Source organism: Argopecten irradians, chromosome 2 (genome assembly GCF_041381155.1).
Source record: "Argopecten irradians isolate NY chromosome 2, Ai_NY, whole genome shotgun sequence".
Classification (NCBI taxonomy): Eukaryota; Metazoa; Mollusca; class Bivalvia; order Pectinida; family Pectinidae; genus Argopecten; species Argopecten irradians.
In genome coordinates, this window is record NC_091135.1 from 61,673,122 (window position 1) to 61,742,395 (window position 69,274).

The 69,274-nt window shown below is 36.5% G+C and overlaps 3 protein-coding genes and 1 long non-coding RNA gene across 9 annotated transcripts; 3 read left to right on the plus strand and 1 right to left on the minus strand.

Moving 5' to 3' along the window:
* Positions 1 to 6,890: 6,890 nt before the first annotated feature.
* Positions 6,891 to 21,223, plus strand: LOC138316168 (hemagglutinin/amebocyte aggregation factor-like). 3 transcript variants are annotated; one of them, XM_069257727.1, is made up of 6 exons: positions 6,891 to 6,930; positions 14,521 to 14,701; positions 15,706 to 15,919; positions 16,509 to 16,640; positions 19,124 to 19,250; positions 21,115 to 21,223. In XM_069257727.1, the coding sequence occupies exons 2-6, from the start codon at positions 14,696 to 14,698 to the stop codon at positions 21,173 to 21,175; spliced, it is 540 nt and encodes a 179-aa protein (XP_069113828.1). In that variant the 5' UTR covers positions 6,891 to 6,930; positions 14,521 to 14,695; the 3' UTR covers positions 21,176 to 21,223. The 3 variants fall into 3 exon arrangements, with proteins under 3 accessions (XP_069113828.1, XP_069113826.1, XP_069113827.1); XM_069257725.1 differs by lacking the exon at positions 6,891 to 6,930 and adding an exon at positions 6,992 to 7,074; XM_069257726.1 differs by lacking the exon at positions 6,891 to 6,930 and adding an exon at positions 12,748 to 13,546.
* A 3,474-nt stretch (positions 21,224 to 24,697) lies between these two features.
* LOC138316170 (uncharacterized) lies at positions 24,698 to 27,301 on the minus strand. The gene is made up of 2 exons (XR_011207601.1): positions 26,620 to 27,301; positions 24,698 to 25,598 (listed from the first exon to the last, which is right to left on the minus strand). It is a non-coding gene; the product is annotated as an uncharacterized lncRNA (long non-coding RNA).
* Positions 27,302 to 42,350: 15,049 nt separating this feature from the next.
* LOC138316171 (coactosin-like protein) lies at positions 42,351 to 47,771 on the plus strand. The gene is made up of 4 exons (XM_069257728.1): positions 42,351 to 42,516; positions 43,394 to 43,476; positions 46,501 to 46,658; positions 46,939 to 47,771. The coding sequence occupies exons 1-4, from the start codon at positions 42,452 to 42,454 to the stop codon at positions 47,044 to 47,046; spliced, it is 414 nt and encodes a 137-aa protein (XP_069113829.1). The 5' UTR covers positions 42,351 to 42,451; the 3' UTR covers positions 47,047 to 47,771.
* A 7,071-nt stretch (positions 47,772 to 54,842) lies between these two features.
* Positions 54,843 to 61,489, plus strand: LOC138316173 (TAR DNA-binding protein 43-like). Of its 4 annotated transcripts, none has more exons than XM_069257732.1 (5): positions 54,843 to 55,266; positions 55,614 to 55,700; positions 56,162 to 56,331; positions 57,534 to 57,683; positions 59,605 to 61,489. In XM_069257732.1, exons 1-5 carry the CDS (start codon positions 54,876 to 54,878, stop codon positions 60,361 to 60,363), a joined length of 1,557 nt encoding a protein of 518 aa, XP_069113833.1. In that variant the 5' UTR covers positions 54,843 to 54,875; the 3' UTR covers positions 60,364 to 61,489. The 4 variants fall into 4 exon arrangements, with proteins under 4 accessions (XP_069113833.1, XP_069113834.1, XP_069113835.1 ...); XM_069257733.1 differs by having other exon boundaries at positions 57,534 to 57,671; XM_069257734.1 differs by lacking the exon at positions 55,614 to 55,700.
* The last annotated feature ends 7,785 nt before the right edge of the window (positions 61,490 to 69,274 follow it).

Here is a 69,274-nt window from a genome sequence, read left to right on the forward strand (position 1 = left end):
CTCGGTCACGTCCAAGGTGTCCCATTTTGTCGTGGACCATGGTAAGTGCGGTGGGGACAAGCGACTTGGGCAAGACTAACTGTTTCCTCGCGCTACCGTCTACAATTATTCGCCGGTAGAGTATTCCGCCATCCAGAAATAGTTTATCGAAGTTGGTGCGAAGGTTCGTATGGACGCGTGATAATGGCAGGTCCTCTTTCCGTGGCTTGGTACCTGCCTTGACGAACGGAATCCATATAGACAGGTCTGGGTCTTTTTCTTGTTCTACAGCCACATTCAGAGTGTCCTTGCTATTCGTGTCCCAATTTATGTCCTTTAAAACATCCGCTGACATAGTCACGTTCTCAATAAGTGGTTTTGGTTGTAAGGCATAACCAAGCGCTCTAATTACCTCGCGAGGGATAGTCTGTCCATCCTCAATCTCGCTGGTTAGACTGGGAAGTCTTGACATCGAATCCGCATCTGTATTGTTTATCCCGGGTCGATATACAATATCAAAATCGTATGCCGCTAATGCCGCGACCCATCGTTGTGAGGTGGCATCCAGTTTCGCAGAGGTCAGCACGTATGTTAAAGGGTTGTTGTCGGTTACAGCGGTGAACTGGTTACCGTAGAGATAGTCGCTGAATTTCTCAGTAACTGCCCACTTTAAAGCGAGAAACTCTAACTTATGCGCTGGATACCGCTGCTCTGATCTCGACAACCCACGGCTGGCATACGCTATTACCCTCTTTAAGTCGTCCTGCTCTTGGTATAAAACGGCGCCAAGTCCAAAACCGGAAGCATCTGTATGCAGGAAAAATGGTTTCCCAAAGTCTGGGTAGCCTAGGATGGGCGGCTGCGTTAAACTGCATTTCAACTTGTTGAAAGCGTCCTCTTGCTCATCCTCCCAGATCCATTTGCACGGTTCCGGCTTTTCCGTCGCCTTCCTCTTGTTGACCTTTTTAGGTTTCTTAGGTGCAGGCATCAGGATGGTCAAAGGTTTCGCAATCCTGGAGAAATTCCTTATAAACCTACGATAGTATCCTACGAAACCCAAGAACTTCCTCACGTCTTCTGGTGTTTCAGGACGGGGCCATTGGATAACGCGCTCTATTTTAGCTGGATCTGGTTCAATGCCTTCTTCGGAGACTACGTGTCCTACGTAAGTGACCTTGGGTTTAAACAGGGAACACTTGTCGGGAGAAAGCTTGAGACCATGACTTCGCAAGCGGTCTAAAACCTGTTCCAAGTGTTCATCGAATTCCGGTGCAAAGACAATAATGTCATCAATGTAGACGAAGCAAATCTTTGTATGAAGCCCGTGCAAACACTCTTCCATCAGCCGCTGGTATGTAGCAGGCGCGTTTGCAAGTCCAAATGGCATTCTGGTGTATTCGTAAAATCCAAGTGGCCCAACAGTAAAAGCTGTCCTTTCCTTGTATCTCTTGGATCTCCACTTGATGGTATCCAGACTTAAGGTCAAGGACGGAGAAAAACTTGTTCCCTGCTAGTGAATCGAGTGTCTCGTCTATCCTTGGCAGGGCGTATGCGTCTTTGACAGTTCTTTGGTTAAGTTGACGATAATCAACGCAAAGTCTAAGCTGGCCATTCTTCTTGCGTACCAATACAACGTTCTGGGTCCTAGGTGAATGCGACCGCTGTATAACTCCGGCAGCTAACAGCTGGTGTAGATGGTTCCTGACTTCATCAAGCATCGATGGTGGGATTCTGCGATGTCTCTGTCGGAACGGCGTATCGTCATGTAAGTCGATCCTATGTCGGATAACATCTGTGTGACCCAGATCAATATCACTGGTAGCAAATTTCGTGCGGTACTTCTCTAGTAATGCCTTGGCCCGTGACTCTTCATCTTCTGAGAGTCTGTCAACGTGTACCTCTATCTTGGCTAAAGCATCTTCGTTGTCGTCCTCACCATCATCTATATCCTCTATTCCCACCATCTGAAGCTCGCATAGTAGAGATCTTGGTTGGACAGTTACTGTGCGAGTCGATACATTGCTTACACGTATTTTGATCCTTTCCGTACTGCCGTAGCTATAGGAAACAACAGATGGGATAATATCGATGTCATTTGGTATAGATGATCCAGGAGTGGAGTTGATGAGGGCGCAGACTGGGGGACAATTCAACTTCTTCTCGGGCCGTCCATGTATAATTACCTCAGAATTCGGGCGAATGGTTATAGGAGTAGTTTCCGCAGACTTTACAACGGCAAGTCTGTAGTGGTGTCGTGCCAATTCCCGCTCCCGGAGGTGGATGCATCTAAATGAAAGGTAAGTTGGCGTCGTTAATCTTCCATCCTGCAAAAAGCGTTGGCCATAGTGTTCCTTTGTCTGTGTCATCAGAACATGGAGAAGGTTAGTACCTATCAGGATAGGGACTGTAGAGTTGTAAGGGCTTGCCGGCACGACGAGAAAAAGTCCTTTCTCTATAGTGTTTCCAGCTGGATCCATCCCAGTTCCAGTGAACTCAACAGGAACTTCTACTAGTCCTAGGTACGGTAGTAGTTGGCCGTCCGCACATTCGATGTTCAACACCGTCTTAAGTTCCTGTATAGGTATATGTGCAAGGTGGTTGTCATAGAATTGCTTGGATATTGTGGAGATAGTTGAACCGGTATCCAATAACGCTTTGGTCTGTGTGTCATAAATCCTGACCGTTACCTCGTTGGCTGTTCCTACCAGTTCTGTAGGTTTTTCAGGGCTAATCTGCTGACAGGCTAACGTCCGCCCTTTGACGCTTGCCTCTACTTGTTTAAAGGATGCGATTTCTCAATCTTGGCTCTGCATCCGAGTTTAATATGTCCCTTCTGGCCACATCTGTAGCAGGTTGGCTCTTCATATGAGTTACTCCTCGACTGATTCATGCCATCTCCCGAGTACTGTTTAGGTTGCTGGCGGTTGCGTCTGTTATCTCTATCTTGTCTTCTGATATTACCCTGTCGAGACGAGAACTCCTGACGTTCCATCTTCATGTCTTTAACATCAGCGGCAAGTTGATTTATCATTCCTTTTAACTCGCTCAGCTCCGATTTGTTGGTGTCGCTGACTGGTGCCGCGGATTTGGAAATAGCTGTTTCTTTCTTTCCATGTTGTCGGGTTTTCCAGTCTTCCTCCAATCGCCTTATTGCCACCCTGAGTTGATCGAAGTCTCTAATGCTCTCATGCAGATACCCAGATGCATCCTTCAAGGATGGTTTCAGCCCGCACCAAAACATCGTACACAGCATGGAGTTAGTGTTGTGTTGGGGGACTTGTTCGCTTTCCACTGCCTTTGCTAGGAGATCTTCCAATCGGCAGCTCCAGGTTGCGACATCTTCGTCAGTCTGCTGCTTGGCGCTATAAAATTGGGCAAGTTGCATCTCAGCCTGCTGAACGTTACCAAATACGCTATCCATTTTCTCTAAAATATCATCTACTGACGCTGAGGGATCAAGGTGTGAGCGTACACGTAGGGCTGTTCCTCTCAACGAACTCCGGATGGCCTGGGCTATCGTAGCAGGTGGATGTCCTTCCTTGATGATACATTGGACTTCGCTGCGCCAAACATCATAAGCGACTTCCTTCTTTGTGTCTCCCGAAAAGGGCGATATCTTGGGGAAATGCTGTATGGCTCCTGTGTTATAGGTAACAAAACTGGGTTTGGCATCTTGCTCAGCTGATACACCTCTCATCCAAGCTTGGAAATCATCTAAAGTGTCGACCTTGGGCTTTACCTTCATCGTCCTCAGATGACCCACAAGCATCTGCACTTCCTCTTCTGTCATATCAGCCATGGTTAGGGATGAGAGTGTCAGTAGCGATATATTGAGCCAAAGTACCTAAACCGCTTTCACAATGCAAGACAATATAATGTTAACCAAGAGCCAATTTACAAAATTTGTGGACGTGGGGGCAGGGGTCTAAATAAACACCACAAACTATTTAGGGATTATCTGTAGGTATACGGTACTCAAAACAGTATTTGCAATATATACCAAAATATTGTTTTCCTTGCGTACGTAGTGTATACCGTTTACAGTTACACAATATTAATAGGAAAATATTGTCAAGTGATTCTATAAATGAAAAATGTCTGTTATTATAGTCATCTCACATTACAAAGTTTAAGAAATTTGCAAGCAAAATAATTTCTTTTTCAAAGATGGAAAAGAAATAAGTAGGCATAAAGTGATATAACATACAACATAGAACATCGAAAATGCTGAAGTTATTCACAAAACAAAAATGTGAGCGACAAAAATGTTGTGTGAAAAAAATAGCTTCCGTATTGATAGAGGAATTTACACAATTGGAAAAAAATAATAGTATCTGACAAATACAGTACGTAGGTGGCAGAGTATTGTCTATCTTTGGTATACTAGTGTTGAAATATTACCAAGTAATTATTTTGATAGGATAATTTGAAGAAACAACTTCACAGTAATCAATATTCAATAAATGTAGAGTTAACTATGACTTGGTGCAAACCAACAAAAAATATATATATATATATAATAAAGAAAAATTACCTTGCAAAGGAATAATTATAATCCATTTAACACACAAAATAATCCAGTCCAGATAAAAAAAAATAATTCACTATAAGGAAATTACACTTCCGCTCAAAGTCCGGAAACGGAAGAAGCTATTCTGGAAATATCCCTAATTTCCACACAAGTTTATTACACTAATGTCCGTCACTTCCGCTCAAGGTCAATCACAGGAGGTCGCCATCTTCAATGTGTCAGTCACTTCCGCTGTAAGTCCATCACAGGAAGTCGCCATCTTGGATTTCAGCTCCATTTCCGCCGTTGGTCATGAACTTGGAGGTCGCCATCTTGAATCTTGGTCAATCCAGTGTTTGAACGTATCAGCAATATATTGCACAGGTAGCCGTACTGTCAACTACGCCCGTAGGCGATTTGAATCGTCCCGCGCACGTGCTCTATACGAAACTTTCAGCCGAAGTTGAAAAGTAATCACACACATATGTATACAGGTAGTCGTTGTATAACTCTCGATGTAGACAATGTTCCTCACTGGGGGCTCCAAATGTAGTAGATGGTTTTAACGTTGATTAATTAACGCAAGCCATTCATCGGTAGTTCGACTTTTCCTTTTATTGGTTACAAACAACGTAGAGACTCTACAAAACGAACAAATACACACAATAAATACTTTGACAAAACGTTGCAGATAATATCACAATTAAAATCAAACTTTACAGCGTACCGCTTACATTTATATTTTAACATAACGATATGGCGTTATACATGAATTCAAAGGTTAGTATATTCTAACCAAGACTTATACATAATATACAAAAAGGAGATGCGTCCAAAAAATAGCCGGACGCTTACTTTTTAACATTAAAACATAATAGCCAATATTACTAATGTAGCTAATAAAATACAGATATATACCTATGTGTGGCACAAAGTCGCCTGTGGCATTCACGGTGCGATTTCAGTTAGGTTCCTTACGGATACGTACAGTGTATCTGTAAATTATAAATATAATACTATTGATAAATATATACCCTTGATGTAGCGTACGATATTATCAAAAGATAATTTACTTTAATCAAATAACGAAATATATTACATCAGAACGATCGTCTATTTTAATACAAAATACACAATTATTAACTTCTATATTATAGAAATACAGATTGCATTATATAGCTAGATATACGTACAATAAACTCAGTTAGATATCAAAAGAAAATATTCGACTTACATTACATGATTGTCGTTGATGTGTAGAGGCGCTCTAAAATAGGTGTGACCGTCTAGTGGTCAATCGTAGGAATGCGCTACTGTATAGATCTATACAATGACCGGAAAGGGCGATTTGGCGCCAAAACCGAATAACCAATAAAAACATTACATTTGGACATTACGTCATATAATAAAACCGACCAATAGATACTATCTACATTGATATACATATGACGGAAGATACCGAAACTTTACGAATACGAAACGATACGATACGATAGCGATTTAACTATACTAATAAGTACTGGACAATTACAAGACTACGTTTAATACAAAATACATAAAAGTCAATCCTGCCACAGTACAAAAGCCTAATTAGACCTAACTTAGAATATGCAACCCAGGTATGGTCTCCACAGCTAAAAAGAGATCAGATCGCTCTTGAAAACGCCCAACTTCGTAGTAGAAGCCCCTACTCTGAACTCGAAGGTTTCCTGCCAGTAGAAGCCGGTTTATCTCCCCTTACTTGTCTGGATTAGTCAACTATTGTGTTAACATTTACCGTCAGCTCCATTATGATGTCGATATTCATTATTTTATAAAAATATTCGAACGCTTATTGTAATTAAGCACAAAATAACTATGCTTAGAACTATCCTTTATTTCGTTTTGTATTAGAATTAGAGAAAAATATTGCACATTGACGTGATATTACTCTCTTTTACAGTTTACTTAATGAATACACATATTGTATGTAATATGTTGTATGTAATATATTGTATGTAATATATTATATATAATATATTGTATGTTCCTACTATAAAAAGGACTTTTACAAATGATGAATTCATGACACCATGTAATGATAAAAGACCATGGTGGAGTATTACTTGTTAAAAGTGAACAGTAAAGAAGTATTTACCCTAATCTAGTCCTCGTAACATTATCTATTTTCATTTACAAATAATGTTTCTATTAGCTATGATTTATACTCAGTTAGTTGTATTGAATATATATCACAATTTGTTTGTTGTTACTCCATACAGTATATAGGAAATTTGTATATTATTTTTTTAGTTCATATGAAATGGGCAATGTAGACTGAATCATCATTTCTATATATCTTACCCTCATAACGATGAGCAAAAAGAATGTATTATCCTTGGTGATGGGCATAGGTCACGGCGGGCTTTAATGCTAGACGTCAAAACCAGAAACTGACGACTGTAAGTATCCATTCACGTATTTGACTATTTGTATCTTTATCAGCAATAGTGCATTTGCAAACTGGACAAAAACTCATAGATAATGCACATATGTTGTCATTATGTAATATTCACATGCAGCCAAGAAAACACTACAGGAGAAAGGTAGGCCAGCAACCATTCAGAAACAGCTTTTATATTTCAAGATGGAAATGTAAAACGAGATTGAGAATTTTGTAGATTCGCAAAACTTATTGACTTACCGTGAATACTACACTTGTTCCGTCTTCTGGACTCCCATATATTACCTTTTTACGTTTGAAATCGTCGGTTTTCATATTTTCACATTTTTGAAATATGGAATTTCTTCTTCATCACAATAATGTAACATTGATCTGGTCTTGTAACTTGCTAAATGAAAATTCCCTAGAAACTTACCAATCTTTCTTTTTGTGAGGGTAATAAAATGATACTTTGCAAGAGTCGATCGACCAAGTAAAAGGCGTGTTGACTTTGAACGTGATAAGATAGAGTCAATTTGTTATAAAATTCTAAATTAAAAACAACATGGTGTATTTAAGGCATATATAAAGAACCCTTTTTTAAGAAACTGTATAAAAAAACCTATCTTATCTATGCAGGTGATATGAACTCTGACATTTTGAGAAAAGATAAGAGCAAGGCACTGATAACCATCTGCTGTGGAAATTCTAAGAACCGACATGTTTTGTGACAAACTAAAACCCTTCCTTGATAGATATTATCTTCACTAATTCTAAAACCATATTACTATAAGCCACTGTGGTCATAGTGACTGCCATAGCATGACAGCTACATCCTAGAAGAGTCGTGATATTGTGTTAAGATTTGTTAATAAGAAGAAAGTAACCATTAGAAGCTACAATAATTTTTGACTTAATGAGGATATATATTAGGAGATCCTTTCCACATGGCTCACATTATACAGGACATCCAATTGACCCTTGACTTTAAGCAGATTCAGGAGTCAAATCACGATTTCACAGAAATTTGAAGAGTCAAAACGTATGACAAATAGAAATGTGCTTCAAACTCAAGAGTCAAGTCCGATTTCTGAGAGTCAAAAACATACTGTCAGGGGTCTACTGGATGCCCTGATTATATGATGATGTAGACGATGTACTGGGTGCACGGAATGCTCTTGAGATGTCACTGACGAGCACACACCATCTAAACAAAAGGTGCCAAAGCAAAATCCGCCACCCTACAAATATGAATTCTGGTTACAAGGAACTGCTTTATAAGAAGGCAAGACAGCTTGAAATACATATATGTTTTTACTTGTAGTAAACTGTGTATAGTACGTACTATCATATATCTATGTATAACTGAACTTAGTAATATCAGTGTGGAGCCTAGTCAGTCCTGTTCATAACTATGTTGACGTGGTTAGAGTTGATATAACCAACACAGAAACCCTAGTTATGGCACTTTTGATCAGGCTGCCAGGTATCATATTTCAGCAATATTTCAACCTGGTTTGTGTCTGAATTAAATTGATTAACAATTTAGCTGATTTCTTGAGTTTGCCAGTGACACTTGATAAATGATAGAAACCTGCTTAATTGGTATCAAGCTTAACCCCTTAACTCCCAAGAATTTTTAGCAGAGTTCTCGAAAATCTGACATTTTCTTTCATAGTGATTTTTCACCCTTTTGCAGCAATATTTTTGGTAATCAACCCATATATATTTAGAAACTTAAGATCACAACCTTTTCAAATTTTGTAAGGAAAATGGTGTTTTCACATTAATTACGTTACCATAGCAACCGAAATTTTGGACTTTTACAAAAAAGTTAAAGTTTCTTACATTTATAACTCTTAAGACAATGAAAGTTATTTAGATGTCAATTTATCAACCTAACAATCAAGTATATTATTGCAGAAGGGTTAAAAATTTTATCGAATGCCATAATTTCAATTTAATTTTGAATATTACCATGGTTACCAACAAAATTAAAAACCGATGATTTTTGAAAATGCTTAATTAGTGTTTCACCTGTCTTGCTTCATCTAGAGAAAGTTTGTTCTATATTTAACAGGCTTGGTGATCTTTTACTTTTCGTATTAATTTCAAAAGAGAACGTGTTCAGAATTGGTATCAAATCATTAATCTTTTGCGTAAAAAATGTTACCATGGCAACCAAAATATAAACTACGGAAAAATGCGATTTTACACTGATAGAACCATTTTCACGGGCTTCCAGTTGACTAAAATATCGAAAAAAATGTAATGTGTTGCAAAATCGTTTGTTTGACATGTTACTGTTTATAATATTAAATATTTATATTCATACTCAGATCATTTCAATTTTTTGGAACGCCAAAAACCAACATCATAACCTGTATGTCATTGTAGCAAGCTGGCTTACAAATATTTATCAAGATGTTTAGATGAAGTATCTAAATATATATCTGTACACAATAACAAGAGGCCCAAAGGGCCTTAACGGTCATCTGACTACCTTGGCAATAGTAAAATTAATTTTATATGGTGCCACTTGGTAGGAAATTAATTAGATATATTGTCGTGGTAGCCATCTTCGATTTGGGATCAACCAGAGATGTAACAACACTTTGTCGGGACCATGTCAGGATCATTTCATGCAAGTTTCAGCCTAATCGCACCTGTAGAACTTGAGAAGAAGTTCAAAATGTGTTTTCAAGATGGCGGCTGTGGCGGCCATCTTGGATTTCGGATCGACCCGAAAAATAACAACACTTTGTCGGGACCATGTCAGGATCATTTTATGCAAGTTTCAGCCAAATCGCACCGGTAGAACTTGAGAAGAAGTTCAAAATGTGTTTTCAAGATGGGGGCTTTGGTGGCCATCTTGGATTTCGGATCGACCCGAAAAATAACAACACTTTGTCGGGACCATGTCAGGATCATTTCATGCAAGTTTCAGTGAAATCGTACTGGTAGAACTTGAGAAGATGTTCAAAATGTGAAAAGTTAACGCACGGCGGACGGCGCACGGCGCACGACGACGGACGAAACATGATAATACACACTGTCAATGTGTCTATGACCAGATGACCTAAAAAATGCAATGCGGTACTCTCATAGTATACTGCTTTTTGGTTTGGTTTGTTTATTTTTACGTCCTATTAACAGCCAGGGTCATGTAAGGACGTATGTAAGTATCAATATCCATCAAGATAATAAATGAATACAGAGTAAAAGACTAGCAGACAGCTTTTGTGTTTTCTTGACAAAATTTGTGTATTCTACATGTACATGTACTCATAATAATTTGCATGTTATTTTTTTAAAGACAAAAACGCATATACATATTCTATATTTGATAGAAATACAAACAATCTATATTAATCATTTATTATCTGTGTGTTCTATGTCCAGTTCTATATTGCTTGGTTACCTTATATATATATTATGGTAGAAGCCCTCACTTTTTCCCAGATATACATCTATATACATTTGCAAAAAAAAATGCATCGTACATATATGTGTATATGCGATGTATTCCTTGTCCATATTGTAGATACCATGTAATGTAGTCTGTAAAACTGTCTATATTGTTAGGTTTTTTTTTAATAAATGTTTTTGTGTCTATATATTTGGCAAAATAAAAAAGAAGCCTAATGCTATAGACAGGTTTAGCGGACTACATGTAATGCACATACTTGTGTGTTATTGACTCTTGACCATATTGCAGATACACTGCATACAGTGTGTACATACATGTATATGTGATATGTCTTGACCATATTGTAGATACATGTACACCGCCGTGTCTATACATGTGTATGTTTTATGTATATACCCTATTCTATTGTAGATACACTGCAATGACTACACATGTATTTGTCTAATGTCTTGACCAACTGTAGATACACTGTGTGTCTATACATGTGTATGTTTTATGTATATACCATATTCTATTGTAGATGCACTGCAATGACTACACATGTATATGTCTAATGTCTTGACCATATTGTAGATACACTGCAGTGTCTACAGATATATGTGTGTTATGTCTTGACCATATTTTAGATACACTGCAGTGTCAACAGATATATGTGTGTTATGTACTGACCATATTGTAGGTACTCTGCAGTGTCTACAGATATATGTGTGTTATGTACTGACCATATTGTAGATACACTGTGTGTCTATACATGTATATGTTTTATGCATTGACCATGTTGTAGATAAACTGCTGTGTCTACACATGAATGATACGCTGCAGTGTCTACATATATGATTCATATCTTTGACATATATGAATGTTATGTCTTGACCATATTACAGTTTCTACATAAGCCTACATAAGCATGTGCATTGCATGTACTAATTATGAATCATATATGTAGACACTGCAGCGTATCATTCATGTGTAGACACAGCAGTTTATCTACAACATGGTCAATGCATAAAACATATACATGTATAGACACACAGTGTATCTACAATATGGTCAGTACATGCACATATATGTGTAGACACTGCAGAGTACCTACAATATGGTCAGTACATAACACACATATATCTGTTGACACTTTATTGTATCTACAATATGGTCAGTACATAACACACATATATCACTGCAGTGTCTACCTGTATATATGTTATGTATTGTCATACACGTATGTGGTCTTTGTTTAGTCATACTTGTGTGATAACAATTCCAAAGAATTGACTTCACTTTTACTACATGTGCAATTTTGATATAGCTATGAATAAATCCATAAACATGTATCTGAACATTGTTTTCTGACATATGCTCTTTTTACAAATGATTTGCTAAAGATAAAAAAATGTATTATTTCAACAAGAAACAATTCATTATTTTAATAAAGAAAGCAGAAAGACCTGATGAAAATGCTGAATCTCATTACAGGGTTATGTTAAATACATCTGACCCCTTTCCAAATTGTAATTTTAAAATTAACTTCCCTACATTTGTGTAACATACTTGTACAATTTTAGCCTAATCTTTTTCTGGACAAATATCAATAGTATCTCTATCACAGAGCATAATATTTTACATTTGTGTCAATTGAAGCATGAAGAACTTTACAGGCAAAATATGTTTATACATTTTGTATCTCTGCTCAAGTTGCCCTGTCACTTCCCATCAGAAAACCATAATTTGGATTACATGTAAATGCATAATTTTTATGCAGTATAAAGAAGATGATGTATAAGATTCAGTGGACTTATTTGTATGATCAGTCAGACAACCTGCATTTTTAATGTTTTTAGTGCAAATAGTACATTGCATGTGTCAATCTTTGATTTGAGATTAAGAGCAGAATTTTTATTGATACTGAATCTATCTGTACTATACATGATGCATATGTATAGGTATGTATATGGAAGGTGTCATTATTCTAAATGATTGTATCTCTGCAACTTTCACTACATAAGTTAGCATGATCTATCCAAATTGGAACACTTTTTGAAGAATTGGTAAAAAAAATATAGAACTTTGTGTTTGTGTCAGGATCCCTATAAAATTTCAAAACATAGATTCCTTTGTTTTCATTTCATATGTTTTGTTTACATGTCAATAGACTATTTTTGCTAAACTGTACTGGATTAATTAGTTGACCTCCTCCTGGAGGACATTTCTAGTTTGTATTTGAAGAACAAATTCATTTCAGTAAAATTTGAAGAATCATATTAAAAAAAAATAAATATAAAAAAATGATCTGGATATTAAATATCATTATAGATTATCTAATATATTTTGTCATTGACACTTGAATTGTTTATTTCCATTACTTGTAATCAGTAATTTTCTAAATATCAAACAAAATGCATATATTCAAAATAAAGATAAGATATCATAGTCAGTATTTGAAGTTAATCTAGTATTCCAATCCACAAAATATTTATGGGTATAGATCGATCTATCGTAACAATGTTGGTTTTTTTTATATTTACACGGCATGTTCATGTAGCTTATGTATATATGTGTTTAGTTCTGTTGGTATTGATACAAATTAATATTTACGATGGGGGTTACGGCATATTAGGTACAATGTATGTTTCGTATTTTTGTGTTCAGGAAACTTCGCATCGTGTCCAGCATACTTACACGCATGCACATTGTACATGTGTCACGTACGTACAGTAGATCAACATGTATATCGGCTGATAACACAACCATGTTAATTAGGTCCTCAGTGATTATGACAGTGTCACTCATAAGATGTCCTAGTCAATCAATACTAACAATTTAGCTATAAACATGCGGGCCACCATAGAAAATAATCGGCGTCGGACACGTGTGCTTCAATACATGTAACTTTTAGAAATGAAAGTCCGGGGAAATCCCCGTTACTATAAATAGTTTTATCTGTCGTCGGCAAGATTTATTTGCTGAATTAATTAATTTTTTTGAATACAGTAAAAGAAATCACTGTAAACATGTTTCTTGACATTTTTGCGTAAGGGTTTAGAGTTTTTTAACTGCAAAATTGAGGACCATTATCCGTGTGTTCTGGTAAAGTCGTCGATCGGTTTCGCACAGGTGCTTGTGAAACCGATCAACGTCAAGTCGTGGGACTGAGCAATTTTCCGTGGATGCATCTGTTGATTTATGGAGTCGTTGTATTGTTAATATGGTATGTTATGAATGATAAATTTGTGTATATTGTTCAGTATTTTCCTGAACTTCATCGTATCTATAAGTTATGCCAGATTGGTGAGAAAAAATGGTTAAAACTGACCACATATTGCTATGTATCGCGTAAAACCACACATCACACGTACTTTTTAGATGAAATCTTTGTTTTTGAAAAATATGTTTGTAGATATTGCAAGATAAATATAAAATTGGGATACGAAGTTATCAACAGTATGAATTTCAAGCATTATTTTTCAGTACTTTTTGATTAGCAAGGGATTCAATATCGGGTCCGTGCACTGAATGTTACGGCGACAGAAAGACGACGTCATCAATTTAAAATGTTCCGTTTTTCAGTCTGCATCTTTTTTAAACTCAATAAAACATCATGAAGACATTGTTAAATGAAAATTTTATAAGAACAAAAATGATTACATGTTATCTCTAGTTTTAGCAGATATAATCAGTATCTCGATAGCTCCTAAAATAAGGGAGTTATGACGATTTGTTCAACACCGACACGTTATTGGCGTAGTTTGGCGTATCTGGGAGTTAAGGGGTTAATGGTATGGGTTTTTTTTTTTTTAAATCTTATTATGTGTATATGCTCTACTTGTAGTATTGTGATAAGGTGTTTTATATATGAATTTTATGTACTGTTATCATTTATTACTGCAAATGTCTTCTTTTTACATGCTCTGTAGTGACTGAGTGAAACAAATTAACTCTGATAAATTGGAATGGAAAAAAGGTCAAGTATCCTGTATGTGTAGGTCAATCTCGGTGAAATTCAAGTTTACCAAATAATTTATCACCCACCTGTATGTTTTCATGCTGTTTTGCTAATTCTCTAGAATTGAAAATGAAAGTAATAATTTCGTACTTAAATGGACACAGCCAACGGTGAAATACAGCATATTTACAACTTGTTACTATTATGTCAAAGATATATAAGAATTTGTTTATATCCAGCAAGTGCACCGGATGCTACTGCATTACGAGACTTGCTAGCCCTATCTCCAACACTAATCAGCCAATTGTACGGTGGGGTTGCCTATCTACACTTCCTGGTGTGTTACAAGGTTTGGCTGGACATTCGTCCTCTCACAAGTTCGGGAATACACAACGTCTTGGAGGGTTCTACAACATGAAGGTACACATTTGTTGAAATCTATTGAATTAATGTGTTTTGTTATTTTATCAAAGTGGGGTAATGAATGTGATTATTAAGATTTGTAGAATCTTAACATTTCTAAGTAAAAAGGCTGAAATATTTAAAGTTAGGAAATTGTACCAATTTTCGCAATTACTATGATTTAAGTATGTAATTTTCAAAGCATTTTAGTTTTGATAAAACAAATTTTTTTTTCACGACATACATCTCATCACCACCTACAAACGGAGATAACTACAATTCAAAATCATGATTGATGGTAACTTATCAACTGAAGTTATCAAATGTAGTGATATCTAAAAGCCTATCCTAGTAACAACTAAGCTATTTGATATGCCATTTTGAGTAACCGCCATTTGTATTTTTAATACAAAGATCTAAAAGGCTCAATGGTTTTAAAGATGTTTTTACAAAATCAAATCCTGTCAAACGTATGATGGAAGTGTCTGATATAGATACCAGTAAACATGATAATATGGTTAGGTGATGAAAGACACGTGATTCGAACATGCTGCACTCGTTTCCTTGAATATTTGGTCAAAAATTATGAATAACTCAAAACTAAGGCGGCAATATTAAGACATATAATTAGCCATGATGCATACGAACTTTTGATCTTTTTAGTTGTACATGCATGCGCACTATCAATAGCTTAAACGTCCATGGTAATAGGCTTCAATAAAGCGTTGTGTTGGATGGATTCGATTGTTAATCACTTTTAAACTGATATTTAACTTATTTAAAGGAATACCTTAGCTTTGAACAATTGAGGGTGGTAGGATAGAATTTTAACTACCGGGATTTTCCAGAAAGTATTGAAGGGACCATTCTCAAACATCATACGTATGATCTCCTTGGCATTATTTTTAACATACATTTTTAAAAAACCGACCGGCGAACATCATTGACTTTGACAACTGAAATTTTAGCTTAGTCTACCTTATAATATACAAAAATTTAATATATTTTATGAAAATGTACAGGTTGTGGTGTGCATCCTATTGGCTGGTCTCTCTGTGGCGACTGCCTTTCTTGTCGACACTGTCGATAGTTATGATCACGAAATGGACTTTTCATGCGCCGTAAACACTACGTTACGCCATCTTCACAGTCACCATGACAACCACCATGAGGACAGAATATGGTCGATGGGATGTTATCCTGCTGTCGCACCAGTCTATGGCTGCCAATGGACAAGTACATATTTTTAAAAAAAAATTCCAGCTTCTTTTTAATATTTACCAATATGAAAAAAACAGTTTTCTAAAATGTTGAAATGAACAATATTTTCAATGCACAAGCCTACAGTTAAGATGAAAAGAAACTGATCGTATTTCCATATTTTTAATATGCCTGTCAAGATCAAAAGATAGACCAAATACTTTCGGTACACTTAAAGGGAAATTCATTGAAATGGTTTTAGGGCGAAGATATTCAATTAAACGGTCGGTATTTATCCTGATCAGAGAACGTCTAATATACTTGCATTAACCGAAAATGGTTAAATTATTACTCAATGCGACACGAACTATCATCTTAAATCCTAAAAAACTGCAAGAACTGACAGAAGTGGTTATACGCTACCTACGGTTGCCTATTCCGATTATTTATCTTAATACATATGGTGGAAATCCGTTTTGTTATAAGGAAAATTAGTCTTTTGGATGCGCATATTTTCTTTCCTTATCTATATCAGTTACTTTACATCAGTTACAGTTATCTGCGTGTAGGTGTTCATTATCACTGTGGTTTATGGAGAGTTTATGATGTTTTATCCCACCACCAGGCTGGGTAAATGGCTATGACCAAGCATTTGACTTCGAATGTCCTGATGAAGGGTTCATCAATGGCGTTAGAAGTCGCCATGACAACAACCATGAGGACAGAGTGTGGGCTTTTCAGTGTTGTAAGATGAAAGGTGAGTTATATGACATACATTTACAAACCCTAGGTAAAATATTTTATATAATTTGGCTTATGAAATATCGTATGTGAAGTAAATTACCAAAGTGGAAATTTGATTAAAAAGATTTAAATAATAATTTTATCATTGTTTCGATTTTTAAAATCATTTGTATTTCATAGTAAACGAAATAAAATACCCTTTGAAACAAAATTCCCAAACGGTATTTTCACTGTAAATGCTGTGGTCAATATTGAGTGAAAATATCAAAACTGATATTTTCACTTGGGTGGAAAATATCACATATATTGCAACCATAACATTTTTTTCATCGTAAAATGTAATAAATTTAGGTTTGTAACAACAGACGTATTTTTGTAAACTGCATACCACTTAACCAGTTTGAATTTTCGCGCCCCCGCCATATATGGTATCAACATCCGAGTCATAAGTTAAAGGTCAATTTTCATTGGTCAATACCACAGACATCATGTCACAAGAAAAGACTTTTTTTAACGATCGCCATCTTTGTTTGACTATCAATATTGTATCACATCATTTTATTTCATCGTATTGTGCTTACCCTCCCTCTCCTCCCTATTTGATGTCTCATTTATGTACTATTAAGGATAAAATTCGATATCTAAAGAACAGTTTAGACATGTTATCATCGGTTTGATGTCTAGTATCTAAGTGTATAAATAAATGTTTTTAAAATATGAAATAAAAAATATAAGCTATCCTATAAATTTCAGTAGTTATTTTTATAAAGTTTTTATCCTATACACTTCATCTTATATCTCAAAAATTATAAATATATTTACATTATTATGTTTATGATACGTCTTATAAAATTCTGATTTATTTTATATCATTATTACTCAAGGAATATCGCATTTATTTTTAACGTTTCCAGTTGCGATTTTAACAATATCATTATTTTACAAAAACTGACAGAAAATGTCCCTTTCCAATTATACATGTAGTTTCAATTTAAAGTTATACTTGTCGTAATTTTCTGAGTAAAGATGGGCTTTTGACATTTTATTCACAACCAAAAGTTACCATCATTTTGAGAATTACAAAATGTACAATAATTTTACGACTACAAATAAGAGCTGAAAATAATTTTGCCAGTACTCCCAAAATCATTATATTTACATCTACAATACAGTGAAATGAGTACAAACGGTCAGACCATCGTTGTGGTCTACGATTTCATTTCACATTTTTGCAGAGTTATTACGAAATATTAGTTATGCGCTGATTTTCCACTATTTTCATTGGCGTATACATGGTCATGTGACGTTCATTATATAGCATATTAACTTGGAATTGGTGTTTCCATTTTTTAGAAACATCGAGTTAATATCCTTTTGCGAAATTAACTGCCCAAACGCTGCATTCTTCGGGGTGGCGTTCTTTAACCAATGCTTTTCTTGTAATTAATGTCCACACCAGAGATTTTTTTATATTTGCTAAAGAAACGACATACATGTTCCTAATATAAAAATCAAGGACTCTTGTTTCGGTCCATATGGTGCTATTTCGCCCTTGTAGAATTTTAAATAATGGCCTCGGGCTACGCCCGCGGTCATTATTTATTCTACGCTGGCAATATAACACCATACGGACCTCAAAAAATGCCCATGATATTTATATAGTTTATATATATTTATATATATCTATAATTATAGAGTGATTTCTGCAGTTGTGCTTTCATCTGAACATACATTAAGCATGAAAAATATCAATTTTACAACGCATATATTCTGTGTTGTATCTTATGTTTATAAGGGATCATGCATGTTTGTCTATTTGAGTAATTTTCACACCATAATTCATCAAATCTTATGGGTTACTGAAGAAAAATAACGCATAAAAAATTCCACCCTGTTATGGCACATAAAAGTCTGACCAAATGCCATGTTGGTGTCCACGTTAAAAGACTGGCGTGTTTTATATCAACAGTACTCTTAAAGATGATCCACCGCTGAGAAACAGTATTTTTTCACTATCAAAAGCAGGAGCAGATGATTTAGTATTTTCTTCAATTACAAAAGTTACTTAATTAACACCATTACCACCATTGAAAAGCTTGACCTTCTAATTTTACTTCAAGATGTTAAAAATAATTAATTGCATCCCGAAAAAATTCCGTGGCACTATGTCCTATGTGGAATGATGTATTGATTACGCATGCACCGAAAGCAAAATAAATTATTTCATATTATTTTTTGTGTTAATTAGACATATAAATACACGATTAAACACAATTATTGTTCAAATGATAAGTATTGTTTATGCTCTGTCGGCGGTGGAGCATCTTTAAACATCTTTTGTTTTTATAGAATATAGAGAGTATTAAAAGAAAGAGAAAAAAAGGGGGGGGGGGGGGGGGTTCTGCAGATCGTATTGAAGTCATATATGGGCCATGTTTCAAAATTATCAAAGTTATTGTTTTTTTTTATTTCTATCTAATAATGTATTTTATTTAGGTCTAATAAGAAATGACTGTACTGATACTGGGTTTGTGAACAGATTTGACGGGGATTTAAGCTTTACAACACATCATGATAATCAAAACATCCATGGATGGATCAGTGTCCATGACAACGATCACGAGTAGGTATCAAACCATATGTCAAATAAAATTAACAAAAATAAAGCGATTATTTTCTCAATTTTCAAAACATAACAATACCAATCAATTAAGTGATATCATCAATTGGACTTATCAATATAATAAGTACATTTATTCATAACATCAATTCGAATTTGTGATATCATTTACCAGCTGGATATAAACCGACACAACGATCTTATGCACGCACCCACTGGTTTACCTTTCAACAATCTGTAAGACGTGTTAATGCAAATTGACAAACATGACACTATAACGCAATAAAGCAAAAGATAAACGAAAATAAAAAATATTAATAAATTCAAAACGTTTAACGGCCCAATGTATGTATCTTTTTGAAATATTTCACTTTTTAACAAACCCAAGGTTTTTTCTAATATATATTTTTATTCAATCATATGTAATATTACAACATGCGATATATTGATACATGTCCAAATCAACAATAAGTATACAGTTATTTGCATAATTGATTACTATGGTACTGTACTTATAGATCCATACATGCATGTGGACGTCTTCATGCAAAATGGATATTGTGCTTAATTTCTCATTGAATTACATCCATAAGAAAGTTACATTTGTTTCCAATTTTCTCTCTCTTTTTACAGCGTAAGAGTAAAGCCCAGCTTCTTCTATTTTTTTTTTGTAATAAGATAGATACAGCTTACCCATAACAAAAGTTGAAATTCTCTCCCTTTGTTTTCAACAGTAGATTAAAAATAGTATTTTTTTAAATTTAATATCTCAATAGTAACAAAAGAAAACTTATGTCATATTCCCATCTGTCAACATTACCACAAAAAGAATTGATTGGTCATTGAAAGTTACCACGAGGCCATGTTTTATTTGTATCAAATTTAAAAAAGGAGGACCAAAAAGACTTAACACAGCAACAGTCCCAAAATAAATGCAATATTGTCTCCCTTCCATTTTCACAAAAAGGTACACCTTCCTGTTTCAGATAATTTAATCTTCATCAATCTAACATTAGTATACAGAATATTACGCAATACCTTAAAATGAAAATTCTGAAGCTTAGTATCATCAGAAATAGGTCTAGGAGATGTTAAATAAGTTTGCCATGTTTCAACAAATTTATTCAATTGTAAAACGTCCCCCCACTTTCCTTGACTAGTTGGTTTTGTTTTATATTGGAGTAATGATAATTTGTTAAAATATTGCGTTACTTTGTCATTATTTTACATGAAGTTTATCACTTTATTTGAAGAAATCTCTGTTGGTACATTATTTTGCTCTCTGAGATTTGTTTTCCAGTGCCTTCGTAAGGCATTATAAGGCCATGATATTCTAAAAAGTAATATCAACATCATATTTTTCAAATAAAACTTTCAGCAGACATAAATCTTCGTTTTTCTAATAGATCATTAACAAAGAAAACTAACTTTCTACTTACTTTAATGATGTTAGAAAGATACGTACATTAGACCTTCGAAACTATATACTTACCAGAACCATTTCCCATATTTGTATTCCAAAAAATATCAGCTAGATCCATTGGTTTATTTAAGTAGTTTTCTGAGTTTCAATTGTTTTGATGTAACTTATATTTAATCTTTTGGTAATATGTTGAGATGAAATAGATATTAATTTAATACGTTAAACGCCCACTGCAATTCTAAAGCAACATTTCGGTTAAGATATATATATTTCTTTTTTTTAAAAAAGAGACACGATTATAAATTCATATCCCTTGAAAGTTTAAATTCCTATTTTAATGGACTCGAATGAAGTCAAGTCCAGTGAAAGTCGTTATACATATACTTCCAAAATGTACCAGTATAAATAAACTTCCTGACTAGTGTATTCTTTTCTTAATTGCAGAGACCGCATATTTGACTTCATGGTGTGTGATTATGTGGAAGGTGAGCCCATGCTGTGGTAGATTCAGGCATCATTTGACAGATTTAAGGAATAAAGAATTTCCAATGTTTTTTCTTTTGATTCTCAAAAACAAAAAATGTTTGTAGAGAGTATAAAAAATGCAGAAGCAACTCTTTCCGAATGCTACATATTCTCCAAACATAAAATTCATAAACATTGCTATTTCAATTTCAAACAATTTTATTGTCAAAAGTGAATGGGACTAGACAGCAGGCATTGTCTATAAATGTCTTCTAGTCACGAACATTCATGAACAGTAACACACACACACAAAAAAAACAAAAAACATCTAATTCCAAAAGAAGGGAAATAACTCCAAGATGATTATTACTTTAATGAAAAATATTCTCAATAGACAACAAAAATAACTATTTTCATAACATATAAATCATGTACATAGTACCTTAAATAAAAAATAAGCTACTTTTTATTGGTAAATCTAATTTCCAAATATTCAGACGCCAAAGGCTGTCCATTTCACCTTAAATAGGCCATCCACTGATGAGGCAGGAGACCTCAAATACGTGCTAGGAAATTATGGTTTATTTATTATTTACATTTCAAAAGTATGGTACCTTCTTAATATAAAATTCATATTGAAGTTTTACTAAATGGCAGAATAATTAATTTTTCTTTATTTTCACGGCAAATGCAGCTTCTTGGTTGGTTTTAACGTTTTCTTCGTACTATTATGAAAAAACACATTTAAGCTCCGCCCACTTGATAACGATTGAATGGTGTCTCATGCACGAACTTGGCAACAAACTGCTAAAGAGATTGATATTAAAGTGTTGAACCAGATATATCTGTTTTGTTCTTAAAAGCATTCTTTAAGTTCATTCTTCTGAACGTCAATATAACACGTCATATTACTCGACGTTGACGTCAAAGTCTGTACGACAACAAAACGAAAACAAACAAGCAAATCGTTGGGAGGAAGACACTATATAACTTCACAGTTTTCGTCTCATGACAAATTTGATGTAAATAAATTTATACAATTCAGATAATGAATATTACAGTATTGGAAAACCTCAACTGTATTTTATGCTATACGTACATTTAAAATAATTTACATGGCATTCCATAGATAAATACACACCTGACCATACGTCGATCTAGACCTTCATAAACATTTAAGGATTGAATCTTGCTTTGGTCGATTTCATGGGGTGATGAATTGAGTTGCTCTTTAAACAAATTGAATGAACTGCGAAGCAGTTCATGTTGAATTTGTTTCAAGAGCAACTCAATTCATCACCCCATGAAATCGACCAAAGCAAGATTCAGTCCTTATATTTCAATTCAATCTACTATTAGATTTTTGTTGATCTTTGTTTAAAAAATGTGATTTTCTGGGCTTGTGCAAGTCTACAATGAGAGACGTAAGAAAATTGTGCGTCATTAGAATACAATTAATTAAAAATAAATAGCGCAAATATTACAATTTGTCATACATTTATTTAGAAGCAACTTTATTATCAATGTAATCCAGATGAAACATAAAACATTTACAATAGATTTAGAAGTGATTGCAAAAATGGTCCGCCAAAAATGCGGAAGGATAATGTCTAGACTGTGTGATACGGTTGTTGCCCGCTTCGATTCAAAATGGAGAGTCACCGTAACGTGATGGGAACGGAAAGGTTCTAGTGGTTTATGTAGCCTTTAGCCTTGATACAAGTTAAACAACTGATTAAAGGTAAATCAACACTCATTGACTTTTATATAGTATTTCTTATCGCCGTTTAGGCTTCATCAGTTGTTTTGTAACTGAGACGTTCTAACGTAGATTCGACACACACAGTCACACAGGGACTTGGCACATTTTATTTTTCTTAGTAGGTAGGACCTAGGCAATGTTGCTGACTCGAACGATACACAAGAGTCAGTAAGACGAGTGTTAATAAAAATGCTTTTAAAATTGTAGAAATCTGTCCGTAATATTTGCACTTTTTTTAAAAAACCACCGCTGTTTAAATCTTTACCTGGGCCTAGTAGGAAGCTACATGTACGCCATCTTAGGCAAAAGTAGGTCTAGATGAAATATTTTCTTGCGCGAAAACCGATGTTAAGATACCCAAGTTCATACCCAAGTTCATGAGCAAATGAAACCGGATATTTTAAGTAGTTTCATTGAGTCGAACTTCAGTGAAAATTGAAATACATGTATTTAAACTTAAAACGTGTTAAAGTGAATAGTCGGGCAAAGGAAACCAGTCTAAATGCGTTCTTTGGCCTTCCAAAAGTCATTGTATACCATAATGATGGTCAAGTTCTGCTTACGGTGTCCAGTTTTGACCATTGAAATTTTGGGGAAGCCCCGTGTAAATTTAGCACAGTTCTAAATATAAATTCGCCAAACTCTTTGAAAACGAGGCTGCGTGGAAATGTCAACATGGACATGTGTTTCTCAGTCGTGTCGGTTTCGTTTCGTGTGATAAACCACTAATGCGGTATGCAAATTGTTGTTTTGAGATGATACACTTGATGCAAATGAAGTATTCTTACATTAATGACAATGCTTTGTAATCATTTTTCGATAAAAGCATCTTGTACATGGAAATAGACACAAATATTCGGCCGATGCAGAGATGGGGCCCCGGCAAGGGGCAATTATTGCAGCATCGCATTCGTCGTATTTTACATCAACCGAATCATGAAGGTTAAATACAAATAATCGTAACATAATTTCCCATTTAAACCACACGAAAACGTTCCATAGAACGTCCATGCATGTAGCTGTCAAAGATGTGAAAATAAATTAGCTCATACATAGATATTTTACAAGTACAATATATGTGTTCAATTATTCGTGTAGTTTTTTGCAGAGATTTAATTAAATTATCTATGTCTCTGGTTGTTTTTTTTTTTTTTGTAAACAATATTTGAGTTCTGGAGAGAGATGACATGAATGTCCAGCTGGAAGGAAAGAAACTTTTATGATGTATATGTATCGTACAATGTATATATGTAAACGTACATTCCATGTAGCTGCTATAGAATTACAACTAGGAAATTCTCTCAAACATTGATAATATTTAATTCTTTACATTCATGTAGGCCTATGCTGTGAGAATTAACACATCATATATATTTCCAGAAAACATATAGGCCTACATGTATGTTACTTTCCTTTTCTGTTGTTTCCTGTTCTTTTTTTGTGCTCTGGAGAAAAAAGATGATTGAGTTGAAGAAAAGTAATTAATTAAGAGAAATGTGTACCACAGTACTTTGTCTGTAGCCGAGGGGTTCTATACTGTTTTAATAGTCCAGTAATTAATAATTAAATTGAAAATTTCAAAATTAAGATGAAATTGTAAATTCCATTTTTGAATGAAGTGGTTCCCCTCCTTTGAGAGTACACAGTGTGTATACCCTTTTTGGTTTTTAGGAATAATACCTGAATAGGAACCTGAAATAACATGACAATCAATCAGGTATGTGTGTGTTGGGGGTTGGTGGGGGGGGGCTAAAAGACAGAAGAATCATGAGGTTGGGAAGTTGTAACTTGAGTGGGGGGTTGAAATATAGAATAGCTACAGATAACTGGAAGTGGAAGGGTGCTTTATCATTGATCTGGTCATTGCATATTTGGGGTTTACATAGCTTTTTTTTGGTTATTTAGTCTCATTGATTTTGGAGCAACTTTGAATCCATATGGTACTGTATATCTTTCTTTTTTCCATGTGTAGCTATTTCTTCTGTATTTCACCCTTCGCCCAAGTCACAACTTCCCAATAGGTACCACTTTTTTGTTTAGAACTCAAATCAAAGACAGCTGTACATAGTACTACATACTACATTTTAGTCTATGTGTTTGTAATCACTGTTACTACAGTATTAATACATAAATGGTCTATGTACAAGTTACACATAGACAATAAATGTGAAATTTGGTTCAGACAAAAAGATTTTTAACATTTCAGATAACTTGCTAGTTTTATGGTTTTATTTATATGTTGAGTCTACTCTCTTGTAAAGTAGAATTTAGAAATCCTAAGACAATTGTATCTATATTGCTATATGTAAAAAAAATCCTTATATCTTAAAAGTAATTGAAAAGCTATCTCACAAGCCCTGACAAACAAATGGGCAGGCATATGGATGCAAGAATTATAATCACTGGATCTAGAGGACTAATATAAACAAATATTTCTACAAAGTTACACAATGAAAAAGTATTGCATCATAATTTTATTTAATGATTACAGTTGAAAGGAACATTTAATAAATTAATACTGTTTAAATGTTCTGTTCATGATCTTCTAGGTCCATATTGGAAAAGTTTATTTTCAAGAGCACTCAAATCAACATTCTTCAGTCTTCATATGATGCTAATTGTATGTATATGTATACATACACTTGTATACAGGTCCAAGGGATGAACTTTCTGTACTCATGTCACTATGCATGCATGGTGCCTGAAAAAAAGAACCAACAATTTTTTATATCTGTTGAATGTGACTAAAATTGAAATGATTAATTTCAAATATATATAAATGAATAAATGTAGGTTCATTCTACAGGTTTTTTTTTTATTTTAGAGAAAACATTTTATAAGTTGTGAATGTGTCACTGATGCATTTGATAGAATCAAATATTGTTTCAAAAAAGATACAAAATTCATTATCTATAGTTCCAACAAAAATTCAGAATAATTATAAATGATACATGGCTGCAGTACATTTCAACTCTGTAAAGTTTGTCATATACACATGTACAAACACTATTTATTATTATGACCAGAAATAATACTGTATGTGTCCTCCAAATATATCTAAAGAACAAGCTAAAACCTACATGTACATATGTATATGTGTATATCAGAACATATACAATACAATTTTACCAATTAACCTACAATGTAACACTACCAGAACATGTACAGAACAAAAATTTACAAATTAAAAATCTATAAATATTTACATCAGAACTGTATGAATTGACCGGTAGCATAATATTATAGATTAATTGAAACAAATCTTAGCTTGATAATGCACTAGCGGTTACATTCTAACTGTACATGCATTACAACGGTACATTTTATAAATATACAGGGCATTCATTACCCCTAAAGAGGCCCCACTAAAGAACCGCTATTTACCCCAGGGTTACGTTTTACGCGATTGGGGAACAGGTATGAAACATGTGACCATATGTGACCACTCATTTATGAAAAAATACTGCTAGGGACTATTTACATAATGATCAAAATACGAAGACTCACTCACTATCAGCTGAGCAGGGAGTACCGGGTAGTAGGCCTAGGTACGTACAGTAGCGGTCCGGAGCCGCGTGCTCGTTTGAACCACAGGGCCTTGTTACTATTGATGATATATATAAGATAGGTCACGTCTATTTACATACATTACACAAGGGAAGAAGCTCCGCCATTGGGCTGGCTAGGGGCGCCAATTTCAAACGAATATTAACAACACTTACTTTTGTTATTTCTTCGTCGAAACTGTTGCTATTGTTTCATTATATGTTCTAGTTTTTGTATCCACAGTAGTTTCGTGTTCGTTCTAAGATCTTAACCGCATTTTAGAGCAATTTTGGCGAGAGGTTACAAAAATCCCGCCCTGTCCAGCTTCCATTGGACCGGAAGTTGCGCAATATCGTTCGGACGTTTCTAGACTGTACCATTCTGAAGTAATATGAATGCCGATGCACATGGAAAGACTAGTTCCGCAGCGAATATATATTTGGCGCAATATCTTGAAAAGCAATGTATGATATTGTATCTTGGTAAGTTTTCGATGTTTTAAGCGTTGAATTAATTGATACAAATTGTCAGAATTCTTTATGACATGAAAGGGACCTTATGGTCTCGTGTACGTTTAGTACCAATGATATTGCGCAACTTCCGGTCCAATGGAAGCTGGACAGGGCGGGATTTTTGTAACCTCTCGCCAAAATTGCTCTAAAATGCGGTTAAGATCTTAGAACGAACACGAAACTACTGTGGATACAAAAACTAGAACATATAATGAAACAATAGCAACAGTTTCGACGAAGAAATAACAAAAGTAAGTGTTGTTAATATTCGTTTGAAATTGGCGCCCCTAGCCAGCCCAATGGCGGAGCTTCTTCCCTTGTGTAATGTATGTAAATAGACGTGACCTATCTTATATATATCATCAATGTAACTGATTCTAGTACCCTGTACCCTGTACCCTGTACCCTCTACCCTGTACCCTGTACCCTGTACCCTGTACCCTGTACCCCCTACCCACTACATGAGTTGCTATTACGGACTATCGGCTTGCGCATGCGCGGGTTATGACGCCTTAGATGTTCGAGTGAATTACAATAGATTATGAAGGAATCTTATTACTTGATATAAAAGCAATTTTTCAATTACTTTCATACCAATGGCAGTCGGTAAATTTATTCCGAGTCATACTTGCATACCTTGTACCCTGTACCCTGTACCCTGTACCCTCTACCCTCTACCCTCTACCCTGTACCCCCTACCCACTACATGAGTTGCTATTACGGACTATCGGCTTGCGCATGCGCGGGTTATGACGCCTTAGATGTTCGAGTGAATTACAATAGATTATGAAGAAATCTTATTACTTGATATAAAAGCAATTTTTCAATTACTTTCATACCAATGGCAGTCGGTAAATTTATTCCGAGTCATACTTGCATACCTTGTACCCTGTACCCTGTACCCTGTACCCTGTACCCTGTACCCTCTACCCTGTACCCCCTACCCACTACATGAGTTGCTATTACGGACTATCGGCTTGCGCATGCGCGGGTTATGACGCCTTAGATGTTCGAGTGAATTACAATAGATTATGAAGAAATCTTATTACTTGATATAAAAGCAATTTTTCAATTACTTTCATACCAATGGCAGTCGGTAAATTAATTCCGAGTCATACTTGCATACCTTGTACCCTGTACCCTGTACCCTGTACCCTCTACCCTGTACCCTGTACCCTGTACCCTGTACCCTGTACCCTGTACCCTGTACCCTGTACCCCCTACCCACTACATGAGTTGCTATTACGGACTATCGGCTTGCGCATGCGCGGGTTATGACGCCTTAGATGTTCGAGTGAATTACAATAGATTATGAAGGAATCTTATTACTTGATATAAAAGCAATTTTTCAATTACTTTCATACCAATGGCAGTCGGTAAATTTATTCCGAGTCATACTTGCATACCTTGTACCCTGTACCCTGTACCCTGTACCCTGTACCCTGTACCCTGTACCCTGTACCCTGTACCCCCTACCCACTACATGAGTTGCTATTACGGACTATCGGCTTGCGCATGCGCGGGTTATGACGCCTTAGATGTTCGAGTGAATTACAATAGATTATGAAGAAATCTTATTACTTGATATAAAAGCAATTTTTCAATTACTTTCATACCAATGGCAGTCGGTAAATTTATTCCGAGTCATACTTGCATACCTTGTACCTGTACCCTGTACCCTGTACCCTGTACCCTGTACCCTCTACCCTGTACCCTGTACCCGTACCCTGTACCCTGTACCCCCTACCCACTACATGAGTTGCTATTACGGACTATCGGCTTGCGCATGCGCGGGTTATGACGCCTTAGATGTTCGAGTGAATTACAATAGATTATGAAGGAATCTTATTACTTGATATAAAAGCAATTTTTCAATTACTTTCATACCAATGGCAGTCGGTAAATTTATTCCGAGTCATACTTGCATACCTTGTACCCTGTACCCTGTACCCTGTACCCTGTACCCTGTACCCTCTACCCTGTACCCTGTACCCTGTACCCTGTACCCTGTACCCCCTACCCACTACATGAGTTGCTATTACGGACTATCGGCTTGCGCATGCGCGGGTTATGACGCCTTAGATGTTCGAGTGAATTACAATAGATTATGAAGGAATCTTATTACTTGATATAAAAGCAATTTTTCAATTACTTTCATACCAATGGCAGTCGGTAAATTTATTCCGAGTCATACTTGCATACCTTGTACCCTGTACCCTGTACCCTGTACCCTGTACCCTGTACCCTGTACCCTCTACCCTGTACCCTGTACCCTGTACCCTGTACCCCCTACCCACTACATGAGTTGCTATTACGGACTATCGGCTTGCGCATGCGCGGGTTATGACGCCTTAGATGTTCGAGTGAATTACAATAGATTATGAAGGAATCTTATTACTTGATATAAAAGCAATTTTTCAATTACTTTCATACCAATGGCAGTCGGTAAATTTATTCCGAGTCATACTTGCATACCTTGTACCCTGTACCCTGTACCCTGTACCCTGTACCCTGTACCCTGTACCCTGTACCCTGTACCCTGTACCCTGTACCCTGTACCCTCTACCCTGTACCCCCTACCCACTACATGAGTTGCTATTACGGACTATCGGCTTGCGCATGCGCGGGTTATGACGCCTTAGATGTTCGAGTGAATTACAATAGATTATGAAGGAATCTTATTACTTGATATAAAAGCAATTTTTCAATTACTTTCATACCAATGGCAGTCGGTAATTTTATTCCGAGTCATACTTGCATACCTTGTACCCTGTACCCTGTACCCTGTACCCTGTACCCCCTACCCACTTCATGAGTTGCTATTACGGACTATCGGCTTGCGCATGCGCGGGTTATGACACCTTAGATGTTCGAGTGAATTACAATAGATTATAAAGGAATCGTTTCAAGGAACATCTTATTAAGCAAAATCAAGATATTTCTCAATTACTTTCCTGACAATGGCAGTCAGTCATTAGATGTATTGTCATGTTGTATAGCACGAGTTGGAAGGGGTGACCGCATTTTGATGTTGATCGAAAATTAAATACGGCTGCCGTAACGTCATACCGCAAAAGTTTGAAATAGCTATAAATAAAAAAAATGATTGAGATACAGGAAAAATGTTCATGATGAATGTAAATAGTATTAAAGACTTACTTTTTTTCTAATATATCGTTATTAGATCAAATAAAAAAGTTCGCTATCGGGTCAAAGTTCACCTTTTTTCATTTTTGAAAAATGTAGCCTGTATGCGGGGCAACTTCACCCAATATACGTTTATACACGCATGCGAGCGTCATTGATGTTTCAATACCAATACTGCTGTATTTAGCACTTTGCTTGTTAAATTCATCGAAGACAGCAAATAATAAAAACATGCTTTATTTGACTTAATATCATTAATTACAATGGTACATAGGTACATGTAATATGTAATATTGCTCTCACATCTTCAAACTCAAGAACATGTAATCATTAACGGATGACGAAACGTCCGCAATGCACTTTCCCAATTTAGCATTTACATTAACTTTGTCAAAATTACACCATGCACGCATTTTTACACAGATTCAAAATCACCATATTCTATATCCATACAGTTACAAGCTTAAAGATATAATGTAATGATCTACAGAATGTTAAATCAAATACATTGCACAACTTTTATTGTATGTCGTTCAGCAGGTAAATATATTTTCGCGACTGTATATGTTACAATTTACATTTGTTAAGAAAGATTTAGCTCTTGCAATATGTATTTTGAACAACAAGAGGCCCATGGACCTTAACAGGAATGTGACAAGATGTTTTAAAGTTTTCCCTGGGGGTCAATCATGGAGGACGATATGTGTATAGCGTGAAACTGCCATTGCATACTGATAGTTTAAATAAAGTATGTGCTAATTCGAGATGCAATTATAATAAACTATGCTCAAAAGTGTTCATGTATTTTACATATCCTTTAAAAAATAACAACCTTATTCTATGAAAGGCAATAGGAGTGTAGGTCTAGAAAATATTCCGAAATAAACCAAAGTAGCTTTGTAAATTGGTTATAAAACAAAAATATTTTCAAAGCTTTTTAAAGGCCAACACTTCTTGGAATAACTTGAATTGTTTGGTAATTTAACTAACTTCAAAATCAAATGTTTTGAAATTAACCAAATTAGATGTGTACATTGATAATGAAACAACAAGTTATACAAAGCTTCTTTAAGGCCAACATTTCTTGGAATAAATACAATTATTAAATAATCTAAACAAACCACAAAACCAAATGTTTTGATAAAGTATGTGAAACAAACATTAAATCTTGATACAAGTATGCATAACCACATGACATAATCTCTCACTTTTATTATTATTCCATATGCAATTCTTATTGCAAAGTTATCAAAATATCATATGTATTTAGTAAATATAAAGGTATGTTGTAGAATATGTCCTATAAACATTTTCTTATACATGTTTTATGTACATCCAACTAAAACGTGTGAGGCCCATTATATAAGTATACCTCTTATAATAATATTATAGCAAGGAATGACTACAGGGATCTGAGAAACAATTACAGATTATAGTTATATTTGAACCACTGGAGTGTCCATATGTAATTGTGGAAGATTTAAATTCGTTAAAGCATGCTCTAGATGTTGCATAGTAATCTATGATAAACATTTACAGCATGGTTTTGAAGATTGTTTTATCTAGACCAGAAATACTTCAAACAAGAAGTGCAGTCCTATGACATAATGTTTTTTCAATGTGGTAATTTTAGTGAATGTGGTATCAATCATGGATTTTAATAACTGCACTGCTTGAGCTGCCTTCTTTCACATTAAACCAATTTTAATCATTAGTGATTAGAACACCTTTAGATGTGCTTTTAAGATGGCACCATGGCGGTTATTTTAATTTCAGATTGTACTGTAAATATAGCAACACTGGGTCTATGTTATATCAGGATCATTCCAGGCAAGCTTGAGAAGAGGTTCAAAATACGTTTTCAAAATGGTGGCCATCCTGGCTTTAGTATAAATCGAAAACAATAACACTACTTGGTCATGACCAGGTCAGGATTTCAGGCAAAGTTTAGCTTAATGAGAAAAAAAAAGTATAAAAAAAGATATGATAACTCACAACTAAGCATTCAAAAATTAAAATCTAAGTATTGATCAGACTATACAATTATAACAAAAACCGACACACACAACCCATGTTTACATTATACTTGTCGCACAGTATCTTCAGAACAGAACCATCGTCAGTAACCAATGTAATTAGCCTATACTATGTACGTTGCCGTCTGGTTCCGGGTGTAAACGGAGCACGATATATCACTACGATAAGTTTGGTTAGTAATGGAATGTATTCGTTCGAAAAATTATATCCTGGAAAAAGAGGTCCATGTGTATTAACGGTAATCTTATTTTTGACACAAAACACAGAGAGACTATAGTTGAACTGTGACCTCAACTGAAGGTAAAGGTCATTGATTTGAACACATTTGGTAGCCCGTCCTCTATCATGCTACATAGGAAATGAAATATCTCTATGGCTCTTACATATTGACAAGAAGTCGTTTTAAAAAACCTTTTCGACCCTTGTGCTTCGAATGAAGGTCAAGGTCATTTATTTGAACATATTTTTAATGGAAAAATTATCCACGGTGGACTGCACACGTCGATTGATGACGCATTGCCTACATTGCCTAAAAACGCGACTTTGTTCCCAAATAAATATGCAAAACTTCTGACAAAAAAGACACTAAAAGTTAAATTTGAGGAAGCTAGACCTTTTCAGTACTTTCTGACAAAGTGGCAAAATTCAAGATGGCTGCTAATCAGTCTTATTGTTTACTTTTAATATTCAAAATATAATTCAATGTCTTGGGACAAATATAAACCCTAAATTTGAAATTTCAGAAAGATGGCTTTATAATGTTTTTAAGAAAAAGCAGTAACAAACTCCTACTATCAAAATTCAAGATGGCCAACTACCGGCCTTCTTGTCCGATTCTTCCAAAATTGCAATATGCAATATTGCCTATTAGAGCGGACTGAAGGGTGGACAGGAGACCACGGACTGAAGGGTGGACGGGAGACCCTGGACTGAAGGGTAGACTGGAGACCACGGATTGAAAGGTGGAGGGGAGACCACGGACTGAAGGGTGGACAGGAGACCCTGGACTGAAGGATAGACGGGATACCACGGACTGAAAGGTGGAAGGGGGACCACGGACTCAAGGGTGGACGGGAGACCCTGGACTGAAGGATAGACGGGAGACCACGGACATAATGGTGGACGGGAGACCACAGACATAATGGTGGACGGAAGACCACGGACTGAAGGGTGGACAGGGGACCACGGACTGAAGGGTGGACAGGGGACCACGGACTGAAGGGTGGACAGGAGACCACGGACTGAAGGGTGGACAGGAGACCCTGGACTGAAGGGTGGACGGGAGACCCTGGACTGAAGGGTAGACTGGAGACCACGGACTGAAAGGTGGACGGGAGACCCTGGACTGAAGGATGGACAGGAGACCCTGGACTGAAGGATAGACGGGATACCACGGACTGAAGGGTGGACAGGAGACCACGGACTGAAGGGTGGACGGGAGACCCTGGACTGAAGGGTAGACTGGAGACCACGGACTCAAAGGTGGACGGGAGACCCTGGACTGAAGGATGGACAGGAGACCCTGGACTGAAGGATAGACGGGATACCACGGACTGAAGGGTGGACAGGAGACCACGGACTCAAGGGTGGACGGGAGACCCTGGACTGAAGGATAGACGGGAGACCACGGACATAATGGTGGACGGGAGACCACAGACATAATGGTGGACGGAAGACCACGGACTTAATGGTGGACGGGAGACCGAGGACTGAAGGATGGACGGGAGATCACAGACTGAAGGGTGGACGGGAGACCACGGACTGAAGGATGGACGGGAGACCACGGACTGAAGGGTGGACGGGAGACCCTGGACTGAAGGGTAGACTGGAGACCACGGATTGAAAGGTGGAGGGGAGACCACGGACTGAAGGGTGGACAGGAGACCCTGGACTGAAGGATAGACGGGATACCACGGACTGAAAGGTGGAAGGGGGACCACGGACTCAAGGGTGGACGGGAGACCCTGGACTGAAGGATAGACGGGAGACCACGGACATAATGGTGGACGGGAGACCACAGACATAATGGTGGACGGAAGACCACGGACTGAAGGGTGGACAGGGGACCACGGACTGAAGGGTGGACAGGGGACCACGGACTGAAGGGTGGACAGGAGACCACGGACTGAAGGGTGGACAGGAGACCCTGGACTGAAGGGTGGACGGGAGACCCTGGACTGAAGGGTAGACTGGAGACCACGGACTCAAAGGTGGACGGGAGACCCTGGACTGAAGGATGGACAGGAGACCCTGGACTGAAGGATAGACGGGATACCACGGACTGAAGGGTGGACAGGAGACCACGGACTGAAGGGTGGACGGGAGACCCTGGACTGAAGGGTAGACTGGAGACCACGGACTCAAAGGTGGACGGGAGACCCTGGACTGAAGGATGGACAGGAGACCCTGGACTGAAGGATAGACGGGATACCACGGACTGAAGGGTGGACAGGAGACCACGGACTCAAGGGTGGACGGGAGACCCTGGACTGAAGGATAGACGGGAGACCACGGACATAATGGTGGACGGGAGACCACAGACATAATGGTGGACGGAAGACCACGGACTTAATGGTGGACGGGAGACCGAGGACTGAAGGATGGACGGGAGATCACAGACTGAAGGGTGGACGGGAGACCACGGACTGAAGGATGGACGGGAGACCACGGACTGAAGGATGGACGGGAGACCACGGACTGAAGGATGGACGGGAGACCACAGACTGAAGGATGGACGGGAGACCACGGACTCAATGGTGGACGGGAGACCACAGACTCAAGGGTGGACGGGAGACCACGGACTTAATGGTGGACGGGAGACCGAGGACTGAAGGATGGACGGAGACCACGGACTGAAGGATGGACGGGAGACCACGAACTCAAGGGTGGACGGGAGACCATGGACTGAAGGGTGGACGGGAGATCACGGACATAATGGTGGACGGAAGACCACGGACTCATGTGTAGACGGGAGACCACGGACTGAAGGATGGACGGGAGAACACGGACTTAATGGTGGACGGGAGACCACGGACTGAAGGATGGACGGGAGACCACGGAATCATGTGTGGACGGGAGACCACGGAATCATGTGTGGACGGGAGACCACTGACTAAAGGGTGGACGGAAGACCACGGACTGAAAGGTGGACGGGAGACCACGGACTGAAGGATGGACGGGAGACCACGGAATCATGTGTGGACGGGAGACCACGGAATCATGTGTGGACGGGAGACCACTGACTCAAGGGTGGACGGAAGACCACGGACTGAAAGGTGGACGGGAGACCACGGACTGAAGGTGGACTACCTGATGACATATTTTATACTTACGATTCCATTGATTTTCCAATGGGTTTTTTCTAAATCAATACGAAACGTCGACGTCTCTATTGTGACGTCATGATAACGTCGAGTTTTCACGCCATTCTCGAATTTTCTTCAAAATAGTACGAAGAAAAAGAACCTACCAATCAAATAGTAGAATTTAGTAGTATAAAAACAATTAAAAAGTAATTATAAAAACATGCATACAAATTGAGGGTAGGTATATTTGTTGGGCTTTTTTTCCAATCACAATATTTGTTGCTTTTCGAAACATTTATATTTAATTTCTCTTCGTTTTCATAGCTAAACTGGCTTTCTGATTGGTCAATACGTTTTTGAATCCGAGAATGGCGCGAAACCCCGACGTTATCGTGACGTCACAAAGACATTGCGTATTGATTCGGAAAAATGAATCCCTTAAAAAATCACTGATTCACACAGTTTGCAAACAAATTGTTTTTCAAACCCAATACATGTAATATCTAAATAAACATTAATGCTTAAATATTAACAATTAAAACCACTTGAACAACACTCAAATGTCACAACCAACCTTTCGACAAGGTTTGAACAAAATTTCCTTCAGCAGAGAAGTCTAACAAATCTAACAGGAGACAAAAACAGCAAAGTTCATTGTGCCTTGAAAGCTGGTCCCTGCTTTAATGGACTCACTTAATCCGTCGTACTCGTACCAGGATCCCGCAAATTTGATCTTGGCAATGAAATGGGACCTCCTACAGATAGTTACAGCAAAAAGTGCATAACTGGAACAAAAAAGATGAAAACTACTTTTTAATGCGAGTTTATGTACATGTATACCAACAAGTAAAACCTACACTAAATAGAGTCATCTGAGATAATTAATACAGAAAATTAATTTTAAACCATACCCTTTTTGTTGATGCGTTTCGTTTTACATCTTACAATGAATGAAGGCTATGCTTTGGTGGCGGATTATCGCCTAAGTGACATAAATTTATAGTCAGGCGAATATCGGACAAAGTCAAATTGATTAGTTTGTGACAATATAGCGATTTGGAACGTTTAAATTTTAGGTAAATTTGAATAAATAGTACATTGTAGCGGAATGGAATATTGTTTTCTACTGTTCAGATAGAAATATAATATAATTGAATATTCTCCTCCAGATTTTCAGTATTGTCAAACCATTTAGTACAATATATACTATTTTTCATCATAACTTCATTAAATGTGTATTCAATTGATACGATTAATGGTCCTTACCTCTTCTCTTGCACAGTCAGTCTTTGATCGATGTCGTTGATGGTCAAATTTCGCACACGGGATAGGAATGACACGTCAATAACCAATATTTCTGGGGCCCTGTCTTTGAATCGCCTTTGCGTGAAAGATCTTGTGCCTTTGCAGATTTTGTTCCTCCTTCAATCAATACAATCAATAAGAATTGATTTAAAGGAGGAGTGTCAATTTGGGCCCTCTGGTTGGCATGACCGATAAGCATTATTTTTTGTTTACAGATACCCGGGGTTTAGGACATCATGATATGAAATATGATTAAGGTCAGGTCGGAGTCCGTTGTGAGTTATGGGGGGTTAAACAGGATGGATAATTTTCGGTTTTGTCCAGTTTTGTTGGAACCAAATGATATTTTTGAATGATTTTACATGCATTTATATGTTAAAAATAAAACTTTTTTTGAAAATAAAACTTAAGTGTCAAAATATAGGTCACAGTGATCTAATTTTGTAAAATGTCAATTTTGTAAGAATACTGTTCATCTGGTGCCATAATTTACCAGAAAAAAATGTTATATATATATTATAATAGATTATATTGAGCAATATATATATATAATTTGCATATTATAAACTTAGGCATAGAGTATTGGGGATGGGATGAGATTGGGTAGGGGGTACAGGGTAGAGGGTACAGGGTACAAGGTATGCAAGTATGACTCGGAATAAATTTACCGACTGCCATTGGTATGAAAGTAATTGAAAAATTGCTTTTATATCAAGTAATAAGATTCCATCATAATCTATTGTAATTCACTCGAACATCTTAGGCGTCTTAACCTGCGCAGGCGCAAGCCGATAGTCCGTAATAGCAACTCATGTAGTGGGTAGGGGGTACAGGGTAGAGGGTACAGGGTAGAGGGTACAGGGTAGAGGGTAGAGGGTAGAGGGTACAGGGTACAAGGTATGCAAGTATGACTCGGAATAAATTTACCGACTGCCATTGGTATGAAAGTAATTGAAAAATTGCTTTTATATCAAGTAATAAGATTCCTTCATAATCTATTGTAATTCACTCGAACATCTAAGGCGTCATAACCCGCGCATGCGCAAGCCGATAGTCCGTAATAGCAACTCATGTAGTGGGTAGGGGGTACAGGGTAGAGGGTACAGGGTAGAGGGTACAGGGTAGAGGGTACAGGGTACAGGGTACAGGGTACAGGGTACAGGGTACAGGGTACAGGGTACAGGGTACAGGGTACAGGGTACAGGGTACAGGGTACAAGGTATGCAAGTATGACTCGGAATAAATTTACCGACTGCCATTGGTATGAAAGTAATTGAAAAATTGCTTTTATATCAAGTAATAAGATTTCTTCATAATCTATTGTAATTCACTCGAACATCTAAGGCGTCATAACCCGCGCATGCGCAAGCCGATAGTCCGTAATAGCAACTCATGTAGTGGGTAGGGGGTACAGGGTAGAGGGTACAGGGTACAGGGTACAGGGTACAGGGTACAGGGTACAGGGTACAGGGTACAAGGTATGCAAGTATGACTCGGAATAAATTTACCGACTGCCATTGGTATGAAAGTAATTGAAAAATTGCTTTTATATCAAGTAATAAGATTCCTTCATAATCTATTGTAATTCACTCGAACATCTAAGGCGTCATAACCCGCGCATGCGCAAGCCGATAGTCCGTAATAGCAACTCATGTAGTGGGTAGGGGGTACAGGGTAGAGGGTACAGGGTACAGGGTAGAGGGTACAGGGTACAGGGTACAGGGTACAAGGTATGCAAGTATGACTCGGAATAAATTTACCGACTGCCATTGGTATGAAAGTAATTGAAAAATTGCTTTTATATCAAGTAATAAGATTCCTTCATAATCTATTGTAATTCACTCGAACATCTAAGGCGTCATAACCCGCGCATGCGCAAGCCGATAGTCCGTAATAGCAACTCATGTAGTGGGTAGGGGGTACAGGGTACAGGGTACAGGGTACAGGGTACAGGGTACAGGGTACAGGGTACAGGGTACAGGGTAGAAGGTACAGGGTACAGGGTACAGGGTACAAGGTATGCAAGTATGACTCGGAATAAATTTACCGACTGCCATTGGTATGAAAGTAATTGAAAAATTGCTTTTATATCAAGTAATAAGATTTCTTCATAATCTATTGTAATTCACTCGAACATCTAAGGCGTCATAACCCGCGCATGCGCAAGCCGATAGTCCGTAATAGCAACTCATGTAGTGGGTAGGGGGTACAGGGTAGAGGGTAGAGGGTACAGGGTAGAGGGTACAGGGTACAGGGTACAGGGTACAGGGTACAAGGTATGCAAGTATGACTCGGAATAAATTTACCGACTGCCATTGGTATGAAAGTAATTGAAAAATTGCTTTTATATCAAGTAATAAGATTTCTTCATAATCTATTGTAATTCACTCGAACATCTAAGGCGTCATAACCCGCGCATGCGCAAGCCGATAGTCCGTAATAGCAACTCATGTAGTGGGTAGGGGGTACAGGGTAGAGGGTACAGGGTAGAGGGTACAGGGTAGAGGGTACAGGGTAGAGGGTACAGGGTACAGGGTAGAAGGTACAGGGTACAGGGTACAGGGTACAGGGTACAAGGTATGCAAGTATGACTCGGAATAAATTTACCGACTGCCATTGGTATGAAAGTAATTGAAAAATTGCTTTTATATCAAGTAATAAGATTTCTTCATAATCTATTGTAATTCACTCGAACATCTAAGGCGTCATAACCCGCGCATGCGCAAGCCGATAGTCCGTAATAGCAACTCATGTAGTGGGTAGGGGGTACAGGGTAGAGGGTACAGGGTAGAGGGTACAGGGTACAGGGTACAGGGTACAAGGTATGCAAGTATGACTCGGAATAAATTTACCGACTGCCATTGGTATGAAAGTAATTGAAAAATTGCTTTTATATCAAGTAATAAGATTCCTTCATAATCTATTGTAATTCACTCGAACATCTAAGGCGTCATAACCCGCGCATGCGCAAGCCGATAGTCCGTAATAGCAACTCATGTAGTGGGTAGGGGGTACAGGGTAGAGGGTACAGGGTAGAGGGTACAGGGTACAGGGTACAGGGTAGAGGGTAGAGGGTACAGGGTACAGGGTACAGGGTACAGGGTAGAGGGTAGAGGGTACAGGGTACAGGGTAGAGGGTACAGGGTACAGGGTACAGGGTACAGGGTACAGGGTACTAGAATCAGTTCCATATATCATCAATAGTAACGAGGCCCTGTGTTTGAACTGTTCTCTTCACTATAACAAGTTGTATTAACACTGTCCATGCGTTGTAATGTTTACCGAGTCAGTTGTTGGGATTGTCGCTGCTCCATCGCCTTTCCTTTCGCATTTTAGGTGAGTCAGTTGGTTGTTTTGGCGGAAACATTTTGGTTCAAAACTACGGTAGCCATGTTTTGTTTACTACGGAGAGTGGTGGGTGTTGCGCATGCGTTAAGGTTGAACTGCACTCATAGCCGGCCGGGAGGACTTTTAGGATTCCCATAGATATTATTATTTTCTTCGCATGTACAGCGATTTTGACGGAAAGTTTTATTTTTCTAATTCATAAGAAATTATACCGGATATATTAATACCATTTTTACCGATTTTACAGTCACTTGCCCGACTATTCGCTTTAAGTTTGTAATATATGTATATATATTCTGTAATGTTACATCTATAGTGAGAGGGCTTCATATCAGATGAAATACAAGTTACAAAAGCATATATTGCACGATGATTAATATCTTATATGTAAAGTACCGTAATGAATGCAATTTTAGAATTAATTTAAGGAAGTGTATGTTATCAATCTTCGCAATATATATACTAAATATTGTTGTACATGTTTATAATTTGCCCATCGTTGACAATGGATTTCACTAGTCATCAATTCATTTTTTTTTTAATTTCTAATTCGTTATGAAATTCTAGATACTAGAACATAAAATGCAACGCTATAATTGAAATTATTTATAAAACATCGACATACAGATGTAAAAGGGGAAAAACCCTGATCATTCAAACGAATGTTTTTCGATGACAATTAGTCTATACGTAGGTCTAGAGAGGTGGACACGGTAGATCTAGAGTTTAACGGTCTAACGGTATGGCAGAAATTTTCCAGACAGAAATCTTTAAAAATACTCACTGTATATTTTATTGTTTGCACAGTTCTTTTGCTATTTTTGTTCTTTTGTAAATTCGTCGGCATTCAAGTCTCCAAACCGTGACATTTGTGTTTTGCAAAATGCCTTTCGCACACAGCTTGTTTGCCAGTGAACAGGGCAAATAGCGACAGTGACGTCATTTTCGTCAATATGACGTACTGTACGTAACAAGAAACGTGCCAAACAATAGTCCCGTGGGAAACCATAGTACCGGTACCATATATGGCGAAATAGTGTCCGGGGACTGAGGCTATGAAAACGCGAGAAAAAGTCACGTTTTGAACTAATCCCCAATAACTCATATCTACACACACATTGTAATTTTTGAGCATCTTTGTCAAAACCTTTAATTGTTTCATGATATTTTGATGTTATGTTCAAGCGACAGATTTGCCTGAGGCCAATAGAAATTATCGACCAAAGAAAAAAATCGTGTCCTTTTCCTCTTGGTTGGTCATATTTCCTCATTTTCTTCTAGTCCTCATATTTTATTTTCTATCTTTGGGTAAGAACATACCTGCATCGCCAGCCTATGGAAACCAGTTGATTATGTAGTCTACTAATAGCATGGCTTTTATGATAGATATCAGTTATTGAAATATAAATAAATTTAAAGTTAAGAGATGGACGCTGTTGAAAATTATTAATTTTGTACAAGTCATGTTATCACCAATCATATGAAGCTCATTTGGAATATTGGTATAAAATGAGTCGTCCCTGCAGAAGAGGACGTTTAATCTTCCATAAAACCTTATTCTATCCGCATTGTACGTTTTTATGGATCCCCTGAAATAAATATATAATAATTATTTATAAGTGACTTTGTTTAATTGTCTTTGAATTTTGAACACGAATATATTACATTATCATACTAAATCATAATGAATCTTTTACATTTAAAGTCCTTGTTCTTCCAAGAGACGTATGTAGCTCTGATTTGTTGTTTTGTCCTTTTCATCGACCGTACTATTGAGACAGATTGAAAAAAACATGCGGATGCAATCGTTCTTTTTTTCTATGGAGTTGTATCCACTCCTTACTAATCTTATTGAACGTATGTTGTCACCAGTGGATGTACTTGTAATACCTGTATAAAGATAGATCTAGGCTACAATATAGTCTATAAACACTTTATTCTCAATAAAAAACATTTGTTAACTTTTATATGAATATTGCAGGTGATTCGAAATTGTGATATTTACATTAAATCGAGCCATTATTCGAACATCATGCACTAAATAATATAATCACAAATACGGTAATGCAGTAAAAACATCCCGAGTAGAGTATTTTTCCATGGACACTGTATGTAATAAATACTCACGGTGTAAGCATATCCAAGTAAATTTATTTGACCAATCACCCAACACCAGTACATTGGTATACAACGCAATGAAATCATTTCCGTTTTGAGATGGTCCCTTTAGTCAAATTTTAATGTCAATGTGTATGTGCACTTTGTTGTAACTGCCATTGAGAAACGCCCATCAGAGTCGAGTGGACGGCTGTTTAGTATCAATACTAAAGTGGAATACCCTAAAAACCAAACAAATGGATAAAAATGCCGCATATGAGGCGTACGAGGATGTACGAAGTGACAGTAGTGAAACAAATTGGTGAGTTACATTTATATTTCTATCTTATTAATATAATCATCTTTACACTAGATACTGGGGCGTCTGCTAGCTGAGTTTCCGGTTACAAAACTTCACATCAAGTTTCCTTTTAAGATTTTACTCTTCCCGTTTAAAATGTTATTTTCTTTTCATTTTAAAAGAAGACTTTAAAACTGTTTCTTTTGAATATAGCTTAACTTATTTTATTGCAAATATTAAGAATGACCTGGCTTACTAATTACATATACTTGATTTTTGTTTGATTTTATACTACATCCAACTCTCTAATTGGCAGATTCTTTTTCTTCATATACTAATGATGCGAAATTCCGACGTAATCATGACGTCACAATAGAGACGTCGACGTTGCGTATTAAAAAATAATCCATTGGAAAATCAATGGAATCATACGTTTAAACGTATTTTATGTTATCAAGTAGTCTGAAAAATGAATTATAAGCATTGATGTAACTATTTTTTAACTTCATCGGGTTATGAAATAAATTTTGTTTGCAAACTTTTGTGAGAATTCGCTACGCGGATTCACACAGTTTGCAAACAAAATTTCTTTAATACCCCTATGAAGTTAAAAAATAGTTACATCAATGCTTAAATGTATATTAATTGTTTATTCGAAATAAGAACTTCATTTATGGAGGGTACGTATTTCCCTTTGCTTTCGCTAGGTTATATAAACCACTTTGGTTTAATTTAAACTTGGATTGATAACATTTTTACCTTTGTTTATGGCATTGTTTTAAATGCATTATTCATATACAAATGAATGTGCACCTATTATTTTTAACACTATTTGTGATATACAATGTATTGTGATGGAATTCTGTGTAAGTTGTATGTTTCCCTTGATATTTTACAGGGCTGTCCTAAAGTATGACGGCAATAAAATAGTTCTAGATTCAACCGGAGAAGATTATACTGAATTTGTAGACAAATTCTCAGGTAAATACTCTTCTTATGTTAGAATTTGTTTATCTTCTTAGAAAAATACATTACATTTTAATAAAAGCACTACGTTGTTTGAATAATATAGCATTGATCGTCATTACATGTCATTGTTTGTCATATAGTCATTCAGCAGATAGAGTAGTATATCTAATATTAAATAGTCGATAGGATTATCAAAGTGCCGTTCGTTATCTGACTTTACACCCATTGTGTGAGCCTAGTAGAGAGTACATGCATATATTCTGAAATACTTCCTAAATTACATGGTATCGGAGTGACCACTACCAAACGCGTTTGATCATTTTATATTTGGTGTGGAACTTATCATATAATTTGGAGTAGAAAACTTAATGTTCTAGTATTTATGTTTGTTATTAGTTGAAGTTGTATTCCAGAAACAATTATTAAATTACAATAGGTATTTTGTTTCAACACAATTATTAATGATCATTCCTACTGATGTTGTATCATTTATAACCTGAGGACAGAAAGAAGGAACTCTTATTTGTAGGTCGCCTTAATGGACATTACAGCTCTGTAACATATAGTCCTATTGTCATAACCTTCCTGTGTAATTTATATGTGATAACCTTCCCCGCGAGTCACGAGACAGCATCCTGTGTCGTTGAAGTTTACTATACACACGTGTATACGTAATGATAGCCTTATTAGGAAATAAACTGAAATAGACAGGAAGACACATGAACCCCCGAGGTCACCAATGAGGGTTCGCTAAGAGGCTAGCTTTTAAAATTTTATTGGGCTTAGTAATACCTTACAGGTTTAATGACGTCACCACAATAGCTGCTTACTCGCTTGTTGTGATGTAGGAAGTATATATAGTTTAATCATGTCTTTCTCGTTCGACATTAATTGCCTTTAGGGACGACCCCCAAATCGATACGTACACTATAATCTTTAACCTTTGACACTTGGATGCAATATTACCTTTCCACAAGTGGTACGTGTACAGTATAACCTTATACCCTGAATTACACTAAAGGTAACTGCATTAAAGGTGTATTCTATTCATTCACAACTTAACTCAATTTCAATGAGCAGCTTACGATATGTGGCTTTAAGGTCTTATCTTCTCTAAAAAGTAACTCGACGGGAAATTAGAAGCATTATATTGTTGTTAAAAGGAAGTCTACAAGAAAAATAAACCGCTTTATTTCCCAAGCAGAAATAATTAATATAAAACGATGTTGGAACTCTTTCCCAATCGAGGTGTGTACTTGTTGTGGTTTAGTTTCATTCCTTGGAGCGGAAAAATTTGACAGCAAAGATTTGAGGAAGAATACGTAGACAATGCATCTGCATATTGATTAGGTAGAGATACACAGGTCTGATAGGATAATGCTACAAGTGACATCGCCTAATTATATAGTCACCTATTATACGAAATGCACAATAAAGGAATAAATGAAGATAGTGTGCAGGAAGATGTATTGTTCTACACTGAATGATCTTCACACCTTGTTTAGAGCTAAGGCGTTTATGAGATAAATAAACATAAATAATATTTGTGTGCATAGGCTTTTTATGATTCTATCAAACGTTTTCTGGTGTAATAAAAGTGTATTTTATAATTTAAGGGAGGTGCATTGATTGGATGCTAAGTTTAATGCCGTGTTCATGCTCTAATCATATGTATGCATTTTATTATACAAATATGAATTCTTCATGTAGGTTGATGACACATCTTTTGTAAGGGGATTATCCAGTCCCCATATTCTGTACTGTTATATTAGTGTATGCATGCAGTTAAAATATGAAAGATATTAAAACTTCTATTATTTATTGTCATCGTAAGTATGTGCCTTTTGAATAAATAAAACTTTGCTATGCATTCGCCCTCGAAGGAGACAATTCTAGATGTATCCCTCCACAGAGGGCCATATTTGTGTAATATATCATAAAACAACAAGTTATTCTTCCTTATATATAGTTCCATGTTTACAAAAGTTTAAGTACCGTCCTACGTATTTTATGAGCAAAATAAATTAACGTGTACCATTTGTAATTAGCGATCATAGGGACATCATACAGTGATCTTAGTAAATTCTACATTAATTCTACATTAAAATGTACGATTATAGTCAGTAATGTTACGGACACTTATTAAAATTTACGAATATTCTATGGTGATGGTTTATAAGGACCTTTTTGTGGTGATAGGAACACATTATAAGGACACAATGAGTAGATTGGTAAAATAGGAATAAAAAGATCATGCTGTATCATAACATTCATAGCATAATATGAAAACCAAAATCATTCCTTTTTATCAATTATTCCATCGTTTATTAAATCATTATCGACATCACAACACATAAAATATTATTGTATGCTTTGGATGTATCTCCGGCAAATATGGTAAGTCATCTTCTTGATTTTCACATTTCATATTACCCGTCACTGATGTCCTTGAATACGTACCTTATCTCCGCGCAAACATTCGTCGTGCACTTGCCAAACCGGAAGACCGGAAAGTAGTACGGAAAACCCCTTATAATTAGGCAGAATGTGTTAAAGGGGCTAACTTAGATTCTATTTCAATATTGTTGGTTTGGCTATGAATCGTATAAGTTCCTGAATGGTCGTACGTTTTGCGAATCGTTTTGGAAATTCCCTGTACATTAATCAAGAATCTCTTCAAGTAGCCACTAAATCAACACGAATTATCAGAAACATGAAATATCTGTTTAGATAATGTTAATGAATATGTAAAATAAAGTGTCCATCCGTCTGTTCCATGATACACTAATATAATAATCAGGCACGCTACCTTACATTATGAACTAAACTATTAGTAATATTGACTTGATTTTGGTCTCCTCCTATAGTTTACGTCCCCGATGACCGAGGAGTTCGAAGGCACAGAAGTGAGTGTCATTTTTATCGGAGTATAGATTGTAACGGTTTCAGTAGGGATAAAAGGGAACTTAAATGTAATTCATTAATTATTAGGTTACATGATGTAAATATGTTAGAGAAAACTGGTTTCCATTTCAGATGACGATAGGGGGTTTGGTTTCCTAAGGATTGAGACAGGAGATGAACTGAGCAAACGGAAGAAGTTTGCGTTAGTAACTTTTATAGGACAAGGAGTGGGGCCTCTCAAGAAGGCAAAGGTCAGCACAGACAAGGCTCAAGTGAAAGATGTATTCAAGGTACGGATCAAAAATCTTTAATCATAAGAAATATTTTTAATTGTAAGTATATGATTATAAAACAATATGGTTAAGAAAAGTATATATTGAATCAAAACTCGCTTAACCAGATTTCTCGTTCGATAAATTGTGATTATTAAATACTGGTAACCGATAATGTTCGATTTGCGTTGAAAATTTAGATGTTTCGGAAGACGATTTAGTCCCTGCTACAACATCCATGACGTTATGAAAATAAGAATCTTGTGATGTATAATAATATGTTTTCTCTATTTTACAGAGTTTTGCTGTAGAAGTGCTAGCCAACGAAAAATCAGATCTGAAAGTTGACAAGATAAAAGCGGAAGTTGTGAAAGCAGGAGGCGCCAATTATGGGACCGGTTGCTGATGTTGTTTAAAACATTAGCTTAAATTCGACCAAAATTCCGACAACATTCCTCATTTAGATGCATTATTCATTTTTTGTATTGGTGATATACTTCATTTTTGAAATTGGTTTCAGATAGTTTAATGCATTATTACATACCTGATCATGTAGATTGTGTAATAGTCTTTGTGTTCCGATATAAAAATCCACCTGGTTCGCCTTCATGTCAAAATCGCTATACGCAACTTCATAAGTGATATTTGGGTGGATCATTACGTGTGTACACAGTATAATATGCTCTTACTAACTACAGATAATCGCTACTAAAATACATCTTCCCACGTCACTAGAATATCATTGACTGATTGCAACCAGGGTCAGGTTCACACGAGGCAGTGTCAGAGAATTCAATTAAAAAACTTGCTGAATCGTCCATGTACACAAATAAAAGGAGTCCCCACGATATTTCACATGAGTTTAAATTAAAACATTTTTGTTCATAAATCTCCTAAAGAATTGAACATTAATGTTTAGAATTTAGGTTCAGACTGCACGTCAGATCCTGCAATAAAAATGAATTTACTTTTCTTGTAGGTAGTTGTATTCTTGTCACATGTGTACACCGTCGTATATGACACCATTTACACACGACCAAGACACACGACCGCCTCAGATACAAACATACAGAACTCTGATGTAAATAAGATAACTACTGCGATCAAATAAATGTTTGCTTATTTATTTAATCATGTGTTGTATTGTCTATCACCATATTTATGTTTTTATTTCGATCTCATATAAATCAAGTTTTTAATCTCATATAAATCAAGTTTTTAATCTCATATAAATCAAGTTTTTAATCTCCGTTTGGCAAGCTTGTTATAATTTATCGCTAAGAATATTGTGATAATTTTCTAATGTTTTTAGTGTAGATAATGAAATTAGTACAATAAAAACCTCCTCCTTTCGATGTATCCTACAAACTGTTTACATTACAGGTTACACTGCCGACGAATTACAATTTTATCTATTAAAACAAAAGAAGACGAATTAGGCCTGGTGTTTTTCATCTGTATCAAAAGTTACTTATTTTACACTATTGCAATCATTGTAAAGTCTTATCACTTTATTTTACTTCAGAATAAAAATATTTAAAATAATTAACTGCATCTAAAACACATCCATGGCACTATGTCCTTTGTGGAATGAGGTACTGATTGTGCAGACAACGAAAGCAACACAAAAATATTGGTAATGTTCTGTCGGTGGTGGCGTATCTTTAAAGAACCCTGTCCGCAAGTAATTTATAAATTGCATGTGTGACCATGCAACATAAATGTGTTTCCAGTACTCCGATCCTATAGAATCAGTACCTACCCACAAAAAGGTATAATTGGTTTTCATAAAACCTGGATTTATGTGCGGATCCCATCTGTACAATTTAAAGAGGTTCTCCAACAAATGGCTGTTGTGTATCGTGTCTATCAAACTCGAGTTAGTTAATTTTCAAATTTTGAAAAAACACACGAGCCTTAGCTAGTTTCATTTCTTCACAGAACGCAGTAAGTCTGTCCTAGCACTGCAATTTACCGGTCTTTGTTAATCCCGGGGTGGTAGTATCATAAGTCAGCATATGGTGAAAGTCTGCACTATTGGCATTAGTCTGGTTCCCTGCTGCGAATGCTCCGATAGCTCTGCGCTATTCTTAAGAATAGCGCAGAGCTATCGGAGCATTCGCAGCAGGGAACCAGACTATATTGGCATCATATTTGTAGATCTATACAGATGACCGTAGAGCCGGTTATTTTCGTGAGTATGTTTTTGTGTTTTCAAGGGACATTGATTTGATAACGAAAATTAGATCCGGGCACTAAAGAAAGAAATTGAGACGAATATACCCTGAAGGTCAGATCCCAAACATCAAAATCCGCTAACTTTTGATTTCTTGGTTTCAGTTTAAGCGAAAATTATGACCAGCTATACGGTATAGAACAAAGATGGAAATTATATATAGGTGACTAGAGATAAGCGCAAGAAGTTATGAAAATAAAGAAAATCCCTTCTTGTATACAGTCCCTACAATTATTTCTAAGAAACGATAGTTTTTTGTGCAACTTAATACAAAGACTTCAAAGAAGGGAATTTCACGTCTGATGCTATCATTGAATCGTATCAAGCTTAGTAAAACAGACACCCGGCCCAAATATCGCAATACAGTCCTAAGTCTACAACAGTTTCTCTGGACTCTTTCCTTGTGGTGAGATATTTAAGATGGGTAACGTCTCTTTACATATTACATTGCCGATTACACAATATTTAAATAGCCGATATCCATCTTACATGTCATCACCAGGAACGAGTCCATGTGCTTAGACGTAGTACAGCAAATCAAAAATGACGCGTTACAAAAAATCGTCATACTTATTGGCTTACTCTAAACTTAGGTCAAAGATTGTTTTTTTTTTTTAAAGATCCTGGGGCCTGGTTTCATATATCATTGGATTTTCTGGTTCTCCGCCAGTAAACAATACTTTCTGTCTAGTTTCTGGTCTTATTCTCTAAACAGTTAAGGGATTGCATTGAAATTATGACTTAGTTAAGTTTTCGCATTATAAGTAAATAGTTTCTGTGTTTCTGTTGCAATGAGGCAGCAGGCAATATTAATCATACTTGCAATGTAGGTGTTGCTTAGCTTAAACACACTTGCTTTAAACATAGAAATTCCAGAAGATACTTAGATAACGGACAATAACATTAATTGAATGTGACCTAATTTATCCACGTGACCCAGCAAATGTGACCCTAGGATGTAATAATCTAAAGCAGGTCGTGACAAAATACAAATCAAGAGTTAAACATTACTCTAAAGCTTTGAAATGGTTGAAAAATCAAAATATTTCATCACAATTACCGCGAAATTAAGATTCCAAATTTAGTCGCCTTTCACAATCATGCAGTGGGGCAGCAGGCATAATTCTAACATCCTACCTCAGTGATGGCGTTGCTTGAAATTAAGATCATAAAACAAGTCTAAGTAATTTAATATCATGCTTATAACATGGGAAAACAGCATATGCTTAGTGGACAGATGATACCATTCATTGAATATGATCTAATTTATGCACGTGACCTAGCCATTGTGACCCTAGGATGAAATCATTTTAAGCAGGTCATGCCAAGATTCTTATGCAGTACTAAACATCAATTTCAAGCATCAAATTTCTGAAAAATCCTAATTTTCAGCAAAGATATTAAAGTCTTTGATGCTAAAATAGAATAAATGCTTAACTAGGTCACTGTGACCTACTTTTTAAATTTTTCATCATTTTTCTGAACTGAACTTCACAAACCCAATATTTACAGGCAAAATCTGCAAAAAATGTTATCTCTATTCTAATGTTTAATAAATTAGGACTTGAACAATGAAAATGTGAATTTTCACCCTTTGACTTTTGGCCTCTGAAATAACCATGAGAGTAGAAAAATCGGACATTCTGAATAGCATGCAGCTGCCCTAATGTATCTTCATGCAACATATTTTGCTTATCACTGAGTGGCCGTAAAATATCCCAAAGTGATACTCCTCCTTTGTGGGGATCTCCAAACTCCATTATGGGCCTTAAAATAATAAAAAAAAAGTTTGTAGAGTGTTCCTATCAAGTTTAAATTTTAAAGATCGCAGAAGGTTTAAGTTTTGGAGAGACTTTAGAAATTATATCATTGATATTGTCTTCCCAGCTCCCATTAGCGGAGAAATAGACACCGAGATGCTGATGAGAGTCGACACAGATAATAGGTACTTGGTTCATATGAAGGATGGGATGATTTGGGAGGTTTCGTTTCCTACTTAATAAAACAGTTCCGGATTTATTTGGATTGAATGTAACAAGCCATTGCCTTGCCGAAGTGTCAATTTTTCCCAGATTCTGATTCTAATATGGCATTTGTTGTTAAAGGATTTTCTACAACCATATACAAAGAAGTGTGGTCGGCAAACATTTTATAATAGAATTAATATTAGAAACAATATCGTTAATATACACTAAGAAAAGCAAAGGACCTAAAATAGAACCCTGGTGTACTCCAGCATTAATAGATACCCAGTTTTAACTACAGTTGTTTAAATTTACTTTTTGTTTCCTGTCCATTAAATAATTTTCAAACCAAGATGAAAGTTTTCAACATATACCATTTTTATGAAGTTTGAAAAGAAGGCCTTTATGCTATACACGGTCAAATGCCTTACTGATGTCACAAAATATTGCTCGAATCTCTTTACTTGAATCTAAATCTTTGCCAAAATCGTTTGATATACTGAGTAACTGATTAATGGTAGAGTCATCTGGTGTGACCCCCGACTGACAATTAGTAATAGGCCTATTCTGATGACTTATTATATAGTTTTTTACGTTTGGAAATAACCTTTTTAATATCAAAGGACATCCAAGGAAGATCTCTACTTTTGACCTGAATAGTCTTATGTGGGATACAGTCGTATGAAAGATTATCTAACACTTCAGTAAGTTTTTCACACGATACATATACATTATTCGACTGAAGGAAATACCAGTCGGTAGACCGAACCAGAGTTCTGTACCTTTCGAAATTAGCATGTTGATAAAGCCATACCTTATAATAGAAGGATTTAACATTGTCTTTTGTAAAATTAAAAACATAGGACAATGGTATCGTAATGATTGATCTAGGAAAGTTTCCCCGACATGTGTTCGTTCGCAATATTGAAGCGTTACTAACAAGAATGATATCTAACAAAGATGAACTGTTTCCTGTAAAATGAGTTCATTCGTTCACTATCTGTGTCATATCATATGTATAAAAAATATTGCATAAATGACTTTTGTGGGGATGATTATGGATCAGATTTACATTAAAATCGCCTGTTATAACAATATCTGAGATACCTGTATTAAAAGCACGATCAATGGATTCCTCAATTCTACCCCACAGATGAACATTGGAATTTGGGGGTCTGTAAAAAGTTCCGATTTAGTACATGAGATTTTTTTATGAGAGACTTCGATCCATACACTTTCTACTCCAGCAAGGTCATTACGAGTTTTAACAGTTAATTCATTTGATACATACACTGAAATCCCTCCCCCTACTCTGTCATTGTGATAAGAACATACTGGGCTATGGTAGCTATGGATATGTAAGGATATGTCATTGTCTGATTCACGGAGCCATGTTTCAGTAAATGCCAAAATACTACAATTATGCAGTTCTGTATGTAATATGTCCAACTTATTGTTACTAGATTAGCTGATAGGCACACAAAGGCAGTTGGAGGTTAAGAACATTTGCAGGTTTGCCGATTTATAAAAGATATAATAATACCGTTTAGAAAAGAAAAAAGAATCATTGCATTTATTCTGATATCAATAAATACAAGGTAATGCAAGAATTTTGTAAGTTACATCAATCAAATATGTCGAAATTGTGAAATTCTGCATGTGTAATATTTCCGCAGTCTTCATTGCCAGACGGAAGTTATGTTTCACAGTTCGCACATTATATAATACCGTGTTAAATATTCGTCAGATGTTTGGCTTTGACAATTTTGAATGGTATAAATTAAAAAACAAATTATTGTGAAGAAATTCTATATTATGGACATTCTTATTCTTTTCATGTCATTTTATCAGTCTTTTCACGGATTATTATTCTGTTTTGTTAATACTACCAACAAAATGACTTGTCAAAACGTTTTTAATTACTGTATTTTAATACATGTATATCGATGTTAGACAACTTTGTTCTTAGATAAATACGGAACCCCCTGACTGACATGCCACACACTTAATTTATTTCGTTTTATCGAAATGTTATTTCGTTTTAACGAAATAATATTTCGTTTTATCGAGATACTTTTTCACATTATCGAAATGCTATTTCGTTTTTACGAATTAATATTTCGTTTTAACGAAATACTATTTCGTTTCATCGAAACACTATTTCGTTTTATTGAAATATTTGTACTATTTCGTTTAATCGAAATATTTTATTTCGTTTAAAGATGCTCCCCCGCCGACGGAGCATAAACGATACTTATTAATTGAACAATTATATATTGGGCTTATAAGAAACGAACCACCAAAAGGGTAATGTGGTTATCTCAATATCATTTCGTTAAAACAAAATAATTATTTCGATAAAACGATACAATTATTTCGATAAAACGAAATAGTATTTCGATAAAACGAAATAAAATAAGTGTGTGGCATGTTAGTCAGGGGGCTCCATGGATAAAACACCTAGTTTACATATAATTGATGATTATATTGTTGAATTAGATGCTCCACCGCGTCAAATGGTATTTTTTTCTCTATCAAAAAAGACGATATAGTATTTTTCTTTAGTTACAAAAGTTACTTACTTTACACCATTACCACTATTGAAAAATTTGAAATTCTATTTTACTTCAAGATACGAATATTAAAAATTATTAATTGCATCCTGAAAAAAAAATCCGTATCACTATGTCCTATATGGAATGCACATGCACCAAAAACAAAATGAAATATTTTATATTACTTTTTGTGTTAATTAGACACATATAAACACAATTAATTATACATCAGTTATTGTTGAAATATTGAGTATCATTTATGCTCTGTCGGCGGTGGAGCATCTTTAATTACATAGGCACTACAATGATTACTACAGTACATCTGATACCTGTTATATAAAATTAAATAATTAACAGCAGTTACTTTCCTTTTCACAATATACACAATAAACATAAAGTTTGACATGATGTAATACAAATTAAGAAAAAGAAAAGAAAATTCACTGATATACTTGTAAAACAATATTCAAAACATCAAAAAACTGAAGAACTGATCATTTTCACGATGTACAGACACATAACTCAATGCTATTTCGAGAGAAAGGGAAAGAAAGCTGAACAAAAATTTGACTTACAGTTTGATCAGGAAACGAATTCTGTGTCGAATATTTGAAAAAAAAACCCACTTAAAGATGCTCCACCGCTGACAAATGGTATTTTTTCACTCTAAAAAACAGGAGCAGACGATTTAGTATTTTTCTTCTGTTACAAAAGTTACTTACTTTACACCATTACCACCATTGAAAAGTTTGAGCTTCTAATTTTACTTCAAGTTAAAAATATGAAAAATAATTAATTGCATCCCGAAAAAATTCCGTGACACTATATCCTATATGGAATTAAGTACTGATTGCGCATGCACTAAAGGCGAAATAAATTATTTTATATTATTTTTTGTGTTAATTAGGCATATTTGTACACGATTAAACACCAATTATTGTTCAAATGATTAATATCATTTATGCTCTGTCGGCGGTGGAGCATCTTTAAAATGAGATAAATTTTGATATGAAAACAGGGGCATAAGTTACTTTTCATTAAGAATTTTCGATATGTGAAGTTCTATTTCTTATAGATATCTATATCGGAATTCCGATATATATCTGAAATTATGTTTACGATATCAGGAATTCCTTAGAATTTCCTATATCGGTTATTGAATTCCTGCTATCGGGAATAAAACTTCCGAATATATTGTTTTTATATATATACTATGTCGATGTTATCATTTTTAAACTCTTCAGCAAGTCACATGTTCATGTCATCTCAAAGTCCGGATCTTAGGAAACATAAAGTTTTATAGGACTGGTAAACACGTTTGTTTTTTTTTTACGGTTCGCCAACTGTCAATCAAACAGCACGTAACTTTTTGCATACCAATGCTACATTTTCTCTTAATACCACTTTTGAGACGGTCCCCAGATCTCGAGATAGGTGGCGCCAGCGACATAGATTGAATCAGCGTCATTCGGGTGCATAAATGTCCGACGCCATTGTTACTGTATCCGACGCCACTGACGAAATTGACGAGTTTTGCTTTGATATAAAAATGGATGATGCTTCATCATTGAGTGGTTACATCAGCGTATCCGAAAATGAAACTGATGAAGCTGTTGAAATTCCAAGCGAGGATGACGGAACATTGCTTCTATCAACACTTGCAGCTCAATTTCCCGGAGCATGCGGCCTGAAATTTAGGAACCCGGCCACAGGAAATTTCCGTGGAGTTCGTCTGATTGATGGGAAGCTTCACCCTCCCGACTCGGCATGGGGAAACGATACATACATTGTTGTATTTCCAAGACAAAACTCTTCCCAGTCAGAAATCCAAGAGACCGAGAACCAAATTCATCATATTCAAAGTCTGGGCGGTAGGTAGAAAATCAAAATTCATGGTGTCCGACCACCTGACCACATGTAAGCCCACAGGCGTCTGTATTAGAGTTTAGTTTTAAACGAAACAATTAATAAAATACTACGTCACTAGAGGTACAGTAGCAATAACTGCAGAAAGTGTTTTTTCTAAACCAGATTGCGACACCGAGAGCGGACTACAGAGACTATTATTATTATCATAGATTATTACCTGCAATGCTACATGTACATTATATATCATGTATGTATTTATTGTATGATTATGAGTCCAGTCTGTTTTTAGTATTTTGAAAACTAAAGCTAAAGTTTTGCTTACAAATTATATTGATATGCATCCTTGTAGATACTCCAGGGGTTCCAATCACTTACGATCTCTACACCCCTGGACTATCTCATAGTAAAACTGGAGGCAACAGAACAGACTCAACAGGTAATATAGTCCTTAAAAATATACATCAAATGAGCTGTATAACAGTATACTGTTCATGTTGTTGACTGTGTGGCTTTGAAGTTGGGCATTGCTCTCTCTCTCTAGTGTTCAAAGGATATTTTTTTTTGCTGGCCTGTTATTGGTTCAGATTGTTTCCTCTTAGCTTCCTTCATTTTTACTATGAAATATAGTCCAGAGGTGTAGAGATCTAAGAGATCGGAACCCCTGGAGTATCGAGGATGATTGATATGTAACCTTCCAGTAATTATTTTATAAACTGATTATTGTAGCTCAGTATTGGATTAACGTTGTGAACATGTTTTCGACTCAAAACAAACTCTTTTTACTTATTTACTTGGATCCCTTGTGAGGCCTCTGTATTCTTTATGATCCATGACTGGTTCCATCAAGATCATTGCGAAATTTCCATTGTGCCTATTATTATTATTGTTTTGTTACAGATAACAAAAGGAAAGGAGATGACATGGAGAATCCTGTAATAAAAACAAAAAGAATGGAAACGAGAAATGTGTGTAGTGATCTGATTGTCCTGGGACTTCCATGGAAGGCAACAGAGGAGGATGTTAAGGCATACTTTACCGACAATGTGGGGGAAGTTGTGCTAGCTCAGGTATACAGTACTAAATACATAGACTAATTACAGTTAACACAGCAAGGAACTTGCACATATAAAGAACAACCGTCATCTTATATAATTAGTATATAAACATATATAGCCAGAGAATTTTTTATGTCTGAAATAGGTAACAGTTCACTTGGTTTAGTAATATATAAAGAGATTGGGAATCACAATTTGAGTTTCAGTCAAAGTGTAATCATGCAACAATAAATAGAAATACTATAAAGAAATTTATAAAGTATTTATATTGTTGTTGCCGATTTCCTCGCACACAGACCGATAACTTCTAAAAAAGTTTTATTGATGCAAAATGTATAATGTTTTATGCGATATGCATATATATAATTGCGTTGTTACATAAAAAACTTTTAGTGCCATGTAATTCATGTCATGATTGTAAACTAAAAAGATTGAATGTTTACTTTGCTTTTTGAAACTGAATGATGCTAGCAATTACTGAAATCTAACATTGACTGCCTGGGTAATTCATTCTTTGTAAAATGTTGAAATAATAAGAAACCATTCAATTGGACTATAGCTAATAGTCTATTTCATGTCTAGTGATCATGACTGGATTAAATTGAAATACTGGACTTGTTTTGCAATGTTTAGATATTCTCTCATCCAGACAGGTTCATTATTTCTGGTATGGCGAAGCAGGATCTTAGCAAAGAAAAAAATATCACATGGCGATTTGAATTAATTTTGAATGGTGTTGACATGCAACTAATTGAAGGATAAACAAATAACAGACTATTCACACCAAGTATCTTACAATTCATTGATTATTTTGGTGCTTAACCTAGCCATCTCGGTTTCCTAATGGGAATAATTCATGTATCACAATACCCGTAAGCGTTTGTGAGGTAGTATCTCCAGTGGCAATGGAACATAACTCTTTTGTATCTTCCCTCGAAATGACCTTAGCGCAGGACATCTTTTGAAGTCATTCCATCACCAATAGAAACAATAGTCCCGTACAAACATTATCAGGTATATATCACATGGTACATGAATCAGTCCCATTAGTCTCACCAAAGTAAATATTGTATTGTAATATACTATAAAGATCTATATTAAAATATCATTTGTCAATGTAAAAGGAAGATCTTTAAACATGTACTTGCATTGTTAAGATTTGGGATAAAGTTTTCAATTTGTCATAAAATTTGAATTTCTCTTTTTTATATCAGGTTAAGCGTGATGCCAAAGGAAATTCCAAAGGGTTTGGATTCATTCGCTTCAGTAGCTACAAAGACCAGCTCAAGTGTTTACAGCAGCGCCACATGATAATGGGCCGATGGTGTGACGTCAACATCCCTAACTCCAACGTCAGTGCTAGTGTAAGAAATGAGATATTGTCAGACCCCAGTTAAAAGAATTTTCATATATCGATAGACTTCAAATAGAAATGTTGTTAATGTTGGAATGATTGTGAAGAATAATATGATTATGTATTATCTTTATTCAAATTGCATTAATGAGAACTGATGAACCAGAATACTGCTTTGGTTTGGAAAGAGGATTCATGTATTTCATTTCAAAATATTTTATTGATAATACAAGAATTATAAACATAGATACCATATAAATGACAAGATAATTAAGTATTAACGTGTCTGGGACCAAATTTCGCAGGGGTTTACACCTTCTTAAGGGGCCGCGGTGGCCGAGTGGTTAAGATGTCTCGACATATTACCACAAGCCCTCCACCTCTGGGATGCGGTTTCGAATCCCATGTGGGCCAGTTGCCAGGTACTGACCGCTGGTCGGTGGTTTTTCTCCGGGTACTCCGGCTTTCCTCCACCAACAAACCTGGCACGTCCTTACATGACCCTGGCTGTTAATAGGACGTAAAAATAAACAAACACCTTCTTAAGTGTAATAAAAGTGGCAGATACATATACATGTACAATACCTTCAAGAACTTTACAAAAAAATTAAAAGTTAAAGTAAAAGATGTTAAGTTGTACACCCCATTTTACAGTATTTATACAATTTCTAACAATAGACATTTACTCAAACCAAAAACTGTTATGACTCTAGATAGTAGATTGAGCAATAAATACAACAAAAATTTTGCCATTTTTTTAGGTCACCTGAGTCTCAAGTGACCTATTCTAATCGCTTTTTGTCCGTCGTTGTGCATCATATGTCCGTAAACAATTTACATTTTCGACTTCTTCTCCAAAACTGCTGAAACAATTTCAATGAAATTTTGCACAAACCTTCTAGGACATCATAAGGCCAACCAAAATTGAGAATTATATGGTCTTCACACCCCAGGGGGCTGTGGGAGGGGCCAAAAGGGGTAAAATTGACTAAAATTTCAAAAATCATCTCCACTCACAGATGTGGTAGAATCAAATACTCTTCATAGATAGGAAGGTCTTAAGATCCTTTACAAAAATTGTGAATTATATGAATTCTATTTACTAACAAATATTTACTAACACATTTTCCATTACTGACCCCTGGGGCCTTAGGGGCGAGGCCAAAAGGGTCAAATAGGCTAAAACTTCAAAAATCTTATATTCTGAAATTCTGGAAATGTTAGAATCAAATACTCTTCAAGGTCCTTTACATAAATTGTGCATTATATGACCCTGGGGTCTCACATTTCCCCCGGGGAGGGGGTCAGGTTGACTATAGTTTATATAGGAAAAACACATGAGCATTATTTGCTCAATTTTTATAGTAAATGAGTAAAACTTCTTCAGAATTGTTAGCCTGAGATATTTTAACATCATATACATATTGGTCCTGGCCTACCCGCAGGGGCCAAAGGGGAGGGGTCAAAATGGCTAAAATTTCAAAAAGTTTTCTGAATTCACAGATTTGATGGAACCTAATATTCTTCATAGGTCAAATTTATCAAAACACAGGCTAACTTCAAGGGCCTGATGAGCCAATATATAGTGTTATATGTCTTTGTTTCATTCTGTATCTGAACTCCGGTATTAAACTGTTAAGGCCCTTGGGTATCTTCGTCATTGTTTTACATCTGATAATATGATATCCATAAGTATAATGCAAGTCTCTCCAGTTTTCTTACTGTGGTAGACACTTTAAAAACTAGAAGGTCTCATAAAAAAGACTCCATGAAATTATCAACCAATTATAGGTTGGTTTTCACTTTTCAACAGATTTGTCATACTTATAGCTATAGATAGATTATAAAAATCAAATCATATGTAACTTGATGTTTAGTGGTACAAATGTTAATTGATTGATACTGACAAAATGAAAAAATTTGTTTTACAGGAAACCGCTCAAAGGGCTTTGAATAGTAAAATATTTGTTGCACGCTGCTCAGAAAAGATCACAGTTGACGACTTGAGGACATATTTCTCCAAGTTTGGTGAAGTGACGGATGTCTTTATCCCACGTCCCTTCCGATCCTTTGCCTTTGTGACTTTCCAGGATGCACTTGTGGCGCAAAGTCTGTGTGGTGAGGACCACATCATCTGTGGGTGTAGTGTCCACTTGAGCAGTGCTGCACCAAAGACCAACAGCAAAATGGGTGGGGATCGACAGGGAGGCTTCCGTGGCAACGACTTTGGCCGGGGTCAAATGAATATGGGAGGTATGGGAATGGGGATGGGTATGCCCCAGGGTGGGGGAGGAGGGCAGGGATGGGGCCAGAGAGGCAACCGACCACAAGGAAATCCTGGAGGTGGAGATGGAAATGAAATGGGCATGAATTTCCTGAACATGATGGCAGCTGCTCAGGCAGTGTTGAGTGGACAAGGGGGCTGGGGCCCGCTGGGAATGGGAGGTCAGAATAACAGTGGAAATGCAGAACCATCGATGGGACAACCCTTCAATAACACACAACGTCCTGACAGTGGGAGTAACCAGAGACCATTCAGTGGCTGGGGGGCTGGGTCAGGGTCAGGAGGATCAGGAGGCTCCCAGTTTGATGGTGGTAACGGTGGTGGTGGTGGGTCTGCCAGTGGTGGTAGTGGTGGAAACAGTGGGGGGTACAGCAGCAACTGGAGTGGGCAGAACAGGTGGAATTAATGGGGAACCAAGGGAGGGGAGGTAATCACAGTGACAGGGGAGGACTGAACAGGACAAAGGGAACCAGTGGGTGGAGGGGCACCAACTCTAATGGATACAATAGATTGCATTAATTTGTTGGGTTGGGGACTCTAGTTTGATACTATCATTTGAGTTAGGGGTATGTAATATTTCAACTATAATCATTATCACAAATTTGATCATCATTTCATAGAAACCATCAAAAGTTTTCAAATTTACATTTCTGGGAAATGTTTTGTGGGCTGAGAATCAAATTCTTGAAATGATTGCTACTTGAAAAAATAAGACTATACATGAAATATTTTTATTTTCACTAAGCAATCAGTCATCGATCTCAAGTTAAATTTCATTGGATTATGGACATGAAGGCAAGCATTGTGAATGCTTTTCATGATTGAAAATTGTGTGTTTGAGTGAATTGATTCATTTCTAGTTTGAGAGCTGAGGAATCATGAACATAATTTTGGGGTCGATAGGTAGGTCAGAGAGCTCTAGGATATAAACCTATTTTGGGTTGAGAGGGTAAGGGAGGAGTTTTAACCAGCGACATGTGAGCAGAGAGAAGAAATGGTGGGACAGGATTAATCTACAGAGCGAGCCACGTTGTGATGAGAGAGAGAGACTTCACAGACTGAGTGGCTAACTTCATTGTGTACACAAGAACATACCGAGCTGATGGAGTTGTATGTTTGATATATATATCATTGTCTTCAACAGTCTGTCCATGGGAGGGTATAAAGCTTATAGTATGACTACTCTCAAAGAAGTGTGCTAAACTGGCCATAGGACAGTCGTACACTTTTTTTATCTGCAAAAAGGTGCATTTTGTTTTGTTATTGTTTCGTGCAGTGTGTCAAGTTACTGTGCAGTTTTATACACGAGATTGGATTTATGAAGTGAGCAAAGAAGATACGATTTTTAAGTGAGGAAAGATATTGGAATGACATTCACTCGTGACTCGGAGAGAGCAGTGACTGAAAATTGTTGATGCTGTGAAGGAAAAGTATTTTACCTGAAGAATATTTTTTACGTAGTAGTTTTTGTTGTGAGTCTTGTGGTCATACATGTATGTTGTATGTACGTATTATACCTTGTCAGTGAGAAATGAGATGTGTTTGTTGTGTGTACATTCACTGATGAGGAGAGACCATATCAAACCTGTGTGCTATCCGAATGAACATGCTCTCAAAACATGTATGGTGTATGAGTTTCTGCATGAACCTGTTGTCAATCTAGAGAGAACAGGAAATGATCATTTTATGCCTTCCTGGTTGCAGAGAAGAATGATCATTGTACACCTTATAAAGAGATCACTATCAAGTACCTGCTTGGGAGAATACTGGTTAGTGTGAATATAAGTGAGAGCAATATTATATTTTAGTCAAAATATTTGCAATCTTATTCTTGGGTGAAAAAACAGTCTTTTTTTAATCGCTAGTAATGACAAAAAGATATCTTAACTTCTTAACATGTCAAAAAGTATATGATACTTCAAAAAGTATATTTGGCCTCAAGCGTTTATATCTTGGGGGAATGAATTTAAATGTTGAATATCCAATACCGTATAGAAATAGACTTATTTCATCATAATAGCCTTCGTATTGGGGCAATATCTCGACTTATTATAATTAAGAAAGTAGAAAAGACTCGTTGCTCAAAAGTTATACAAATTTAAAATGAGTCCCTTGGTACGAGAGATTTTACAGAAATGCTATGGTAGGTGGGAAATGCGAGAGTATGTGTGCTCTGAAGCAATTAAATGATGGCGGTACTTGTGTGATCTTGGTATACATTGACATGAGGTCATTTGGAGGTTAAGGAATGTATAAGAATGTGTGTAGATATCGGACAACCTACACTAGTACTGCAGTACGTTGAACGCACTCTTTGAATGTTAGGGTTTAATAATGCTCAAGCCATGGCCAGTCTAGTACGTGTGCTAGAGGAAATTACAATCGTGATACGGACTGAACCTGGCGATGAGCGAGAGAGATGTTTAGTGTGGAAGATGTTGAGCACAAACTTCGGACAAGGTTGACGTTAAATAATCACTGAACAAATATATACATACATATGACGAATTAATTCCGACATTGAAACTAATAGTAACTATGGTAAATACTAATAAATACTATTGGTTGAGCATACCGCAAGGCTCAACAGCATTGAACGGCAGACAAATGCAATCGTAGTTTCAAATGAAAGCAATATGTCTGGACTTCTCAAATACATACTTTTAATTAGAATTTAAAACATTTGGTCGACTTGCAGCAACATATCATTTTAAAGTATTAACTTGAATATACGTATAAGCAAGGATTTATAAGTTCATATACGTCTTTGGTATAAGCTAGCTGTTATACAGGACGTAGCTCTGGACGACAGACGAAAGTGACGGATGGTCGTTGTCAGAACGATATATAGGGTATGGTATGTTAGGACGATAACTGAAATTGTAACGTCCTAGCTTGGGTTGACTGATGTGAAGAGGACGTTTGCTCGCCATTCCCAACAATGATTTATTGTCCAGCCTAATTAGTAACGGTTATTAGTAAAGGTCCAAACATTTGACCAATGACATGATACAGAGGAGCAGGACATCACCGTCATATCGGAGTAAGAACTCGACATGACGGTCGGATGCTGTATCCACAGGCGTTTGGCTCTATAGACATTTTTCTCTCTCTCTATATATATATTTAATAATCTGCATATATATATATAGAAAGAGAAAATATTTATAGAGCCAAACCCCTGTGCTGTATCCAATTGCGCAACATAGATCCTTATAAAACGATATCCAAGAGTGATCTTTACGCACATCACTTATATATAATCAAAGATGTTCGACGGGTATTTTCTCATATTTTCATTTAAAATATATTGGTAACATTGGGACACAAAGCAAACACTAAATTCCAGATTAACACTAGCATAAGTCTGAAGCTATATAAAAGCATAAAGTCCAGCAAGAAATAACAGTACTTAACGAACTTCATTTAAGTGATGGCAGATGGCGCCTGGGGTCCATGTCGCTCTCAAATTCTGAGTATGCATATCTACGACGCGAAGAAAAACTATTTTAAATTGAAGAAAGACGCCTTTATTATGTTTATTATTACCAAAATCCAAGATGGTCGTCTTTCGATTATTTTTCTTTTTATTTCTCTCAAAGTGGAGTATAAGGGATCATACGAAACTTTCTAATAACATTCAAGAATTACAGGCGCGTAGCTGAAGGGTTTAGGATGTGTGAGCACTTTTTGAGGTGAGCGCCGCAGGCGTGAGAAGGTTGAAGGAGGTGCGTGGGAGTGTCCCCCAGGAAAAAAAATGAAAATCTAGATATAAAATGGTTCTATTTAACATATAGTGTAATACTTTATCAAGGTCACGACCAATATTACACTATGTAACTAATCAAATGCCTATGCGTCATATGCTTGCATTGCTGACACGTCATTTTTAGAACCACAATGTGGTATACAAGGTGAGATAAAAACTTATAGGATAATGAAGATTCATAACTATCGATCACTCGTCAAAGAACTTGCTCTTGCCATTGGTCTGAGATTATACCGGTCTGGCTGAAAGTTTGCTATTTAGTAAAGAGAATGCTTGGGTTAGTGTGAAGGAGGAAAGTATAGCGTCTGTTGGTGTAGATACACCAGCATACGTAGTAGGTGACCTACCTACCGGGGTTATTTGTAAGTAGAGAGTGAGGTGGAGGTCGATGACAAAGCTTGGCACCCTGTCGTACTCCAGTAGCCTTATCCATTAGACCATCCTCGATATTCCAGGGGTTCCGATCACTTACGATCTCTACACCCCTCGACTATCTCATAGTGAAATTGAAGGCAGTTCAGCGGAAAATATTTGACCAATCAAAGGCCAGCAAAGATTTCCTATGAATACTACAGAGAGAGCGACGCCTAACATCAAAGCCACACAGTCAACCACAGTGTACCGTTATACGGCTTTTGATGTAATCAAATGACTAAATTACCTGTTCTGTTCTGTTGCCTCCAGTTTTACTATGAGATAGCCCAGGGGTGTAGAGATCGTAAGTGATCGGAACCCCTGGAGTATCGAGGATGCCATTAGACCTGGGAGGTGGGGTCTGAAGTGCCTTGATGAGTCGCATGCATTTGGCTCTATACACACAGTGTTGCTTATATATAGAGAGAAACATGTATATTGAGCCAAATGCCTGTGGATGAGTATCCAAGTATCTTGTACTCCCGATAGATAGAATTTCCACAGAAGCTCGATGTTTCTATCCTGTTGGAGATCGTCAATTGTTTCTACTTGCTAGTATATGTAAACATAAGGATTCTTTTAACTTTTGGAGTAGGGATGAAAGGTAATTAGTGTATATATCGCCTGGGTTACCTCATTCTGATTCAAATGCTGCTTCTCGAGAAGACTATTACAATGTAAAACCTAGGATGGTTCTGGATGCTCCTTTATCCCGCCTCATACAAGAATCTTTTATTCATATTGGTCAAAATGACGTCACGTGATATCGAAGATACAGTCGTATCAGGTTAGTAGAAATCGTATCGGGTTTGGACGAGAGCGTAAATACATTACTATATTATAACGTCACTAGCAACAAGATAGCGGTCAAATGACGCTTCACGATGGCAGCACTCGAAGAGATGGAGACAAAATGTTTAAATTAAGAAGATGAAACGTAATAAAGGTCCTCAATATTTTGTAAACCCCACCCGCGCCGCACCTACAGGCGGAGATTAATTCAACACACAACCATATATACTTTATATACTTTTTTCATATATCATTAGATATAATCCTTGTACACATTTATAGATAGTGGAGTCGCTAAAAGCAAGGATTTATAAGTGAGAAGGATTCGTGACTGTCTCTTTACATTACTAAACACCACGCGAGACGCCTATGAACCGGGAATAAAAACCGTTTTTCTCAACAAATACTTGTCTTATCGAGTCAAACGAAACACCATTGTAAAGTTTATTAAATTTCACGACGTATATTACTTGCTTTAAAGACGGAATATTTAGAGGATATGTCTTAAATTTCGTTCAAAAAGATCGACAGCTCATGAAATGACGGCCCCGCTTCAGAAAGTAAGACGGTAACCCTCGCACCCGCAAGCTACATCAAAGGCTGCGCCGGCGGATATCAAAGGAAAATCGGTCGTCGCCCAACGTCACGGTCAGTGCACAAACACAAAAGCGCCTGCCTTGGACTTCCCCAAAACCCAGTGTGACTTATCCTTCTCATATACGTCCTTGCTAAAAGGAAATTAACGAATACGCAAATTAGCGTGTGAGCGCCGAAGGCGCGATATTTTGGGGTCTGGAGGTCGACCCCGGGAAAATATTACGATTTAGAATGGCTGAGATGAATTTAACAATGTATTTTGATAGGGTTGTCCACCCTGCCTCCCCCCCCCCCCTCCGCTTCCTACGCCCCTGCCACTTTCAAAGCAAACCGAAATCGGCAACACTTATCAGTGGCGTAGGAGATGAAACGTAATGGGGGGGGGGGGGGGGGGGGGGCAAAGGTCCTCAATATTTTGTACACACACCCCCCCACGCCGCACCTACAGGAGGAGATTCATTCAACTCCCACTCCCAACCATATATGCTTTATGTACATTTTTCATATATCATTAAATCTAATCCCTGTACACATTTATAAACAGTGGGGTCACTAAAAGGAAATTAACGAATACGCAAATTGGCTAAATTAGCGTGTGAGCGTCGAAGGCGCGAGATTTTGGTGTTTTAGGGGTCTGAGGGTGACCCCCGGGAAAAAATATTGTAGTTAAGAATGGCTGAGATGAGTTTTACAATGTATTTTGATGATTTTGCGAGTGCCCGAAAGCGCGAGATTTTGGTGTTTGGGGGGTCCGGGGGTCCCCCCCCCCCCCCCCCCCCAGAAAAAAATTACGATTTAGAATGGCTTAGCTGAGTTTTACGATCCGTTTTGATGAATTTGCGATTTGAATATTAAATAGTTTTTAATATCTAAAATCATTGAAATAAATAATCCATGTAATTATGTCGGATATGAACACAGGGACCTGGCACGAAAATATTTAACCAACAGTATACATATATATATATTATAGTATCTATAATTTATATATATATATATATATGTATATACTGTTGGTTTAATTTTTCGTGCCAGGTCCCTGTGGGTATGATTAACCTCTGTCTTGTTTTCAACAAAGAAAAAATTTCGACCACAAATGAAAAAATCTCGAGTCCGCCATCTTAGATCCAAGTGGCACGCTTCTGAAAACGAACCACTTGGACCGGTACAGTTCTGGTACGGCGCGTTCCATTTGAGATACCCTAGGGTAAAGACAAGTTACACGAGATATTTGCACCTGCTCAACAATGGTATGACGTCAAGACAACAGTATCGTGGCGTCGCGGTAATAGTATCATAACGTCAAGAAAACAATGAAGACGGCGATTCGTTGAGGTCGCATCAATCCTCGCTTGTAAAAGACACGTTTATTAGAGACACAAAGTGGTGTACGGGTGGGATAAGAGAAAAATAATCTTTCACCTTCTTTTGGCTGAGACAGGAGATTTCAACCCTCGGGATAAGATTCTTAAGCTGTCAAACACTCGGCAAAGCCTCGTGTTTGACGACTTAAGAATCTTACCCCTCGGGTTGAGATTCTCCTGTCTCGCCCCAAAGGCGGTGAAAGATTTTAGTATGTGTCAGAAATAAGAAATTTTAATATATAAAATATATTTCAGTCATTTCAGCATCCTCGATATTCCAGGGGTTCCGATCACTTACGATCTCTACACCCCTGGACTATCTCATAGTGAAATTGAAGGCAGCTCAGCTGAAAATATTTGACCAATCACAGACCAGCAAAGATTTCCTTTGAAGACTACAGAGAGAGCGACGCCCAACTTCAAAGCCACATAGTCAACCACAGTGTACCGTTATACGGTTCTTTTGATGTACATCAAAGGACTAAATTACCTGTTCTGTTCTGTTCTGTTGCCTCCAGTTTTACTATGAAATAGTCCAGGGTGTAGAGATCGTAAGTGATCGGAACCCCTGGAGTATCGAGGATGTCATTTTAGGAAAAAAACTATTTAACTTATGGTGGTTGAAACAACTTTAATTATAATAAAACAATAAATATCTTTTGTTTAACTCCAAAATTCGACATTGTACATTATATAAATACAATGTTCTATAATATGTTTTATAAAACTAAATTTAATATAAACGATAAACCAATTCTTTTAGTCCTTTGTTTTAGTCCTTCATTCACAGCATCTATGAGTGACCTTGGCACTTTGATTCTATCTCACCCTAGGGTAAAGACAAGCTAAATTGTCCAAAACTGTAACTAATTCTCAGACCCCTGTGGTGTCGCAAATTGATTTAGAAAGAAAATTTATGGCTTATGCATTTTGCATTTTCTATCATCCCATAATTCACAACCATTTCCTAAATCTTTTTAAAAGAAAATATTCCCAGTACTGAAAATATATTTCAAATGTTGTAGATGTGTTTTGTTCACAGGGACCTGGCACGAAATTTTTTAACCAACAGTATACATATATATATATTATAGTGTAATATATATATGTATACTGTTAGTTAAAAAAATCGTGCCAGGTCCCTGTGGTTTTGTTACTGATATACCCTTGAAGGACCAATATTCGTCAGGGTAATCATATATATAAACTTTATATTTTGTACCCTTTTTGGCATTATAACTCTCGGTGCCTATGATAATCAATATAAATTTCTATCGAATTTCAAATTTAAATCTGCGTCACTATCAAATTTAGATCTTACAGTTTGAAATAAACAATAGATCTACTTTAAAGGATTTGTGCAGCCAAAATTTTTTTTATAATACGTCAGGATATTGCTTTGGATGAACGAAAAATTAAGTCCCACCCAACGAATCGCCTAGCTTTTAGCGCTATCGGTTGGTTTTGGTCGTGATTTACGGGTAGTGTCGACTACGGTTCAGAGATAATGAGCTAGGCGGTCACGTGGTCTTGTGATGTCACAGTAGTCCGCGGCTACACAAGGTCATCCTCGATACTCCAGGGGTTCCGATCACTTACGATCTCTACACCCCTGGACTATCTCATAGTGAAACTGGAGGCAACAGAACAGAACAGGTAATTTAGTCCTTTGATGTACATCAAAAGAACCGTATAACGGTACACTGTGGTTGACTATGTGGCTTTGAAGTTGGGCGTCGCTCTCTCTGTAGTCTTCAAAGGAAATCTTTGCTGGTCTGTGATTGGTCAAATATTTTCAGCTGAGCTGCCTTCAATTTCACTATGAGATAGTCCAGGGGTGTAGAGATCGTAAGTGATCGGAACCCCTGGAATATCGAGGATGACACAAGGTAAGCCTAACTAGTACCAAGGATTTATAATTGTAATCTATACATCTATACAACACATACACGTATATGTACGTTGGATAAACACTTGAGTTTTTCGAGTAAACGGTTGTTCTAGCTTTATGATGTAGATATTTTCAGTTTCAAAACACTCCATTTACACCATTTCAAACATTCAAACAAGCATATATCTAACTTTATATTAGATAATCAGTCCAATTTGATAGCGATATCAAAGTGATGTTCGGATCAGTATGGACTGAGATTTAGATAGCATATTACGTAAATTTCTGTGTAATAAAAACACAGTATAATGTAACACTATCTTTTTACGAGTAAAATCCCAAAATTTAGCATGAATATATCTAGAATCCGTACTTCTGCCATAACGATGCAAACACGGCACAATTTCTGAGTAAAATTAAATGTGGACGGTTATCAGTTATGTGATATTGGAGTAACAGTACCGAACTTATACCGAAAATAATATGTATA

Coding starts and splice junctions, on each gene's coding strand:
- LOC138316168 (XM_069257725.1), top strand. CDS start 7,013: ATGCACATATGTTGTCATTATGTAATATTCACATGCAGCCAAGAAAAC. Junction 7,075..14,520: donor GAAAACACTACAGGAGAAAG/GTAGGCCAGCAA, acceptor GTTTATATCCAG/CAAGTGCACCGGATGCTACT. Junction 19,251..21,114: donor GTCCATGACAACGATCACGA/GTAGGTATCAAA, acceptor TCTTAATTGCAG/AGACCGCATATTTGACTTCA.
- LOC138316171 (XM_069257728.1), top strand. CDS start 42,452: ATGGATAAAAATGCCGCATATGAGGCGTACGAGGATGTACGAAGTGAC. Junction 43,477..46,500: donor ATTTGTAGACAAATTCTCAG/GTAAATACTCTT, acceptor TTTCCATTTCAG/ATGACGATAGGGGGTTTGGT. Junction 46,659..46,938: donor AAGTGAAAGATGTATTCAAG/GTACGGATCAAA, acceptor TCTATTTTACAG/AGTTTTGCTGTAGAAGTGCT.
- LOC138316173 (XM_069257732.1), top strand. CDS start 54,876: ATGTCCGACGCCATTGTTACTGTATCCGACGCCACTGACGAAATTGAC. Junction 55,267..55,613: donor TCATATTCAAAGTCTGGGCG/GTAGGTAGAAAA, acceptor GCATCCTTGTAG/ATACTCCAGGGGTTCCAATC. Junction 57,684..59,604: donor ACTCCAACGTCAGTGCTAGT/GTAAGAAATGAG, acceptor TTTGTTTTACAG/GAAACCGCTCAAAGGGCTTT.